This window comes from Sciurus carolinensis, unplaced genomic scaffold (genome assembly GCF_902686445.1).
Source record: "Sciurus carolinensis unplaced genomic scaffold, mSciCar1.2, whole genome shotgun sequence".
Taxonomy (NCBI): domain Eukaryota; kingdom Metazoa; phylum Chordata; class Mammalia; order Rodentia; family Sciuridae; genus Sciurus; species Sciurus carolinensis.
The window spans coordinates 326834-388528 of NW_025920256.1; the positions used below are offsets into that span (position 1 = coordinate 326834).

The window sequence follows — 61695 nt, forward strand, 5'->3', positions numbered from 1 at the left end:
CCAATGGGACAAGACACAGGGGCTGGGACTCCTGCAGGGGTCTGTGTGCCCCAGGGCTGGCTCTCGGTCTTCAGTGTGCAAGGAGCTGGGTCCATTTGCCATCCAAGCTGCAAAGGGCATCATTTATATCACATCCTATGGGGTCTTTGCGTATAGCTGCTCAGGGACTTGTGACCAGGACAGCCTGGCTCACCACCTGCTCCACTGGGGACACTGGGAAGTGAGCACAGCTTGGCCAGCGGTGGGTGGGAGGTCAACTTTTGGGCTGAAGAGCCTCATTTGTCTCCCATAAAATGAGGCCTCAGACTATCCATGATTTAAAATATCACCTACTGAGGGTGTTGGCGGGCCACTTTCTACAGGCCAGCTCATCCCCAGTGACCTCATGAGCTGCCGTGGTTACAATCCCTATTTTTCAGGAGGAAAGGAGCGAGGCTGGTGACGTCATGAAGGCTGTCACTCACGTGTCCACCGTGCACCAGGCACCATGTGAGCTAGGCTCTCCCCAGTGCTCAGATGGAAAAGCTGAGGTGCAGAGAGGCAGAATCACTGGCCCCTGGTCTTGGAGCACAGCCAGTGGCAGTGCTGAGAGGCCAGCCAGAGCCTCCTGGGCTTCTGATCTTGCTCCACCCCGGCAAAGGGTCCCTTCTGCTTGAAGAGCACCGAGGACCCCATGTGGTAAAATGCTGTGTGACCCCAGAGCAATTCAGACCCTGGTGGGAACAGGAGGCTTCGGGAGGGAGGATGGCAGGAGGTCTGAACTCCTGCCATGGAGGGAAGCCGGGAGAGGTCAAGGAGCCAGCGGCTGCGCTTCATCTCATGAAGCAGGTAAGAAACAGGAAATGGCACAGAGGTCCAAGAGATGGGCTCAGCTGACCCCGAGGCCCTTTAAACCCAAGTCACAGAGCACAGGGCTTTGGAAAGGAAAGGTTCGAAAAGCATCATGGACACAATTAGGTAGTCATCTTTTTTTTAAAAAAAAATTACATTCAAGTTATACCCGAAGGGTAAAATCAAAGATGAGAACAAAATCCATGAAAAATTATTTGTGTTTTTCCAAAGTTGATAAACCTAAATGCTTCCCCGACCCCCGGAGTAAAACACTGTACCATAGACATTATCTTTATTTTACTTTTGTGGGAGAAAACCCCATTCAGGACCGCAGTTTCCCCACTGAGATGATTCAATTGTGACCCGTCACTAACCACTCTGCTCATGTTTTGGGGAGTTGTAGAAGTTGGGTTGCACCCAGGGAGATCTTCTGGGGGTGAGAGTTGAGGCAGAGGCTCATTTCAAGCCCCTGCCTTCTGAGGAAGGGGGAATGGCTGACTCTGCCCGTTTGATAGTTGAGCAGGTGGTGGTCAAGCCTGTTCTCCAGAACCTGAAGCCCACACGTGAGCTGCAGCCCAATTCTCTGAAAGTTGACACTTGACAGCATCCCTTGGGTCCAGAAGGCCAGGGACATCTCAGGAAAGGCTGCCGGGCTGAATCCACTTCCTAGTACCAGGATTTCAGTCTGACGGGGGCAGTAGGTCTCCATGTTGCTTCATCAAGTGGGGTGGGTTAACCCCTTCTGGACCCTCAATACCAGAAGACAGGAGGACTGGCAGCGATGGCTATGTCATCCACGGGCTTAGATGTTTACTAAACCACAGGCCAGGCCTTTCTCTAAGTCTGTCCTGGGGGACAGCAGGGACATGGTCTGGGCAGAAGAGGGTCAAGTAAAATTTGGAGAAGTAGGAATTTGTAAACAAATTCTCCCACTAGGAGAAATACTGATGCTGTTTAGAATATCCCCACCTGGGACGGTGGCCCGTGCCACTGCCTGATGCTCCGCAGGGCCTCTGCAGGTGTCCACAAGTTCCTGCCCTCCATCCCTTCCTCCCCCACCCAAGCCCCTCCCACCCACTCGGGAGTCTTCCTTCCTCTGAAAGGAAAGATCATTTTCCAGATCACTGGGTTGGTGGTTGACTATTCTGGCCTGTCCTCTTTGTGCAGGAGCATTTTAAAACCCATCAGTGAATATTTCATGGGATGTGCCAGCTGGGGCAGAGATCGTACCTTGGGGTAGAAGCCGGGTTCTTGTCACAGCTTACAAGTGGCACTTTTGCTGCTTGTGGGATCATAGGCACTTCTTGATGCCCCTCATCTTAGCGGAAAAGACACGGGGCTCCGAGAGGAGCAGTGCTGCCCCTGACCCAGGCCCACCTGGACTCCATGCCCGCCTCCTCCCAGGATGCTGCCTGTGCTTTCATGGAACACAGGCCCAAGGGGAACAGGCACCCCTGAACCAGCTGGAGGAGGGCAGCCATGTGCTTTGAGAGGTTCAAGGGGGTCCTGGTCCTGCCCCCTCCCCAGGCTCTCTGCCCACAGCTCTCCCCTGGCAGCTGGTCCCAGGTTTGAAGTGCTTTTAGCCCTGCACATGCACAGGCTGGACCCTGGTGCTACATCCCATGCATACCCTGTCCCAGAGGCCAAAGCTACACATTCCCGGACTCCCCAGCAGATTCTGCTGCACCTTAAAAAATACAGGCAGGTTCCTCAGCCCCTCTCCCTCCCCTCCCCCTCCGCGTTGCATTTCTTACATGCTAACAGCCTCCTGTCATCCCATGGGGGCCCCAGGGGTCCATGCTGTGCAGCACCATCCTTGGGGCTCATTGTAATCGACACCAAACTCCAGGTTGGGCCAGGTGGCACAGGCCTGTTGTAATCCTGGGAGGCCGAGACAGAAGGATCCCAAGTGCGAGGTCAGCCTGTGCAACTTAGCAAGACCCTGTCTTAAAGGGGCAGGGCAAAACGGCCCTGTGTTCAATCCCCAGTACCAGAAAGAGACACAATGACAGGCTCCAAGCCCTCTGCAGAAGGTGGTATTGCTGTCCACTACAGAGATGGAGGCCCTGTCTTCTCGTAGCTCTCCTAAAGCCACGTGGTCATCATGAAGCTGGGTGAACTCATGCGCTGATGAGTCCACCTTCTGGGCTTGTGCTGGCTCCTGAGAAGGCCTGGCACAGGAGGTGCTCCTCCCTCCTCCCTCCCTCCAAGAAAGAGGGATAGATGGAACTCTTGGGCCCAGAGTTGGCCAGAGGGCTGCAAGCTCCTTCCAAACACCATCTCTCCCTCTCCCTCTCTCTCCTTCTCTCTCCCTCTCTCTCTCTCCCCCTCCCCCATCTTTCTCCCCCTCCCCCTCCCTCCCTCCCTTCTCTCTTTCCTCTCCCTCCCCCTCTCTCTCTTTCCCTCTCTCCCTCTCTCTCTTTATCTCTCCCTCCCTCTCTCTCTTCCTCTCTCTCCTCTCTCTCCTTCTCTCTCCCTCTCTTTCCCTCTCTCCCTCTCTCCCTCCCTCCCTCTATCTCCCTTTCTCCCTCTCTCTTTTCCTCTCTCTCCCTCTCCCTCCTCTCTCTCCCTCTCCCTCCTCTCCCTCCCTCTCCCCACCCCACACACAACACCTGACACTTTTCTCCATTTGACAGTGATGAATTCACATGTGTGAAGACCTTGGAAGGCGCAGTGAGCAACCTGCCTTGCGTGGCTCATCGTCTGTCCTCACCATCCAGGGCACTTGGGAACCACATGGGTGGACCAGGCCAGCATCGGGACTGGAACCCAGATCTCCTGATGCCATCCAGTGCTTCCTTTCTTCACGAGGTTGTTTCTGACTCTCAGGGGTGGGGTGGGCTGCCCCAAGGGTGAGCAGGGAGTGGGGGGCTGGGAAGAGCTTCCCGCAGATCTCTGGGGTTCCCCGGAGACGTGACCAGGTCTCTGCACATGCGTTCTGCATTCTCACCTGCACAGTGATTCCCTGGCAGCTGAGCATTTCTGCTTCCTGATTTCAGGGCCGTTTTCTGCCTGACCAGCCCATAAATCTAGATTTGCACTGAGAGAAGTGGGGGGTGGGGCATGGGAAGCTTCTACTTGTGAGACTAACTTGGGAGTCACAGCGAGGGCGAGAAGAGGTGATGCCAGGCCCCATCCATTCACCACCGGCCCAGAAGATGCCCGTCGCTGGGTGACAACCCTCTCCAGAGCCTGCCCAAGAGTCCTTAGAATCCACCCACCTCAATCTTGGCACTACACCAAGGATGTAAAAGCACATGGCTGAATTTAAGTGGTGGCAAAACTCATAGAACAGAGGTGCAAAATAACACCTTCTAGGACAGACTTCCAGGAGCACCAAACCAGGTTGGTGGCTTTAAATGGCTCCTCCTCTTGCATCTTGATTAATTTGACCAGTAGAATATGGGAGAAGTGACTCATGGAGACAGCTGAGTCTTGATCATAAAAGGCCTCAAACCTTTGCATCCGGGTCCCCTGAAATCTTACTTCAAGTCAGCTACCTTATAAGAACTCCTACCCAGCTGGTGCCACCAGGCTGTGAGGAAGTCAAAGCTTCATGGGAAGCTTGAGGGAAGAAGGTGCCACACAGAGAGTGAGGAAGGCCAGGAGCACCAAGGCCCTAAGTAGGTGTGTGAAGAAGCCATCCTGGAAGAGGATCCTGCTGTCCTAGTAGATCCCTGGTGGATCAAAGAGAAACCACCCAGCTGAGCCCTTCCAGGCAGAGACAGAGGCCATGTGAACTTGAAGATGCCATCCTTAAGCCAAGGAGAGAGGTCTCAGAAAGAGCTGTCCTGTCAACACCTGAGACTTGCACTTCCATCCTCCAGGAGAGTGAGAAAGTGAGTTTCTGTTGTCTCAGCCCCCATCCTGCCGCCCTGAAACAAGTATACCATGAAACTGGAAGCAGCACACTAGACACAGATGAAGGCAGACCAAACTCTTCCTCCTTTCTTGTGTTTTTCTCATGGCCCACAATGCCTGCAGTGGTGAGCACCCACACCTGGAGGAGAACCAGAAATTATCACTGACACAATGAAGGTTTGGGACTCAGAGGCCCAGGAGAAGCAGTGGCATTGTGAAGGTCACAGAATATCCATTGGTAGAGTTGGGCTGAGAGCCAGGGCTTCTTGGCTCCCAGGCCACCCACCCCCAATGGGCTTCCCCTTTGTCATCATGGGAAACTTCTCACATCAAACTGAATGTTCAATCTCTCAAGGCCAAGGGACAAGATTTCACTAAGAAGAAAGAGCCATCCTTCCCATTTTATCAGTCACTAACACTTTAGTGTGAATTTAGTGGCTGGGTTTCCTTAGTGGGATCAGATCTAAGATGATATAAACGTGCTGGTGAGATCAAGGCTGCAAGGATGGCTAGAGCCCATGAAGGGGGAGGGCTCCCTGCCATGGTCGAAGTGTTTGCATCCCCCAGATTCACGACTTGAAACCCTAACCCCCAAGGCGATGCTGTTAGGAGGTGGGGCCTTGCTGAAGGTGATTTGGTCAGGGAGGTGTCCTTGCAGATGGGAATCAGGAGCTCTGGAGAGATCCCTCCCTCCCCCCACCACATGAGATAGAGCCAGAAGGCGCCACCTGTGAACTGGGAAGTAGCCCTCACCAAGCCCAGATCTGTTGGCACCTTGATCTTGGACTTCCAACTCCAGAACTGTAGCAATACACTGATGTTCATTAACTACCCAGGCAGTGATTTTTTTTTATGGCAGCCCTAATGGACTGTTTTAGTTTTTTTTTTTTTTTTTTTTTTTTGCTGTGACAAGAACAATTCAGAGAAGTCTGGGCTCACAGTTTCAGAGATTCAGTCCATGGTCAGCCAACTCCACAGTTCTGGGCCCATGGTGAGGCAGAATATCATGTCAGAAGAAAGTGGCTAGGACATGGGACCCCGGATGGACAGAAAGAGAAAGAAAGAGAGAGAGAGAGAGAGAGAGAGAGAGAGAGAGAGAGAGAGAGAGAGCTCTGCTCACTAGGGACAAAATACAACCCCCAAAGGCACAACCCCAGGGACCCCTCCTCCAGCTACACCCCGTAGGTAATCTGCCTACGGTTACCACCCAGTTCATATCAAAGGATTAATTCACTGAGTAGGTTACAGCTCTCACAGTTCATTCATTTCACCTCCAAATGTTATATCACCATCTCACATGTGAGCTTTTGGGGGACATCTCATATCCAAAACAAAACACCCCTCTTTTTTAAGAAAATATTCCTCACATCACCCTCTCTAGCTCCCACATAGGAGAGAAAACATTAAACCCCTGACTTTCTGGGTCTGGCTTATTTCATTTAGCATCATGTTCTGCAGTTCTGTCCATTTACCTTCAAATGACAGAATTCCATTCTTCTTTATGGTTGAGTAAAACACCATCATGTGTGCGTAGGCTGGGTCCATAACTTGAGCATTGTGACTTGTGCTGTGTTAAACATGGGCATGCACAGATCACTATCATTTCACTTTTTTTTTTTTTTTTTGATAAATACCAAGAAGTGGGATTGCTGGGTCAGATGTGCCCATTTCTCAGGAAAACGCTTCTCAACCTCTTGACCTCTCCGCCATGCCGTCTGGAGGTCCGAGAGCCCCTGTTCCCCCTTCCTTCCTTCCTCCCTGAACATGTTGAATCCTTCCCCATCACCGCCTCTGAGAAGCCTTCCCGGGTTACCCTGTCCCAACCTCTGGGAAATGTTTCTGTCTCCAAGTCCTGCATTTTGTCAAATCCTTTTCTTTTTTTGAACTTGGTGAGAGGTCACACCCCATGTGTGAGGAGACCCTTGGTCACTGACCTGGACAGTGGGGTCTGGGATGCTGGGAGGTGTGTCTTGTACCCTCATTCATTCAGCTGCTGTTCTGCTAACCAGACGGCTGGGGTACTCTTTCCCTCATCCACAGGTGGGCGAGCCCTGATATGTGGGTCCACTTAATTAATCAGCTTCAACTGAAACTTGACCCCAGGTGGTGCTAATGGGAGCCAGCCACTGGGGGTTGTGTCATGGGGAGCCTTCAGTACCCACAACTGACAGCGCCACATCAGCCCTGCGCCAATCACACCTGAACCTAATGAGACCTAAAAATGACTTCGTGCAGAGGGTTGGGCCTGAGGAGCTCACTGTCTCCCTTCCCGGCACTTCCTGGGCTCCCCTCCCACACAAACCACTTTCCCTCCCTCCATTGTCTCCAGATCTGCTTCCAGGGAGTCAGCCCAAGGTGCCCCCCACCCCTGCCCATCAGGGGCTGAGGCTTTTTCCTGAATGTCATGATTGCCTGGGTTTGCCCAGGTTGCTTCCTGAGCTGCCCTGCATTTCAAAGCTTTCCTGTGAAGATAGAATACACCCCAACCCCTGCTCCTGTCCCTTTTCAAATAGGCAAAGAGCCAGTGGTTCTGTAAATCACAGGGCCTAGGTCCGGGTTGCTTGGGTTTGAGCCCTGGACCAGCCTGCAAACTATCCAGCTCACCAAACTAGCAAGCAGCAGTGGATACGATGGACTCCTCCTTCCCAGATCCCTTTGGAATGGGAGTGGCTTTTACAGAATCTTAAGGGAATAGGAGGGGACTTAATGGGATATTCCCAGGATTCAGAGATCACTAAGTGACGCAGTTGAAAAATAACAATAATCTTCCCTAAAAGTTGAGAACAGAAAACCAAGTTGCCACAGAGTCTCTACAAGTATCAGAGAGAGAGAGGTCACTCCTTGTCGCCTGCCCATACCTGGGCAGTACCCAACCAATATGTGTTTCCTTTGGCTCTCAGATTTGTTTTATGGGCTATTTTTTGGAAAATAAGTAGAATAAGGTTTTTGAAATATCATCTCTGAATGTTTCCAAGAAGACTCAGAACCCTGAGCAGGGAGAGAGGTGGGGTTGCTTCCCTGAGCCACAGGGAGCCTGTGACAGTCTGACCAGCTCTGGATGGGGCTGGCCAAGTCCAGGGCAGAGGAGGTCATCTTGCAGAGATGCCAGTGGACCACCCTTGACAGGGCTGCCCCATAGGGCTCACAAGTGACTTGTTCTCTCCCAGACAGCTGGGCACAAGGCTCAGAGGAAAGGTGGAGATACCGTGTGTCTTGGCAGAGATAGTGAGAAGGGTCCTGGAGATAGTCCTTCTATAAGAAGGTGTTTGCATCTCTGCTGCTAATGCAGAAGAGAGTCAGGGTAGGCTTCCAGGGAGCTGGAGCCTCTGTGGGTTGGAAACGTGGAGAGAGATTATGGGGTAGGGAGATGGGAGCGCGGGAAGGCTGGAGGCCAGGGTTTCTGCACTTCTGGATAGTGTCCAACAGCAGAGGCAGACAGGCAGGGGCTTCTGTTAATGTGCTATGTGACTGAAGCACAGAAAGCCAAGCAGAGTCTCCCAATCTTCCAGACTGGGGCTTAAGTCAACTGTCACTGACTGGCATCTTCCAATACCCTTAGGAGGTCCTTAGGAGCATGCTTTGTTCACCTGGCCTGTTTATCACCATGTAAACATCAGGACTCCACCTGGTGAAGCATGCCACCTACCATCTGGAGGCCGTGCTCAGGCATTGGGATCCTCACACATTAAGAATGAGCTGTGTTCCTCTTGGAGTGGACCAACTGTCCCAGCTTACCTGGACTCTGCTGATTTTGGTATCTGATGTCCTGCATGCTGAAAAAGATGTTTGTCCTTGGAAAAAATGATTTGGTTGGTAAATCATCCTAACTACACACACACACACACACACACACACACACACACACACGGCTCACTCCGGTCTTTTCAAGCATATTGGTGATTCAGTTGCCAAAATCAGTCCACACTGTCAGTCCTGCCAGGAACCATGAGCCCTATCAACATGGTCCACACGGTCAAAGATGCTCACCCCTGCCCCGCCTCCCCAATGCACCCACCACTTAGCTGCTGCCAGTGCCTCATTGACCTTCTCTGGAGAACCGACAAGGGTTGAATCAAGTCAGTCAGCTGGAGATGGAGGCTACAGGGCCGCAGGCCTTGGTTTAATGCAATGGTTCTTCGCCAGAGGACACTGAGCATGTCTAGAGACATTTTCAACTGTTGTGACTAAGGGCATGCTCCTCAACTCAGGTGGGCAGAGGTCAGGGATTCTGCTCTGGATCCTACAGTGCACAGGATGGCCCCCAAATGTCACTAGTTCCAAGACGGAGAAGCCCCTGTGCAATATGGCATCATCTTCCCTATCGCCTGATTGATTGGCAGACACCATCCCTCTTGCTTCCCTCCCATAAATCTCAGTTCTCTTTCCTCAGGCCACGCAAGTGACATTGGAACCAGAGAAGATAACCCAGGATATTCGAGAAGGAACTTGGGATGCTCCTAAGGGATCAAACCTCCTGCCTTCTGTCAGGCTGACAGGAGCTGCGACTGACCCCAGGAGCCTCCCAGAGTGATTTATTGAGGAAATGCGCCAGGAGAATCCAAGAGATGAGGAGGGGAGAAGAAGCCAACCCGGTGTGAGATTTCAGCAAAGCCAAGGCTTAGCCTGATCCTGCCGGGGGAGCTTTGCATGTAAATTATAGCTCTGAGTCTGTCCCAACCTTTGAGGCTCCTGGGCCGATTGGCCGTTGGCTGAGCTTCCCTGCAAGAGCGGTGCTGGACCCAGATGCTCCCACACTGTCAGCTCCTGGGCTTGCAAGCAGAGCATCCTGGAGCCTCTGAGCTGACATCCAAACTCAGTCACAGCTGCAGCCACAGATGCAAGAGCTCACAGAGCTAAGATGTCGTCCCAGAAGGAGTAAAAGAAAGGGAATCTGTATGGAGGCTCAACAGTGTGAATCTGCTGGTCAATTCAGTTAAAACGAATAACCCATGTGCCTTCTGATCTGCAAAGTGCCAGATCCCGTGCAGATGTCCCTTCTTCCCCGGACCCAGCAGAGGACCCTCGTGGGTTGAGCATCCACTAGGATTTAGAAGCTTGGTGTGACCTTGGTGGGCATTTATTTATTCACCCCAAATCCTCACCACTGGTTTGGCCATACCTTCCCCTCGCCTCGTAAAAGGTTGCAGACTTCTCTCCCTGCTCGTGATTTATATGTCTCAAAGTTTGTTCATTAAAGAAAGAACATCTGTGCATCCAATTTGCTGGGCTTTATCCGCCGGACTCTTCCTTCAATCCCCAAATAGCGGCTCTGCCTCTCTGAGAAGCTAACCATCCCCAGAATATTCTGTAAGACACACGTGAGCTGGAGGACACTTGAGAGCTGCAGAATTTCTTTCCAAAATTTGCTGTGGACCTTCATCCCTGCAGAGAGGATTGTCCATTCGGTGTGATTATCCAGGAGGACCAGGAACCAAAACAAATGCCAATACCAGAGCACTCCTCCTTGGCATCATGGAATTTGCTACATCCCTAAGTTCCCTACCTGATAAGGGCTGCTTCGACAGAACACCAGGTTGGGCGGCGAATGCGACTTCAGAGTATCATCTCTCCATTCTGGGGGAGGGGAGTGTGGGATCACAGTATGCACAGGGTCGCTCCTCCTGAGGGCTGGGACAGCCTCTTCCCTTGCCTCTGCTGTTGGTTGGCAGACCTGGCTCAGAGACATTTTGCCCCACCTCTGCCTCATCCTGACTTGGGTGTCTCTTGGTATGCATGTGTCTGTGCCCAAATTTCTCCTTTTTGTGAGACCCCCACCATATTGAATTTGGGGCTTGCTCCTCTAATACGGCATTACACCTGCAAGGACCCTGTTCCCAGCCCCGGAATGTAGGGCTTCGGCAGATGAATATTTGGGAAATGCAATTCGGTCTCTAACAGGGTGTCTCGTGGCAGGACGAGCTGCCATCCTGTGGTGTCTAGAATGATGATGGAGTGTTCACAAGGCAGGGGAAGGCAGGCTGGACTTGGGGGGACAGGATGACTGGTAAGCCAGAGCCAGCCTCAGCCCACAGCCTCCACAGGGCCTCCCAGTGATGCCCAGGAACTCCAAACCCTTTTGTGCACCTCTTCCTATCTGCTCACACCAGCCTTTTACAGCCCTGTCACCACCACACATGCACACATGGATGTGGCCCCTGTTCCAGGTCAGCTGCCACCAGCTTGTTCCAGGTAACAGCCCAACTGTGTTGTGGCCACTCTGTGATGACTCTGTCCCAAGGTTCATGGAGACCCTGGACAAGGCAAGACTCATGACATCACTCCTCCTAGGAGTGGGGAGATCAATAGCCACAGGGCTGCCTTGACCAACAGACATGGGAGTCAACTGATGGGTCTCCTCATACCCCTGGCAGATGGTTCTGAGACACATGTCATAGGACTCCTAGGTTCTGAGAAGTTGCCTGTCGGTGTGGCTGGGCCTGCGGTGTGGCTGGTCCTCCGGCACCTACTCTGACCTTTGTCCTGCTCAGTGGATCAGTTCCTAAGTTTACTCTCTGTGCATGAACCCTGGCCTCAGGCTCTGCTTTCAGACTCCAGCTAAGACCTTCTGGGCAATTCCACAGGGGAAAGGGAGTGGGCTTCTGCCTGGTGCCAACAGCACATCCCACCTCCTCCAACCTCCCATGGGGACAAAGAAAACTTCCAGGGGACAGATTGGGAGGGTGTGGAGAGGAGGGGGGCAGGGACCGGAGCAGCTTCACGGTTCCTGAGAGCTGGGGGCCAGCCAGATGGATTAGGGGCTTAAGGGCTCAAGAGGACCTTCCCCTGGGCTACTGAGTAGCTCTATTTCCCCAAAGCCCCGAGGCTTTCTGAGCTAGTATTTGCAAGTTGACTTCCCTAACAGGTGGACCCTCCTCAAAATAACAAAGCTACTCTCCCAGGAGCCCCAACCCAATAAGGGCAGCATCCCTGGGGCTGTGCCAGCCTAAGAGAAGCCCTACCTGAGCAGGTGCTCCCGACCTGCGGCTGGGGCTTGGAGCTTTGAAGCCTCACCTGCCAGTAAGGGGCCTTGGACAACTGACTTATGCTCTTGGTCTCGGTATTCTCAACTATACAATGGGCATCCTAATGGCAAGGAGGGCAGTGACTGGAGGGGAACACCTGGGTGTGGCAGGGGGCTGGGCATGTTTGGTCCTCCACTGAGGCGGCTGGCTCCTGGGTGTGTCTGGTTTGTGACTCAGAGGTGGTTGTGTGGACTCTTCCTGTGTGCCATTCTTTAAAAGAGCTTTTACCTGCAAAATAGAAAATCACCTGCTGCTGCTGTTCAGTGAGGGAATCGATTCCAAGCTGTAGGAGAAGCTGGAGGAGTTCTTGGCTCATGCCAAGACTCCAGCAGCCTTGCCTGGAGCCCCGGATCACTCAACACTCCTGAGCAAGAGCCCAGGTCTCCCCTGGGGTGCCATTCCTAGGGTGGTAAATGCTGAGCTGGTTTCTCACTGCGTGATCACCCCTTGCAAGACCTTGGTTCCTCCATCCATTGAAAGGAAAGACATGATCTCTGCCTGGTTCCAAAGTCTGCTATGGTTCTCCATGTTACTGGTGGGGAAATGGATGCCTGGAAAGAAGAGTTCACCCAAAATTAGTTGGCACTGAAGCATCTGGGAAGACCAACGTCTGCCCTTCTCTCCCCACCAGCTCGAGGAAGATCAGTAACAGCACAGAGGACCCTGTTACAAGCACTTTGCATTTCTTTGTTCACTTGGACACAGTGTTATCCCCATTTTACAGAAAAGGAAACTGAAGCCTGAAGAGTCAAGTTCACAGAAACACGGTCCATGCTCCTAGCTGCTGCCCTTCCTGGTGGGTTTCTGGGCTGGTGTGGGTTGCCCTGGCCCTGCATCCCCTTTCCTCCTTGGCCTCACCCCTGCCCTCTTCTCCCTTCCCCCACCAGTGCTTTTAGCCAGGTTAGGTCCCCGTCAAGTCTGGGCTGTCACAGGGTTCCCATCTTTGATCACCAGGCAGCCCAGATGTTGGGCTGATCAAAGGCAGCTGTTGCCTGGACCCTCCCCAGAGCACACCATTATGGATGCTCTGGAGAGGACAGAAGCCTGGTGGGACAGACACAGGATGTGAAAAGGAGCCTTTCTTGGTGGGGATCCACTGGGTGGTACGAGGGAGCCAGCTGGGCTGAGGTCCCTTGCCTGCTGCTGCAGGGCTCAGGAGGACCCAGTCATGGCAGAGAAACTTGTGCTCAGCTCAGGACATGCTGCAGCTAGATCCAGGGGCCCTGGGCCTGTCTCAGGCCAAGAGGCAGCCCCTTGGAGGTGGGAGAGGAGGCCAGCAGAGCTTCGCTGGTGGTGAGGGTGCCCTCTGGTCACATGCCCCCAGCATTCTCCTGGCCTCCCAGGTGCTCAAGGGCCAGCTTTCCTGCTACAATTACATAAAAAGCAGAGCATCCAGCAGCATAGATGAGATGACCTCATGAGATTTTATCTTTAAAACACCGTCACAACAGAGGGCAGAAAAAAAAGATCCTGCAGGGGCCAATACGGTGACTGGGCCTGTTGTTGGTTAATTTGGCACAGTTTATAGGCAGATTATCAAATGACAGTACCTAAGATGTATTCAAGGTTTACTGGATTCCAGAAAGAGGTTTATCTCAAAATTAATGTATGTGATTTTTATTAATTTTTTTTAATTGGAGAAAAATTTAAAAGCATGTCTACTTGGACACTGACTTTTTAGCAGATGTGATGTAACTATATAAACTGTCCTGGAGGTGATGGATGGCTCGATACCAAACTGGAAGAGAAAACGCCCAGCACCTGCGACCTGACTAGCCGGTGGAAAACCCACCCACAGTCTCTCCTCCTGGTTCCGCTTCCCATAGGCAAAAGGGGGATTTATGATGTGCTGAAGAGTGGTGTCCCCTGCCCCACTAGCCCCAGGGATCATGGCAGCTACCTTTCTGGGGTGTCTCTGCTGAGCCATTCGCACAACAGTTGTTGTGGAAAGTAGAATTTTCCTGGGTTCTCTGGGTGCAGAAACTGAGGCAAGAAGAACCCACCAGCTCCTAAAGGCAGCTCACTGAATGCTCAGAAATTTCCAGTCAGTTGCTGAACATGGCCATGATCACACCTTAATGGATAAGGCCAGAGACACAGCTCCCTGGCTGTCACCTGCCTGGCAGAAGCATGCATGTTGGCAACACGGGAACGGGTGATCGCTATGATGCAGGCAGGGTTGTGGTTTAGATACAAGATATCCCCCAAAACCTTGAGTCAGATCATTCAAGAAAGCTCAGAGGTGAATGGTCGGGCCACCAGAGCCTTAACCAACTGGTGTGTGAATCCAGAGGAGTGGACTAGCCAGGGGTGATCCTGGGTAGGTAGCATGTGGCTGGAGGAGGCAGGACACTGGGGCATGCCTCTGGAGGGATAGCTTGTCCCTGCAGAGTGGAAGTCTCTATGCCTTTTGAGGTGCCTATCCTGAGCGGTGTTCCTTCCTCAGGCACAGAGCAAAGGAGACAGCCATCTAGGGACTGAGACTTCTGAAACCATGAGCCCCAAATAAACTTTCTCCTCTAGGTTGTTCTTGTTCGGTCTTCTGGTCACAGCAGCAAAAAAGGCTGATGCATACAGTAGTAACCCCTGCTCCCGACACATATATGACTCCATCCCCTGGAAAACCATTGATCAGTGTTTACCAGCATGCTCCACAACTCATGGGGCGTCAGAATTCAAAATACCTTCACTCCTTCTTCAGGCCTAGGTGGACTTCCATCACCCCAGCCCAGGAAGAGCCCCACACTGTCCTCCAAGACTGGCGTCCAAGCCACCCAAAACCAAAACCTCCTGGTACACAGAGAAGTGAAATGTAAATTTCACAAGTGCAGCGAAGAGTCATTCTATCTTAAGTGAAATGTGTGACGTGGATCCTGTTCTGATACTAAAAGCTCTGTTTAAAATTGCCAAATAAAAATTGAGTGTATTGAAGATGTGCGGCATGATTTGATTCAACCAGACCATGCATAATGACCAGCACACTGACACAGATAAGCTCCCCCTCTCCAGCACGGGGACGTTGAACCCAGGGGTGCTGTACCACTGAGCTGCACCCCCAGTCCTTTTTATTTTTTTTATATTGAGACTGGTTTTTGCTAAGTTGCTGAGGCTGGCCTCAAACTTATGATCCTTCTGCCTCAGCCTTCCGAGTCCCTGAGATTACAGGTGGGCACCACCACAACCAGCAATACAGGCAAGCTCTAAACAAAGTCCCAACCCTGACTTTATCCCTGAATGAGGGGTGCATACCGGCTTCCCAGGGCCCGCAGGTGAGAGTTGCACCATGTAGCTGAGAATCCGAGAATCATAACTCTACTTACTGAGCAAGCGCTTTAAGCCCATGATCTCGCCTCTTCCCCACTGCAGAGGCTTGGACATGGAAATATGCTAAAGAAAATCCATTTATTTTTCTATCTCCTGTAGTCAAACATTACACAAGCCCCCTGTCTTTGGAAAAGAAGGGCCAAGATGAGAGGAAGCCCAATTCATAGGTGTCCTGATTTCTTTTCCCTCGCTAGCGGCAGCCTCTGTCTCAGAACCATCACGTAAACCACCAATCCTGACGGTCAGAATCTCCGTCAGCTAGCAGGCAGGAGCAATAACTCCCCAAAACCAACTTGGAAGAAATCCTCCAACCAACTCGGACATTCCCACCAAGGGCTGGACCACCCTCGCTGCCACGGCAGAACCTCAGCTCTGCTCGGTCTGGTTCTACCCTTTATCACACAGGATCACAGGGTCCCTCTCCCTACTTGTCACCCCTGGGGCAGTCCCTGCCCACCGCCCTGATTGATGGGCATTTGCTTGAGTGCTGAACAGTCCCAGCTCCTCTGGTCCCCTGCTTTGTGCCTCAGCCTTGTGTGTTAAATGGGTGGCTTTGCTCAAAGGGCGGCGCCCCTCGGGATGGATCCACAGACAGCACCTGTTTGTCCCTCATTGGTGCATGTGTGCGTGTGTGTGTGGGGGTTTATGGCTCGTAGGCTGAAGGGCTGTTCTCCCAGCATGGATGGACGCAGGAGAGGAGGTGGGGCCTCTGGAGGTGTCCCTATGTGGCCCACAGCTCTGCCCCCATGCTCTGCACCTCCTGCCCCTCGGTCGTGGGCCCTGAAAGCATGAGACCAAGGACAGGCTGATCAATCACCAGGACTTTAAAGGACTTGGCTTTTGGACACCGTGTCCTCTCAGTGTTTCTCTTAGCTACATGGTAATACCCATTTGTTTAGGACTCACAGCAAATACATCTTGGAGAGGACTTTGGTCCCTGGCAGCTGTGTATGTGGGAGTGAGGCGAGTCCCCGGGGCAGAGAGGACATAGGAAGGAGGCAGGCTGGGCTGGTCTCTCTCATGCTCTCTGGGCTTGGCACTTCACCCCAGCCCTCACCCCAGCATGCCATGCTTGCAGACCAAAGTGAGAGCAATAGCCCAAGCTCCAGTGTCAGAGGGTCTTGGGTTCAAATCCTGACTCTGCCACTCTCCAGCTGTGCGACCTTGGGCAAGTCACTCAACCTCTCTGGGCATCACTTTCTTCATCTGTGAAATACACCTAACAACAGTTCTTGACGTCAGTAGCTTGCACAGGAGTAAATGGGTTCATGCACTTAAAGAGCTTGGTATAAGGCAGGAACCTAAGAGATTTTTGAATGGACAAACATTTTGCCTGTGTTCCAGGAGAGGCAGAGTAACACTGTAACTGGAATATTCCAGATGGCAGTGCTCCTGCCTAGCCTCATGATGGACTGTGGGTTACTCCCCTGTCTGAGACTCAGTCTCTCCATCCATGAAATGGGAATCATAAGTTTCTCCCTAAAGGAGCTAAGGCAGTACTTTAAAGTGCTTGGAACATACCTCAGCACATGGCGCACTCTATGAATACTGCCTGCGTTGTGAGTGTGGTCAGCAGCAGCAGCTACTGTGTGACCAGAAGTATTGCCCCAACCTCTCTGAGTAGATTCTTATCAGAAAAGGGTAACAATAAAATAAAAAAGAAGCACAGAAAGGATAAGCTTTCCTGCCGGGTAGAGTGGAGGAGGCCATAAAGCAAGATCCCAGGGGGGCAGCCCCACATCGTGGTCATCCAAGGACAGATGATGCCACCTTTTCCTCCACTTCCCACCTGGCGCCTGGGATGATTTCTTGCACCCAGTGATTCTGACGCAGCGTTGGGTGTGGCCCTGAAGGCAGTGGGTAGCCTAAGCCCCCCTTTCCTCCTGGCGGCCTCAACAGTGTCCCTGTTTTGTGGAATAGGGCCCAACCTGGCCACGTGAGGCGGCTGGAGGGGGCCTCTGGTCCTGCCCTGCTCCTCTGCCTTCAGCATCAGAGGCAGCTAGCCTTGGGGACACTCCCTGCCGATCCTGAGACCCTGATGCCTGTGCACTCTATCCCCACTGCCACCATCAGATCTGAGCCACTTCTCCCTGGACACCTCCAGCAGCCCCTTCCACACACCCTCATGCACAAAAGACCTGCACCCACCACCTCCCTCAGGTCCTGGTGTGTTGTGTGGGAGGCGCTCTGTCTGTAAACCCACATTTCCCAGCATGCCATGCAGCTAGAGTGTCATGTGACTGAGTTCTGGCCAATGGTGAGCAGGTATAAATTGCTGGGAGACACGCCCTGGAAAGGGATCCTGAAGATACCTCTGCAGGGATCCCACCTGCAGCCAGGAAATCTGCTCCTCCTCTTTCTCCTCCTCCTTCCTGTCTGGAATGTGGAGACAATGGCTGGAGTGGCCCAGAGCTCCTTCCATGTGAACCAAGGGCCTCTGTCACCCTCCTCGTATGAGGACACCAGTCCTACTGGATTAGGGCCCACTCTATGACCTCACTGTCCCTTGATTACCTTGATAAAGTCCCTGTCTCCTGATGCAGCCACACTGGGGGTCAGGTCTCCCACCTACAAACAGGGTGGAGACACAGTCCACCCCTGCTGTCCCCTCTTATGCAGACGGTTGGATACATACATCCACAGCATTGCTGGCAGGGAAAAGGAGAAAGCACTCCCCACCCCCCAAAACAAGAGAGCAGCCGATGTTGACCTCTACTGCCTGCAAGGCCAGACCTGAGCCCAGGAGCAGGGGAACGTGGGGATGCCAGGGAGGCACAGTGTGACATGCACCAGGACCCCACCAGCCCACGGGCTGCATGCTCCTGCAGCCAGAGAGAAGCCAGGGAGGCTGCAAACAGAGGCTGACCTTCCCTCCCACAAGCAGGGCCAGCAGAGGACCTGGCTTGAGGAGGGGCCAGAGGGAAGTGTCCACGTCCCTTGTCCATCTGAGGGGAGTGGAATGTGCTTCCAGTTCACAGAAACTCAAAATGCATCCCTCCGCTTCACCAAGGAAAAAATGATGCTGGGCCACCACCAAAGAACAAGGTGCTCAGGAGCGTGGAGCGCCTCGCAGGGAGATCTCCCTGAGCCCCTGGGCGTGACCACCAACCCCACTGCACAGGGTCCCGCTCCTGCCCATTGCTCCTGGGGAAACTGCCCTGGGGGAACAGGTCCTGCCAGGAGGGACCTAAGGAGAAGCAGGGAGGTCTCTGAAGCCCAGACACTGGGCAAAGAGGCAAGCTGGACCACCTCTGACCCAAGTGCATCCGTGAGCATATAAATGGATGCTTTACACAGGCATCACCTTGTGGCCCTGGACTGTCTCTGAGGCTCATGCGTTGAGGGCTTGGCCCCCAATGCAGCAGTGTTTAAAGGTGGGCTTTGGGTGACGGGACCACGCAGGCTGTCCTCACAGGTCGATCTAGCTAGGAGTGGGTCCTCGGGGATGTGCCCTGGGGATGCATCTTGTCCCTCGCCCCTTTCTTCCCTCTGCTTCCTCCTCCATGGCCTTCTGCCATGATGCTCAGCTTCTCTACGGTCTAAAAGCAATGATGGAGCTCCAGCCGACAGTGGCCCTGAAAGCTTTGGATCCATGAGACAAAATCCATGTTTCCTACTCTAAGTGGCTTTTCTCTGGGATTTGATCACAGTACCGGGGGGGCTGACTGACACAATGGGTTTGGGGATAATTCATCACACAACCTTCATCACTAGGATGGCAGCATGTCCTCTCTTCGGGGTTGCTAGAAGAAAGAGCCACAAGCTAGGTGGCTTAAAAGGACAGAAATTTATTCCCCACAGCTCTGGGGCCTGAAGTCCAAAACCAAGGTGTCTGTAGGGCCGTGCTCCCTCTGGAGGCTCTGGGGAGAATCTAGTCTGTGTCTTTCTCAGTGTCACAGTTGCTGCTGGTCCTCGACTGTCCTGGCCATAGATGGGAACTCGTGGCTCTGATCCATGCCTCTGTTGCCATGAGGAGCCCCCTGAGTGTTTCTTAAAGGAACACCAGCTGTACAGGCCTAGAGCCCACTTAATCCAACACAAACTCATCAGAATTTGGCCACATCTGCAAAGACCCTGTTTCTAAATAAGGCCAGATCCACAGATATTGTGAATCAGGACTTGCATATCTCTTTGAGTAGTACACAGTTTAACCCCCAGCAAATAGTCAAGGCAGGTGAGCAAACCAAGGCTCAGAGAGGTGCAGTGACTTCCCCAAGGTCACATGTTTGGCTAATGGTTGAGACATGGTTGGAACCCAGGTTTGATTTAAGAGGTTTGTCTTCACAGCACCACTCTGATACCTTGGTGGAGAGAGTACTGGGATAACTTCTCATGCCAGCTCAGAGAGGTTAAGTAACTACTCCAAAGACACACAGCTTCCAAGATTAGCATCTGGACTTTGAACCCCTGAACCTAATGGCCTCCCTTAAGCCTCACCAACTCCACCTGCTCAGGATGCCCCTGAGGTGGAAAAGGCAGACCACCTTGCAGGTTTGAGATGCCAGGACACCCTTCTGCGAGGACAGTGGATTCCGAGAGGTAGAAAAACTCCCCCAGCTTCACTTCACTGGACCTTCTCCCCAAGGAGCCCAGAGACTCAATTCTCAGGCTTGGTGACATAACAACAATTTAATGGCTTCCTCCTCCTTGCCCCAAAGAGGCAGAGACCTAACCCCAAAAAGAGAGCCCAGAGATCCTGAGTCCCTTTGGGCATCCCCCGCCAGAGGGGAGGGGGTGCATCTGTTTATATGCTCACGTCCTCTGCATCTTCCTACTTCAGGAGGCTCCGCATCCCTTGGGCTATGGCCAGCATCCTCCTGTGTGGGCCTAGTCTCCAGGGACCCCTGGACAATCCAGGACACTGCCAACTCAGGACCCTGAACTTCATCACATCCACAAAGACACCATTTTTAGGGCGTGGACATCCTATGGGGGCCACTTCCCGGGCTCGCCATCCCAGGTCCCTGTGCCTTGGCATTTCCTTACCCTGCCTGTGCCTCTGGGGTCCTCCTCCAGCCACATCCATCAGAACCCCATGGCTGCTTCCCTGCCTGGGCTCCTGAGTAGCACTGTCTCCCTGCAGACCCCTGCCTTGAGCTACCTGCTCTTACACTCCCTCGGCTGCTCACAGGTCCAAATCCACTCCTGTAAGCAGAAATATTTACCAACTATGCAGCTAGGCACCATGTCGAGCAGAGTCCTTCTGGCAAGGGAGCAGGGTTTTGTCTCCCTACAGGGGCAAAATCAGGAATAAGCCTCACCCACTGTGACCTGGCCAGGTTGGGCAGGAGGCTCAGCCTCCCAGGGGCGTCCTGGATCTGCAGCTCTGCTGGGCTTATCCGAGGTCTCTGGCGCCTTGTGCTGGCCAATGCTAGGAACTGCAGGATGTTTTCCTAACAAGCGCAAAGATGGTCTGTGTCCAGATGCCTCCTGGCCAATCGGAAGCAGAGAAAATGAGAAGGGTCTTTGCGGGTTGCAGTGAAGGAAAAAACCTAAAGTGAGCAAAGAGGTGCGGAACTGACTGGTCCACTCCATAAGCAGTTTGGACACTGTAGTGTAGCGGCCAGGAGGTAGGTCCAAACCCTTGCCCACCACCCCCAGCTCCTTGAGCTCTGATAAATCACTTCCCCTCTCTGTGCTCCGGCTGCTTCATCTATAATAGCTGTCCCCATATCACTGGGTTGGTATGAGGCTTGTGTGGCCCAACAAAAATGTGATTTTGTGGTTATTGTTATTGACTCTGTGGTGGACAGTACCAATACATTCTAATCCTCACCACTGCCCCAAAAGTGGGTGTTGCTGGTCCTGCTTTACAAATGAGTCAAGAGATTCAGAGAAGGTGACTGATTTACCTAAGGTCACACAGCACGAAATGTCAGCGTTGGAATTTGAACCCAGGTCTGTCCTACAACTACTCATATTCTTTCCAGGGCTCCATGTCCTCAAGGACCTCAGGAGTAGCTCATTCGTGTCATGGTTCTCCAGGGTTCACCTTGGCAGCATGAGAGGAGAGGACAGTTGGGTAGATGGCAGCATAGTTTATTCCAAAAGAAAAGCCAGGGGGCAGCCTTAGATGTGACCTTGGAGACACGGCCACCTTCTCTTCCAGCCTGGTGCCCACCATGATGAAGCACTTGGCCCATGATCAACATACTCAATGAGGATCCTAGGGGCATGTCTGAACTTCAGGCTCGTCCACTAGACTAGCACCGATGAAGGCAGGGACTCGTCTGTCCTGACCACTGCCATCTCCCCAGTGGCCAGAAGTGGCAGGCACAGGGCAGGAACTCCACAGATACCTGAATGGATGGATGGATGGATGGATGGATGGACAGAGGCATCTGCCCCAGCAGCTGGAAACTGTAAACAGGAAGAACAGTGAACCCCCAAACCCTTGGAGATCATCCTGCATCATCCCTGGTGGCCATCCCAGCCAGCCAGGATCAGAGGCACCGGAATTTGCAGCCTCCACATCCTAGGACAGCACCTCTGCTCGTCTTCTTAGAATGAGTCTGGCTTAGCCAGGCATGGTGGTGCACGCCTGTAATCCCTGTGGCTTGGGAGGCTGAGGCAGGTTCAAAGTCAGCCTCCAGGAGGCTATAAGCAACCTAGTGAGGCCCTGTCTCTACATAAAAAAATAAACAAAAAGGCCTGGGGCAGTAGAGCACCCCTGGGTTCAATATCTGGTGTCAAAAGCCGAATGAGTTGGACTTTTCCCCAGTCACACCCTGTGTGATGATTTCTGCAGTTTCCAGATGAATATTTATATTACTGCCAAGAGCAGGAGGGGCCCCCACATCACTGTTGAGCCCCCGCTGGGCCTGCAGAGAGGTCGAGGCTTAGCTGCCCCAGGTGAGCAGCCTGATCTCCACACAGCTGGTCACAAGTTGTCCTGGCCACCAGGTCCCCTCAAGGCAGCCCTGCAGGTGACCAGGAATAGGAGACTGATGTTCAGAAGGCCTCCCAGGGTGGTATGCAGGGAAGTCTGGGGCCACACTGATGGTGTCAGGTGGTGACACCCCAGAACAACCATCTCCAGTGTCTGTCTCCACCCTTCCTACTTCCCGACCTAGAGGGTGGCCTCAGGTAGGAAAGGGCAGGGGGCCCAGCTTGAGCCTGGCCTTGGTCTCCAATGTGTGGTCTTGGCCAAGTGGACTCCTCCTTCTGAGTCTCTTTCCCTGTGTGTCCATGGGCAGGAAGAAGCTTGCCCCAGGAATCTCTTTACACCTAAAAAAATCCAAATGTGGCTGTCTCCGAGACTTCCTGAAGACTGACAAAATTTCCAAAAACCCATGCGTGACACATGAATGGCAAAGGGGAAACCGTGTGACCGAAGAGAGCTCAGCAGATACCCCTCAACCACCCTGTGGAGGTCTTCACCATCCCTGGAGATGAGCTGACATCACAGTCAAAGACCCGTTGGCCAACTGGTGAGGAAATAAAATAAGGCCAGGTGCAGAGTCTGCCCTGGTGGCGGTTCAAAACGTTCCTTGGTGACTCACCCACATCTAGACACACACACCGACTGCGACCCTCCTTCCCTGCACTTAAAATGTCTTCTGAGAACATTTAACACACTCCGTGTTTCAGTAAGTTTCAGATTTATAGCAAAGTGGTGAGAATGGGATGGAAAATTCCAGTACGCCCCAAGTGCAGTGTCGTTGGCATTACTCTGGTTCTTCCTCACAATTAACCAGTGCAACTGCATTGTTGGCCACGAAGGTCCAGGGTCTATTCGGATTCCCTTAGCTGTCCCCTGGTGTCCTTGAGGGGTGGGGTTGGATGGGCTGGGACTGCCCATTCATGTAGGATATACAGGGAGGGCCTCGCTGTAAGAACCTGGAGCAGAGACTAAGCAGAGTGAGGAGGGGCCCCGTAAAGCACAGTAGAGGCAGAGGAGACAGCAAGTGCAAAGACCCTGGGGCAGGAGGCTGCTTGGTGGCACTGAGGACCAACTGGGAGGCAGAAGTGGCTGAAACCAAGAGACAGAGTAAGTGAGATCTTCTGCTTTGGGTCCAACACAGGATGCACTGGAAGGTTTAGGCAGAAAAGCCACAGTTTCCGCTTTGGTTTTAACAAGACTGGAAACAGAAGGAAGAAACAGGGAGACCAAAGAGGATGATATGGGGACAATATTGGCTGAATAACACCCCCAAAGATGTCTCCTTCCTGATCCCAGTGGGATCACCAGGGTGCTTGTAAGAGCACCAGAGTGAAAAGCAGGGGCAGAAAGGACAGAGGCAGAGCGTCAAAGCTCCCTCACTGCTGGCTCTGTGGAGGGAGGTTGGCGCCAGGAGCTAGGAGGGCAGGCACCCCAGGAGGCTGGGAAAGGCGGGCACCTGGCTATCCTGGAGCCCCAGGGGGAAGCAGCCTGCCTTGGCCTGGGGTTCTGCCCTGGAGTACTGAAGGTCCTAGGTGTCCATGACTTTCAGCCACTAAATCTGTGGGCAAGACTCCCATAATGCTACTGGGTTGCAGTGACCATGGAGAAGATGGGGAGGGGAGGAGCTTGTGGCCGGTGCACTCGATGGGCTGAGGGTTCAGGAGGTTCTTGGGACAGTGCCCAGGTTTCTGGGGGACGGTGGTCCTGTTCATCTGCCAACCCATTGCAGAAGTCAACAGTGGCCATCTCTACCTCCACCTCCTCCCAGACCTGGGATCATCTCTCCCCACCACTGTCTTTCCCTGGCTGGGACATTAGCTCCCTGGGGGCCCTGACTTCTCCCAACCTTGGGGACACTCCATGGTGACCCAGACCTCCGTGGTTGACCTGGTCCCCAGGCACAGTCCCAGAGGCTGGCCGGCGGGGGTCCAGGGACCCCCGGATGTCAGGGGAACTGGTGAGTTAATAAGAATGCTGTACAACGTGAGGGGTTAATGAGGGCCCGGGAGCAGAAGCGGACTGTCCGCCCCCCAAATGTGGCTGCCACATTTCCCCAGGCTGGCTTGGGATGTGGAGACTCATAAAGAGCTTTCCATTTTCTTTTAATACCTTTAAAACACCTTCTGATTCGCCAATGTCTTCAGGGAGGCTATATTTAGTTGCAGGTTTCAATAAAGGCAGTTCACGAGAATCGTAAACAGAGCTTATGAAGCCATCCAGGTCCTGGGGCAGCCCCACTGCCCTAGTCCAAGGCCAATGCCCAGAGCGGCCCCCAAGGGCACCCTGATGGGGCCAGGGGGTGCAGATGCCCCCATGGGCGAATCAGTAAATAGAAATAGCTGTTGAATAATTGAATGATTTTGAAATGATGGACACCCCCCTTGCATTGCCAGGGTCGAGGGTATATTTTAAATTTAATTTATTTTTTAATTGACCCAGGAGAGTTGTACTTTTTGATGAGGTCATCCTCAGATAAGTGACTTATCCACCATCTGGAACATGGATCACTTCTTTGTGTTGGGAACAGGCAAAATCCTCTCTCCTGGCTGTTTCAGAATAGATGCTTGCTGTCCACCAGGTCGTGAGGGGTGCACAGTTAGACGTGCCTGTGTGTTAAAGGAACAGACATCCACGACACAGAGAGGGTGAGGTCTGGTCTTCAGAGTGACCCGCTACAAAGCAGGCGGGTCCCCACTCTAACCCCCAGCTCAGAACGTCACCAGATGGAATTGAGGATCTTGAGATGAGATGGACCTGGATTAAAAGTGTCCTCAAGCTGGTGGCAGGTATCTAATTGGAGGCAGGGAGGAATGGAGGGTGGACTCAGACACCAGAAAGGAGAGGCCGCAAGACAGACAGGGGGACTGGGGCAAGGCAGCCACAAGCCCAGGAGCCCTGGAGTCCCCAGAGGCTGGAAGAGGCCAGGGAGCCCTCCTCCACAGCCCTCAGAAAGCACAGCCCTGTACACAGCTTGAATTTTGAATTTCTAGCCTCCAGAACTGTCAGAGAACTAATTTCTGGGTTTTTTTTTGTTTGTTTTTTTGGTGTTGCTGGGGATTGAACCCAGGGCCTTGTGCTTGCGAGGCAAGTACTCTACCAACTGAACTATCTCTCCAGCCCAAATTTCTGTTATTTTAAGAGACCCAATTTCTGGTTATTTATTACAGCAGCTCCCGGGAACCCACCTCCCTGCAGCCCTTTCACTTAAAGCTACTGCAACAATGTGTCTGACCCGGGGCCATACGAGCTGTCTCTGGAGTTCTGGGGTGAAAACACTGAATTACCCAAGGTTACTCAACACAAAGGGTGCGTCCCTCCAGCCAGACACCCACTTCCTGGGTTCCCTCCCCCTTCCCTGGGGGCCTTGGAGATGATTCTGGCTTATGTCACCGCTGTGAGCTGAATGACCCCAAACTCAGAGGAGAGAGTCCTAACTGCCAGTTCCCTCATGGAACCACAATTTGGAGATAGGATGGTGAGGTTGACATGCGCTTGCTAGGACAGCTCGGGCCATCATGACCGCTGTCCTGATGGAGCTTCTGTGGGCACGAAGATGTGATGCATCTATGACCCGGGCAACACCAAAGAGCACCCACAGACCTCAGGAGGCCAGGGACAGGAGGGGCAGACTCACTCTGGCCATTCCCAGGAGGAACGGCCCTCCAAACCTTGACAGTGGACTGTTCCCAAAGGTAGAGCCATCCCAGCACACAAGAACAGGGACCCCACATCCCACTCCCCATCCACCCAGTGACAGAACTCATCACACGCAGGTTGGCTCTTCGCTTGAAGGTTGTCCTGGGTGCTGGTCACTCTCTAGTGAGCAGTCTCCCGACCGTCCCTGCTCCTTCACCCTGCCCTCTGCCCTGGAGCTACCTGTGTGCTCCTTGGCACTCCTTATCTCTGGTCTCTGACTGGCTCAGCATAGGGGTGGCCACAACAGGAAACAGGAAGTAGGGTGACAGCCACAGGTGCCGGGGTCATTATGGGGACTCCATTCTCCCACTGTTAACTCTTCTAAAGCATGGCTTCTTGAGACTGTGCACAGGGGCGTCCCCTTGTGGAAGACAGCTGCTTCATGCTGACTGGTGCGTGTCCTTTGAGGACCCATACCCAGCACTTCTCACCAGCTGCATGGACCCCGGGAATCTACAGACCTTCATTGACAATCGCTTGCCTTCTCCTGGTGCCTGCTATGACATTTTGCAAAGACAGATATGCTTAGGCCTCTTGGGCACCATGACGTGGCAAGACCAAGGGGCCCCATCTGTAGCCCTGAATCAGCCGAGTGCATTTTGGTAGTAACTTCTGTGTGCTCATGGTAGGGCAGATGAGCGAGTTCCAGGCATCTGGGATTCGGCGAGAAAGAGGTGGGTTCAAGGAGACTGTGTCTGAGATGGTCTTGGAGAACGAGAGGGGATTGCTTCAGAAGGATACAAAAATGGCCCAAAGCTCAGGAACAGATTCTCAACAACAGGAGCCAACAGGGAACTGCAAACCCAAACCACAGTGAGACATGGCTTTACTCCCACTAGGATGGCTAGAATTGAAGAGGAGACAGGGACTCAGAACCTTCATGTGTTACTGACAGGAATGGACAAGGTGCAGCCACTGTGGACAACAGCTAGCTTCTGGAAAGGTCGGATGTGGCTCCCCAATGCCTCTCCCAGGAATCTACCCCCGGGAAATGGAAACACCTTTCCACACAAACACTGGAAAATTCATAGCAACGTCATCTACAGCAGCCACCGGGTAGGAACCACCCAGATTTCCATCCACAGAGGAATGGATGAGGAAATGCTCTTTATCCACAGGAGATATTCCTCAGCAAGAAACACAAGAAACATGCTGCCCACAGGTGAACCTCAAAAGCATGGTGCTAAATGAAAGAAGTCGGTCACAAAAGATCACAAGTCGCGTGATCCCATTGCGTGGAATGTCCAGAGTGGGCAAATCCATGGAGACAGAACGTCGATCCCTGTGGTTGCCAGGGTGTGGAGGGAGCAGGAATTGGCCCATGACAGCTGAAGGGTGCAGGGTTTCTTTGGGGGATGTACAAACATTTCGATATTGAGGGCAATGCTGGCGCCTGCAAAACTTGGCAAATCTACAAAGACCAGGGTTTGTGACTTTCAATGGGTGACTTGCATGAGGTGTGGAGTATACCACAGCAAAGCTGCTAAAGCCAATCACAACCAAAAGGATGGGAGGGCCTTTCAAGTGAAGAAAATCACAAAAGCTGGGGAAATCAGGCCAGGGACGCCAAGGCACTGTGGGAAGTGACCAGGAAGTGCCGGTCATTCTGGAGAGGAAATGGCAGCTTTTCACAGGCCCCCCTCCTCCCTCCAACAGTGGCACAGGATGCTCAGAGAAGCAGTAGAATGACACCGCTGACCGTTCTCTTCTTTCCTCCTTGAACCCTAGCACAGTACAGAACTACCCCGGTTTTACAGAAGTAGGTTCAAAGACTCACGGTTAGTCTGGTCAAGAACTCCTGGCTAGAAGCTTGGCAGGTGGGGGTTTTAGAAGCTCAGCCAGAATTGGCATCTGCTTGTGGCACTGGAGTTGAAGACACCAGTGCTCACTGTGGGGTTCTAGGCGGCCTCTGCCTCCATCTCCACTCTTCTATGCAATAGCTTCACTCTTTGGGTCCCGGGTTGACCGCCTGCAAAATGGGATTTTGTTTCCAATGTGCACATTCCACCATTGACCCTGCAGGGCTTAGAAAGCCTGTTTCTCCATCTTCCAAAGGGAGGCAAGGATCCCTAATCTAGCCCCCGTTCTCAGGGCTGTCTTAGGAGTCAACAGTAAAATAAAATACAAAAGGGACACGAAACCACATGCCCTGCTTAGCGCTCCGTATACAGCAGGTCCCGTGCAAACCCCCGCGGATGTTGGGAACCTGCGCCCCCTGCCGACTGGACCACCGCATTTCGGCCTCCAGGAGCCGCTGCAGATCCTGAGCCTGCACAGAATGCAAGTGCACAGGTCCGCCTCTTAGGGGTGTGACCTCCTCGGGCAGGTCCGGTTTTGACCATGCTACTTAGGGGTGGGCAGGTCGAGAATGAGGCCACGTGACTTTGTTCCACACCGTGCTGAAGATGGCTGTGCCCACGGCCGCTGCGTGAGAGTTGTGGGAAGACACCATCCGGTGGTGCTGGAATCAAGACAGCGGGACTTGGGCCTTGTTGCGACTGATTGTGAAGAACCTCCCGAATGGGATGAGGAAAGAGCCAGGTTTGGGGACTCTGAAAATGGGGCCCACTGGGAGCTGCAGGGAAGAGTTGGCTGGAGAAAATTGAGGGGCTTCCGCTTTCTGGTGGGACTTTGGGCGGATCCGAAACCATAAAGGGGCAGAATCCTGGGTTTATCCCCACTTGACTGCTGGGAAAGAGAAATAGCGGCTGCCCAAGGTTTCCCAGCCGGTCCGTGGGTACCTGACTCCAAACCCGACAACCCTCTTTTTAGGGAAATGCCAGCCTCTGCCTCATGCGGCTCCCCAGTCTCTCTCGATCGATCACGATTTCTTGGTGATCAGTGTCTGAACCATCACGGTACTTGTATTGCCCTCCCACTTAGGAGTCTGTTGGGGAGGCTTGTGGGGTGTATGGCTCCGAGGACCTGTGTTCCAATCCCCACCCTCATCCATCCCCCTTGGGACAGGTAGGAATATCGCCACGGACTTTAAACCATTTATCCCAGCTGCACTTTACTGTCTCCCTAGAGCCTAACACAGAACCCAGCACTTGGTAGGCTTCTGATGAAACTGCCTGATCAGTGAGTGAAGAAATGGATGAATGGATGTGGCAATGTCTTTCTGGATGCAATGGACTGAAGTGGTCATCTTTCCTCTTTCACTGTAGTTCTTGAATAGAGAGCACCCACACCACTTGTGTGGCCAGGAATTGCATGACTCCAGTACAAAGAGAGCCATTTGGATGGTGTGGGAATGTCTTTTGTACTCTTGCCTCTGTTCTGGGGACTCTCTTTCCCTGGAAAGAGAATTCAAGGAGCCATTTTGCTTTTATTATGGATTTTTAGGTTTTTGTTTTCCTCTTTGTCATGTGGGAGGGACTTATGCCACGTGATTTAAAAAATTAAAACAGGACAGTTGTATATAGAATGAGAAGTAAAGTCTTGCTCCAACTCTCTGGGAGAACCCATCTTCAAATGGTTTGTTTTTAAAAGGGCTCTCCATAGGCTTCTCTGTGGACCCAGGTACTTTGCTCATCCCTGTAGTTTGTCCCAGGGACTAACTGCTGACTCCCTCTACTATGAAAGAGGAGGACCTTAGATAATCTATTTTTTCCCTCCAACTTCTAAGTGTTTTTGTTTTTAACTATTCTGCTATTTACCCTAAGTAGAATACTTTTAAGATATTTATTATTGATCCATCCATCAACTTTAAACAGCATCTCCTGATGCGTCACTTAGTTGGATGAGAATTTCAGCATGGCTTCCTTTCTTTTCTCTCTTAGTTTCATTTTGCCCCTCAGTGTGGCTGCTTCTTTCTGTTGTTCATCTTGCCTGATGAATGAAAGAATTAGTAACAAAAACAGTAGCAGTAGTAGTTAGTCCTTGGAGAGTTTACCATGTGCTGGGCACTGTTTCAAATGCGTTAGGTACAGTAACTCATTTAATCCTCACATAAGCCTGCAAGTCAGGATCTACTCTTATATCCATTTTAAAAGTGAAGAAACCAAGGCATATCAAGGCAAAGTTATTGGCCTGAAGTCACACACAGGTGATAATTCATACAACAGGGACTGACTTGAGGAGTGTGGTTCTAGAACTGCAATTGTGACCAGTACCCCTTTGTCTCTCTTGGCATAATTGCATGCACTTAATTATTTTCCAACAGATGAACATTTAGTAATGAGTGCTTCTGGTGTTGCTGACAGTGTAGACAGAAGTGGACAAGACTTGGTCCCTGCTTTTATGGAGTTTGCAGGGTAGCAGAGGAAACAGACACCAGATCAAAATGCAGGGATTGCCACACCTCGGAGGTTCGACAGTGTGTATTTATTCCTACAGTCTTTGAGGTCAGACATCTTAAATCAAGGTGTTGGTGGGGTTGCCGTGCTTCTGGAGGCTGTAGGACAGAATCTGTTCCTTCGCTTTTTCGACTTCAAGAGCCTGCCTACCTCCCTGGACTCCAAGCCACACCCTTGAACTTCTGTCTTCAAGTGTAGCACAGCATCTTCCAGTTTCTTTCCCTCTGTTTCCATCTTTACATCTCCTTCTCTGATTCTGACCCTTTTGTCACCTTCTTATAAGGACCCTCATGATTACTTTGGACCTAGATAACGCAGGATCATCTTCCCATCTCAAGACTCCTAATGGAATCACATCTGCAAAATCTCATGTGCCATGTATGGTATGTGACCAGCATTCTAGGGCTTAGGGTGTGGCCACGGCATCCTCCACCACAGTCAGCACGCAGAGCTTGCATGCTCACTCTCGTTTCTTCTGACCAGGCTCTTTAAGTGTCTCCTAAGCAGTGCCATAATGGTTATTTTGTACTTGGTCTTGACCTCGTAGCAGCCCCATAGTGTATGATGACATCACGTGGCCCCTGGGATTCTCATTTCTTCACCATTGATGTGAGTAGAGGGCACATAGTCAGTGAGTGTTAGAGTCAGAGCTGGCCTGACTAGCAAAGCACATGCCACCACCTCCTTGTCTCTGGCCACCCCTGGAGAATCCTGGAGCCCCGGGTTTCTAGCCATTTGTCCCTTCACTGTAAGGACTCACCAGCTCCTCCCCACCTTCTATCCTAGATTAAGGAAGAACAATTCAGACAGCTGCTTGCACGCTGACCAACTGCAGCCTCAAGTTCACCAAAGACGGCGAGTTCCGCATGTTTGGCTTCATCAGGTGCAAGTCTGAGGAAGAGGCTCAGACCGCACTGAGCCATTTCAACAAGAGCTTTATCGACTCATCCTGGATCACAATGAGTGGCCGGAAGGCTCACCTTGCCTGCCTCTCCAGAGCGACACCCACCATCCACCTTTCACCCAGCAGGAGGGTCCCAGGGCTGTCCTCCAGACTGTGAGGCCTCTGGCCAGCTTGCCAGGTCCCGCTCTTCTGTGTTCATAAGAATCTCCTGAGAATGAGTCAAACTGTGACTGGCCTGTCCTGAGTTTCAACTCAGTGCAGGTTGTCAGGTGTGAGAACAGGCACATCTGAAGCCTGGGGTGGCACCTGTGCTGCCCGCCCAGAGGGCACTTGAGGGCCACAGGTGGGCATCAACCTGCCCATCAGCGCACTCTTGGGAGCTCTCGGTCACTGCTGGGAATCTGGGGAGAGCTATTCCCTGGTCCCTGTCCTCACGAGCCTGCTGCCTCTGCACAGGCAGAGCGCTGACAGACACAGGCTGCTGTGGTTAGGGTGGTCAGTGCATCAGAGACCCTGGCAAGACAGAGTAGGACCCACCCTGGCCAGGGAGGGGGGGGGAAGTTTCCCGGAGAAGGAGGTCCCACTCAGGTCACCCACATGATAAAATGTTCACTGACATGATAAAATGTCCCCAGTACTTTGCTGAAAAAGAGAAAACTGATGGGCACGAGATCCCATCGAGGCAGCTGCATCCCGTGGTCTGGCATGGGGTGGGCACAGGTTTTACCCAGAGGCTGACAGTGCCTCTCTGATGACAGCAGTCGGAGTCATTTCTCTCTGACCTCCACAGAGACTTTCTGGTATTTGGATTTTGCACCACAGATTTGCCGTTATTACAGGAGCAACTGCTTTGAACGTCCTCACAGCAGGATGGACCCAGGTGGCAGGCTTTTTCTTCAGGGGAGGGCTTGGTGACCAGGGCAACCTTAACTGTTTGGGCGTTGTCACCCTGGGCTCCCAGCAGGACCAGCTCTCTCCACAGTCACCTTGAGTGTAGGTGGCCTTTGGTCTGGAGAGGTCCATGGACTCAGCTCCCTTCCATGCCCTGTGCCCACCCCGGGCTCCCTGTTACCCATGCTCGTTCCCCAAGGCTAGTGGCACTTGCCTTGCACTCACTAATGACCCCACAGCCGTCGCTCATCCCTGCCCCTGCCTGGCTGTACATGTGGCCTGCATCTTATGTCATCCTCAAAACTGTCCTTTGACATGGATGGTTAAAAACTCAGGCTTCTAGGTCCCCAGGCACCTGAGATCTCTGTCATCTAAGACCTGGTCTCTCAGTCATGCTCCCTCACATCTCTGTGCTCCCCATTCCTGGTCTGGGAACTGGTGAGAGTCGCAGCTCTACTGCCCACTGTTGGGGCTCAGCTGGTCAGTCCTTGCAGGGCACCCGAGGGCACCTGTGTGTGGGACGCCTCAGTAAATAGTAGCCAGTGTAGTGACGTCACGGGACCAGCCAAGGCTGGGGCAGTAATCATTCACTCAGCTCAGTAAGTCGGTAGCAGCTGCCTCTGTGAAGCCCAGGTCCCCAGGTGCTGAAGGGCACCAGTAGGGCTGCTGGCTGTCCGTCAGGTGTGAAAATGGCCCTGTTGTCCTGCAGGTGGAGTTCTGCAAGTCTTTTGGTTACCCGATGAAGCCCTGAGCCTGGAGCAGACATGCCCAGAGACTGAGGCAGCCTGAGCAGCCCACACGAGGCCCTGTCCCTCCAGAAATTAAGAAATGCAGGCAGCCCTGAAGGAGCTGAGCATCACTCTTAGGTGGCTTCTGGGGGTCTGTGGGCACTGCGGGGTCACCTCCCTGCTTTCCTTGTGACCCTCATCATCTGTGCCTTCTGCTTTTAGGATGACAAGAAAAGAAAGGTCCCAAGTGAGCTGGAGAAGGTGAGTGTCCCATTGACGGAGAGGGATGGTGGCAGCAGTTCTGAGGGTGAGGGCTGTTCCAGGAAGCAGAGTGCCACACTCTCCACTGTCCCTGTCCCCATCCCCATGGACTCCTGGTCGCCTCATCCTGCAGAGTCCACTCTGCCTCCTTGCTGACCTGCAAGCCCTCGGTGCCCACTAGAGGCGGGAGGGTGCCTGTCCTGCCGAGAGCTAGGACGGCCGGGCCACACCTGAGCCGCCTCCACCTCTTCTCCCTCCATGTCCCTGCCACCCTGGTTCCAGTGCCACCAGCTGAAGGAAGGTAGCAAGTTCAGGAAGTTTCTGTCAGTTCACCAGAAGTGGACTCAGGTGGCCATGTGGGCAAATGATGCCCTGGACACAGAGCCCCGATAGGGAAGAGCAAGCCGACCAGTGACTACCTGAATTTCGACTCCGATTCTGGGTAGGAGAGTGAAGAGGAGGCGGCCGAGGAGCCAGCAGGTGAGGCCTGGGCTTCTCACCTGTGTGCCTGTGTCCTTCCCAGCCTGCCTTCCCTGTGTGTATGCTCACCACGCTTGCTTGCATGCACAGGCAGCTTGCCGTGCCCGACTCCAGGCATGGGCCAGCCCAACGCAGTTTTTGAGCTCTCTTAGTTAGCAAGCCTGCTGCGACTCTTCTGGTTCCTTGCTCAGTCAGTGATCAACAGGATTGGCTGAGCACATGCTGTGTGCTAGGCACTGAGAACATGGCAGCAAGCAGGAGGCAGAGGAGCCCCTCCTCCTTGGAGCCATCAGCTGTCCTCCTGGTGAGAGGGGAGAAGCAATAGCAGATAGGCACCCCTGGATCACATCATTAGTGACAGAGAGGACAGGAGGGCTTGGAAGGGGAGCTGTTGGGAAGGCCTTCCTGGGGGTGAGCCTTTGTCCCCACGGGTCAGTGTGGGGCAGCTAATGATAGCAAGTGACCAGTTGCAGTATAGGTTGGTAGATCTGGTTGGACGTCCGAGTCAGGGCTGGTTTAAAGATGAAGACAGGGATGCAGTGTGAGCTGTAGGCCTGGCAGAGTTTCTGTGCTGAGCTGGAATCTGAAGGACTCGTAGGACTTGGGGGGACATAGTAGCAGGGGGCAGAGAAGGGGTCACAGTCAAGGGTGCAGCATCTCAGGGCTCAGGAGAGGGAAGCAGGGGCTGCAGGGGCAGACGTGGACCTGGGTGGGCCGAGAAGAGCAGGGAGGGAGGAGCCAAAGGCGCTGGGCTCACAGGCCTGGGAGGAGTGGTGGGTTCCCTCCTCATCCTCCTGGGCTCCCGCCTGGGTGTGAGAGGCTAGAACACAGTTCCAGCAGCCTGCGAGCATGGGGGGGCACCATGCACACTCCTTGGCCTCTCCGGCTCTCCATCCATAGCTCCTCAGTGACTGACGTCTTACCAAGTATTCCTCATACATTATACAGCATGTCCAGTGTCAGGTAGCAGGATGGGGACGTCCAGAGGGCAGCACACAGCACGTTGACAGTGACATCCTGGAGGTGCTTTGGCACCATCCTGCTGTTCAGATGGATGAGAGCTGCCCCTGCCCAGGATGGAACAGGCAGCCCTCTGTGGTGACAGACGCCATAGTGCGTTCCTCTGTAGTAAGGCCTTGGTTGTACTAAGCCTTCTCTAACACGTTATGTGCCTGGATGTAACCCAGCTAGGAGGGTCAGCAGTGACTGCAGAGGGCCGTCCAGGAGAGAACCAGGTTGTGGCGGGAGTCGTGGAGCCCTGGGTGTGTGGTACCATCATACAGAGCTGCAGAGCTCCGCCCTCTTGTTGCCCATCACAGGGTTTCCTGGGGCCACTGGACACAGGGGCCCTGATCGTGGTGGGTGTGGCACCTGCCGTCCTCCAGGTTTTCAGCCCTGTGTTGCCCAGGCCTCTGGTTGCTGAGGAAGGTGACCCTCCTCCACCCCGGCTCTCTCAGCAGAGCAAGACCTTGAGCCAAAGAGAGCTGCACAGAAGGGACTCTCGGACATGGAGTACCTGAAGTCCAAGATGGTGGCCACCGATTCTTCCTCAGAGGAGGAGAGTGAGACAAAGCAGTGAACTGTGACGAAGGGAGTGAGGCAGAGGAGTCCCCCGCCACTGAGACCCAGCAGGTGCAAGGGAGCACAGGGGCCCTGCCTGGGAATAGGAGGCCACAGGAGCCCGGAGCCTAGGTGTGTGCCTCTGGGGGACAGGGAGGGGTTCTGTGCATTTCCATGTGGTCCTGCGGCCCCATTGCTGGGGTGCCACATGGAGGAAAGACTGCCTCACTGAGCTCACTGCCTGCCACACCTGGAGGGGCTGCCTGCCACATGGAGGGGCTCTGGGAGGAGTGAAGGGGGTGGCCGTGTTGCACGTGGTGTTCAGTAACAAGGCAGATGGACTTGAACAGGCCGTCGATGATAGGTGAGATTAGTCAAGCCCTGACTATGTGCCTGGTGACGCACCTGCCATCAAGGAATGTCATCACCATCTCTGGGGCGGTTGTTCTTCCATTTCATAGGTGAGGAAACTGAGGCCCGGAGAAGGGAAGTGACAGGCTCCCGTGATGGGGTCAGGCCCCAGCCTGGGTCTTCCAGGCTTTGAAGTTGAGAGTATAGAGGTGGACATGACCCTTGAGGATGGCCACCTTGTCCCCCAACAGGGAGTCCTCTGCTCCAGACACAGGTTACTTGGACATGCATGTGTCCCTATTTTTGAGTTGGAAGCAACCAGTCTTTCGCTTCCCAATGAGAGTGAGGGCCTCCCTCTGCCTCCTCTTCTCTTTCCTCTTCCTCCTCCCTCCTTCCTAGTTACCGTGCCCTGCAGGGAGTCTGGGACTTTGAGGCTCAGTCTCAGCTCTGACCCTTGGGGGCTACTGGACCTGGGGGGATGCTTCAGCCCACAGGCCTCTCTGATCCTCATCTGCAGAGGACATCCTGGTAGTGCCTGTCCTTCCAGCCATCTCCTGAACCCCTGTGCTCAAGGTGGCCCTGGGGGTCACTGTGTCCAGCAGGGTTGGGGCAGCAACCCTCCCAGTACATCGACATTTCTGTGGTGGGACTAGAAATGACCTTGTGCTGCACCTGTTGGCTCATGGCAGTCTCTGCTGGGGAGTGAGTGCTAGCTGGGCAGGTTTTAGCACCAAAGGATCTACCAAAAACTTAGATTGTGCAGAGCTATCTGGAGTCCAGAATTACAGGAAAAGGTGCCAAATTCAGAATCCATGTGGAATTAGAGGCTCAGTAGGAGGCTGGCCTCTGTGTGCAGCCTGGAGCCAGCTGGGATCAGTGGCTGCAAGGTAGGTGCCTCGGCTCCTCCCTCTGCCCTGGCCCTCCCTCCACTGGCAGGGGCCTGCTCGCCTGCCCATGGTGTGCTGACCTGGCTGCAGCTCTCACTTCAGAGGCAAATGGGGGCCCTGCATCCACTGCCTCCGCACTGGCCAAACCCTGAGTCTGTGGCAAGCACAGGTGCCAGCACTTCCCGCCACCCTGGCTGCAGCTGCTCCTGGAGCTGTGACGTCCCAGTCACCTCAGGGAACCCACTGTGCCTTTTCTCTTTGTTCTCAGACAGAGAAACCAGCAAACGAGAAGGAGCCCACCACCTCCCACACCATGAAGCTGCAGGGAGCCCCGTTCAGTGTCACAGGGGTATGTGGTCTGAGGACAGGGCTATTAGAAATACTGAAGCAGTTCCTTGTGATCAAGGTCAGTTAGGTTTTGTTGGTTTTTGTTTTGTTTTGTTTTGTTTTTTAAATTTGGTACCCAGGATTGAACCTCAGGGTGTGTAACCACTAATCCACATCTCCAGCCCTTTTTACGTTTTATTTTGAGACAGGGTCTCATTCAATTGCTCAGGGTCTCACTAAGTTGCTGAGGCTGGCTTTGAACCCATGATCCTCCTGCCTCAGACTCCCAAGCTGCTGGGAAGAGTGGCAGACACCATGCCCATCCTAGTTAATTTTTTTTAGGGAAAAAAGATGAACCCCTGCCTTACTCCTCATAATGAGAAAAATTTCAGACACATCAAGGATTTGAGCTGAACAAATTTCTTTCTAAGCAATTTGCAAACTTTGATGGAAAAACAAAAATGGACATGTTGACTGCCTACCAGCCAGAAACCCTGTAAGGCTGTGGCTGCCACGGGGTCAGAAGGTGGACCGCAGAATCTGTAGCCTGAACAGCAGGCAAGAGGCGCCAATTTCTCTAATTTACAGAGATTCTTATGAAGGATATATGACCCACCCAATAGAAAAATGGAGAAAGGACAAGAGGTCTTTGAAAAAAAAGAATTCAGGTGGCTGGTACAGATGTTTGAATTTATTCATAATTATTAAAAATAAAATCGAAACTGCAAGTTCATGTTTTTCACTTGCCAAAGTGTCATTCATTTTTCGCATTTGGCAATAAACATTTTCTTGCCTTTTGAAGGACAATGTAGAAGTGTCAGGCAGAATTAGGAACATCCAGGCCTTTGCCGAGCTGGTGCTGAGTTTCGCCCCACAGGTGGATCCCCCGAGCACATCAGAGTCTGAACTCAAGAAAGTTCTTTGCAACCTTCCTGTTATTATTTAAACTTAATGTGTTGAGTTATAGTCATAAATAAGAACAGAAAAGCAAAGCTCCATTTCTAGGGAAGGCATGTATCCATGATTCTTAGAAGGGAATGATCTGCCCCAGTGGAACAGACGGTGATGTCGAGAGGAACTCTTGGTTGTCACCTCCGAAGGAGCTGCTGCTGGCATCTAGTGGGCAGAGACCTGGCATGCTGCCAGATTCCCTGCTGCACACAGGACAGCCCCCACAACAAAGAGTCACCAAGCCCAAAATGTCACCAGTGTCTGGGTTAACTCACAGGGCACATTAAAATGGGGGAAGATGAGATGTCACATGAAGAGCACAGTGACAGGGAAGAACCCAGGGTGCTGTGGCAAGTGGAAAAAGCCAGGTGTGGAACAGCAGGTGGATTCATCCCCAGAGACACCTGATGGCATGTGGTGCACGTGCTGACTGGCCCATCAGTCACTGGGAACGAGGCCAGGCTTCTGGAGAGAATCTGATAATCAGGAAATTGGCAGCAGTAGTGTGAAAACCCTACTTTGCCAGACTTCTTCCATTTGTTTGGAATGCCTTTTAGTTTAGTCAGGTGGCTGGCATCACAGGCTACTCAGGACAGGTGCCTCTGAGCACCCAGTGCCCAGATTAAAACTGGTTTCACTGCTTTTATTTTGCAGAAGAAGCCAGGAAGGTAGAGCTGGCCCTTGGATTAGGCGTCAGTTTTGTTTTCTAATTTGCACTTTTCAGCATTTGCTGTGATTTCACACCCTGCCTGTTCACATATTTTTTGAAATACGTGTTTACATCATACACACATCCAGAAAAGGGAATGGTTCAAAACACGGGGGTCTCCTTACAACGAGAAGTATCATGGACAGGTACCTATGCTGTAAAGTGAAGTGAGAAAATCTAGATTTGTCCCCAAGTATAAAAGAAAAAAAAAACCCTCAAAAAAGGTCAGATATGATGCCTTAAAATAGCAGTGATGAGGTTAATAGTCTATAGTTGTTACGTATTTCTTCCCTGATCTCTATTTTCCAATTCTTCTATTTTACGATGGAGGAAGGATGAGTATAACTGAAAGAACCATAATCACCCTGCTATCTTTTCTGATTCAGTCCTTTGTCCCTCCCCTCTTTATTGGGCGGCACTTTTCTTGCTGCACTGATCAGGGGCCAAAGTTCTCCTTGCAGAAGAATGTCATGGAATTCCTGGCACCCCTGAAGCCACTGGCCATTCAGATAGTGAGGAACTCGCATGGGAATAAGATGAATGAGGTCTGGGAGCTGGGCTGAGTCAGAGGAGGCCAGCACGGGGCAGGGCATGTCTCCTCTACTGGTGGTGGTTCTCACTCTACCCTGGTCAGGACACGGCTCTGACAGCCTCCTTCCTGTCTCTGGCAGCCTGGTGGACAGTGTCAGAATCTTCACCTGTCTCTCCTTGCCCAGCCTCCACTCTTCTTGCAGGTTCCCCCATCTGTTTAGAGGCCAGCAGTTCTCAGTTTGCTGGGCTGAGTTCATGCTGGTGGAAGATGGTGGGGTAGACAGGGTGCAGCTCCGAGGCTCCACAGTTAGAGGCCCCATGAGGCTGAGGCTGTGGAGGCCTCCCATGATCAGGAAAGACCTCCCACCTGCTGGCACTTTGTGAGTCGCGGCCTCTGTTACTCCCCAGGAGTGGTGCTGGCGGGCAGCACTTTACTCTGAGCATGTGTGGTGCTGCCCCCGGTGTCTGCTCTGGGCAGTGAGCCTCCACCCCTGGCCTTGGAGCCCTGGATCTGCCTGCCCAGAGGCAGGAAGCATGGCTGGAGGGAAGTTGACTCTGGGAGGGAGGTCGCAGAGTCCAGCCCCCCAGTGCTAGGTCGGGTCAAGGGGCTGTCATGAGCATTTGTCCTTTGCAGAACCTGGTCAGGGAAGGGCTGAGGCCAAGAGGGAGGCAGAAAGTCCCTTGTTTCTGAATTCTGGCATCTGGCGCCTTCACCCACCAAGCCAGGCTGGTGCGGAGGGCTCCTCAAAAGGGAGTTTGACCTAGAGGGGATGGAGGCGTGTGTGCTTTGGAGGCTTCCTGCCTCTGCCCTGAGCCAGGTGCAGTGTCCCCAGTGACTCCCTGTGTCTGCAGGGCCTGCAGTTACCTTTGTCCTGGTCCCCCTCAGGGTACGTCTTTGTGGATTTCAGCAGCGAAGAGGAAGTGAAGAAAACCCTGAAGTGTGACAGGGTCTACATGGGTAAGGGGACTCTGGCAAGGCCCTTTGGGCTCCTCGTTCCCTCGTGGGCTCCTTCATGGACGTCTGTGCCAAGCCTTTCCTCCCACCTGACGCTGCGGGCTCTGAGGGTACAGCAGCAAACAGAGAGGCTGCAGAGAGGCAGGCAGCGCTGGAGCCCATGAGCGGGCACATGGCCCTGGGCAGTACAGGTGGTCAGGGCAGTGGCAAGGACTGGGGTGGAGGAGGCAGGTCTCCAGTGGGGCAAGTGTTGGGCCTCTTGGAGTGAGGAGCAGGCTCTGGCCTCTGGGCAGGATTGGTTGGGATGCAGCAAGGGCACCTTCCCCAAGCTGGGACATGGTCCTCCACCCTCTCTGGCATGGATGGTGATTGGACTCAGCCACAGACTCCTGGGGATGCATTGTGTCAGGGTAGACGGGGTCCCCAGGCATTCTGCTGGTGGGTTGGTGGAAGGTATCCATCAAGCTCTGGTGGTGCGGGTGGAGGCAGGCCATCCCTGCGGCCTCCTTAGGCACACAGGGTCATTTTTGCAAACTGCTCACCAGCAGGTGATTGTTCAGGGTCGGGCTGTCACATGAGACCTTTCCCAAGGCAGAGCCACCAGCAGTGCCAGAGTGGGCTCAGAGTTCAGAAGATCTGTCACTTGGCCTGGGATAGCAGGCTCCAAGGGCTGAGGCCATACTGGTAGGCTGGGTGTGGTCCCAGGGGCTCAGGCTGCTGCCCCACTACAGAGCCTGCTGCCAGGCCCATCACCTTTCCCAGCTGGAGCATCTGGCAGCCTGCAGCCAGGGCCTGGGTCCCCAGCCAGGTGTGTCAAGTCCCAGGCTCCCCAGAGCCCTGACCCTCTCCTTCTGCAGGTGGATGCTACATCGAGGTGTTCAGGGAGAAGCACGTGCTCACAGCCAAGGGGACCCTACAGAACAGTGTGCAGCCCTGGCAAGACTGGACGCTAGGGAAGAACGAGGAGGAGGAGGACCTGGCTGACTCCGGGAGGCTCTTTCTGTGCAACCTGCCCTACACCAGCACTGAGGAGCACCTGGAGGTGCTCTTCTCCCCCTACAGTAGGGCTCTGCTCCTGGCCGTGCATGTAGGCCCCTGCTGTGCCTGGTTCCCACTTGGCTGGGTCGGCCTAGTCTGCCTCCCACTCGCTCTTGACCTCAGGCAGTGGCTCCAGCTGGTTTCCTCATCTGAAAACAGTGCTCTCTGTCCCCACTGCAGATCTAGTGGCATCTTCTGCTTTCGGAACTTGAACTTGGATTCCTTATTTTTTTTTTTTAATGGTGCTGGGGATTTAACCCAGGGTTGCTCTGCCACCAACCTACATCCCCAGTTTCTTTTTATTTTTTAATTTGATACTGTCTTGGTAAGTCCACAAGGCTGACCTTGATCCTCCTGCCTCAGCCTCCCAAGTTGCTGGGACCCCAGGCATAGCCAGCACGCCCCGCAGAACTTGATTCCTTAGCTCTCACCATCCAAATGCAGAGCGGGAGTGATGGAGGTGTTTTCCTGAGATTGTTTGGCTTCTGGTATTGGAATTCATCAGCCGCCCAACCCTCCCCACTCACCATGCTCCTGCCTGGGAATGCTTTTCTTTCTCAAGTCTTCCCAAGCAAACCGAGCTTCCAAGAAGAGGCAACAGCCAGGGCTGTCTTTGTTTTTGCTGCTGTTACTTCTTGGACTGGGAACTTGCAGGCCTGTAGTTGAGCTTGGTCACAGGGGCCATTTGTCAAGGGGAGGAAGGTGAGCTCGCAGTGCAGGTGAATCTGTGCTCTGGAGATGCTGCCGGCACCCTTGTCTCCCGGGAGGCTGGCCTAGGTGTGGAGGATCAGTGAGGCTGTGTGAGTGTGGCTCAGGTCAAGGACAGCTCAGAGGTCCCAAGTGGAACCTGCTTGCAGGCCAGGTGATGGGACCTGAAGGTCTGTCCACGCTGTCCTGCTCCCCAGGTCCTCACATGGGCTGGTGCCCTGGCCACACGGCAGTGCTGGGTGGATGGGAAGGGGCTTGACCATAGACTGCAGGTATCCATTTGGGATGTGGCTGCACCTGGTGTTCAGAGTGGAACCACTGCAGACAGTGTCCTCTGAGAGGGACGGTGTCATGAACACTTATGTGGTACTAACTGCAGCAGGCCCTGGGTAGTGACCGCACATAACTCTTGGGCCCTCAAGGCCAATGTGTGTGTGGCGACTGTTGTGCCATTCACAGGCGAGAGGAGGAAGCCTGTGTGGGCGAGGCCACTGCCCAGAACAGGCAGTGCTCAGCAGGTCGTGGAGCCAGGTGCAGCCTGACACCTTCCTCCTTGCTTCTCTTAGGGTGGGGGCGAGGGGACTGGGAAATGACACCCTTGACCTGGAGGTGGGCCTCATGGCTGGCAGTTGCTGTCCTTTCCTCAGGCTGAGTGGACATGGACAGTGCACAGCAGTTGTGCTGTATTCGTGTGGCTGACCTTTAGTGCCTGGCACTTTCCCTCGAGCTTGGGCCCAGCTCCAACCCAGGTGACTGACACTCTCCTGTCCTCAGGTCCCCTGTCAGAGCTCCACTACCCCATCAACAGCCTGACCAAGAAACCCCAAGGGCTTTGCCTTCGTCACCTTCATGTTCCCTGAGCACGCAGTGAAGGCCTGCGCAGCAGTGGATGGGCAGGTGTTCCAGGTGAGGTTGCTCATGGGACCACCGGGGTCACTGAGCCTGGAGATGAAGGAGGGATGGCCTTGTGGAATGCAGGGAGCTCTGCTCCTCAGGGTCACCTTGCAATGTGCCCAGGCCACCTCCCCTCCAGTGCACCTTCATTCACAGTCTATGGACCTTGTGGGCTCCAGGCTAGACCTGGCCCACCCATGGCCACTCACGTTCTCCCTGTGCAGGGCCTGGGGGTGCAGTGTGAGGGGCCGTGGGGTGTCACAGAGGGGCACCTTTCCCTTGGCATGGCTTGTCGGGGACCCCAGCACCAGCTGGACAGAGAGTAGCCGTGTGTCTACTCCATCTGCTGTCCCTGTCCTCCTGCAAGTCTTGCCCTGGGTCCAACTTGTTTAGGACAGGAGTCCCCACTGGAGTGCAGGGCTGGAGGGTGGGAGGGCAGCTCACCCACTTCCTCCCCTGTCCCCACAGGGCAGGATGCTGCACGGGCTGCTGTCCACCATCAGGAAGGAAGCCAGTGAGGATGCCGACACCCCCAGCTCATCCTACAAGAAGAAGAAGGTGTCTAAGGACAAAGCCAGCAGCTCCAGGTCCTCGCCAGCCCTGCCCAGACTCTGCTGCCCTGTCCACCTTTCCAGGCTGCCTGGTCCCTTTTTCTCTATAGCTTGAGGTTCATCCTCACCTCTGAGCTGGCTTCCCCACTATGGATGAGGAGAGTGGTGCTGAGCTCACTTATGCTCTGAGGTATCTCGTCCTCTACGAGTGGGTGGTTGCCACCTGCTGGGCCCTGCACAGGCCAGCTGCTGCACTGCCAGAGGTTGGATCTGTCAGTCCCACTGCCGGCTGATGGTGAGCCCACCCAGGACAGGTGAGCTGGCGGGAGAGCTAGGAAGGCGGGGAGGCTTAAGACAGGCTATGTGTCTGCGAGAGAGCACCCGTGGGTCCCAGCGTGGCCTGTCCTGCTCTGCCCCTGCCTACAGCTCCCACGACTGGAACACGCTGTTCATGGGGCCCAATGCCATGGCCGATGCCATCGCACAGAAGTATAGTGCCTCCAAAAGCCTAGAGTTGGACCATATGAGTGGCCTGTGACTTGCGAGCTTTGTGTCCACAGACCCTCTTGGCAAATCTGTCCAGGGATGGACCCCTGTGGAGTTTTTTCTGGGCAAAACCAGGAGCACATTTCAGCCATGTGGCAAGGGACATCCCTTGATTCTTCCCGTTGGCTGCTTTCTCCATGGTCCTCTGCCCTTCCTCAAGACACTTGAGGCCAGCCTGTCTGTAGAGGTGGACGGCAAGCCTGTGTGTAACTGAATGGCCTGGTGGCCATGTTTTTAAAAGAAGCAGGAAAATTCATACTAACAGACGCCCTTTTCAGCTAAGGCGTCTTAGGGATTGTCGCTTCGCTGTGCCCAGGGTAGTCACAGGGTGTTTCTTCTCCCTCGTTCCCACCCAGGCCACTGAGTTCCATGTGTAGCAGGACGTGGGTTTGAACGAACCACACCTCAGGTGCCCAGTGGCTCATGACTGCCTTGCTGGGCAGTGCAGCTTGGCCTGAGTTGGAGGGAGGGACAAGGGACGGTCACAGTGGCTCTGGTGCTGTGAGTGCCCCGAGCACCAGGGCTTCACAGTGCTGGGACAGGGTCCTGCCTTCTAGAGCCTTCTGGTGCCTTCTTGAACCTCCTTGTGGAGACAGGTGGAGAGAGGAGAGCCTGGGCTAGTCAGGGAGGTGACAGAGGAAGGACTGCTTGGAGTGAGGGGTCGGGGTCAGGGTCAACCCTGCAGAAGGCCCCAGGGGCTGCAAGAGGAGCCACAGACCTGACCACTACAGAGAAGGGAAGAGCCGGAGTGGGTGCAGGGACTCGTGGCTAGAGAGGGTGGCAAAGGAGGTCAGGCAGGTGTGGCTGGGTGAGGGGCACCGCTGAACCCACTTCCCCTGGGTCTGCTCAGCTTCTGGCTGGAGAGAGCAGATCGGGTCCACCTGATGGCTGCTGGTCTCCTTTCCCCCTCCCTCAGGAGACCAAGGACAGTGTGGCTGTCTGTGTGGCCCTTGGGGAGACCCAGCTGGGCAAGAGGTGCAGCGCTTCCTCCTCCACAATGGGGTCAGCCTGGACTCCTTCAGCCAGGTGGGTTCCCACTGCCCTCCCCGCGGGCTCTGATGGCCCCAACTGATGGCTGCTGCAGAGCTGGGGACGGGGCTCCAGGGAGGCTGGGGGTGTGTCCACAGGCCTTGTGGTGACTAGAACCAAAACCTGACGGCTCTCTCCTCCACTGCCCCTTGCAGGGACAGGCTGCACCTGGCGCTTCTTCCTCCATGCCTGTGGTGGCAGGTGGCCTGCAGTTCCACACTGAGATGCCAGTCTGATCAGTGGAACAGCAGCTGGGGCACCAGAAGGCTGGTCATTCACTGTCAGGGTCTGCACGACTCAGTTGGGGGCTGGGGGCTGACCGCTCAGCAGAGCTGCCCAGCTGTGGAGCCAGCAGGTGTCCTGCTGGAGAGAGTGGTGCCCCCTGGGTCTGCTTCCCAGGTGCCTGGCCCCTGGGCCCCAGACAGTGCTGGTATCAGACTGGAACCCTGCTGCTGTTCTCACAAGTCCCGTCTGTTCCATAGGCCACAGCAGAGTGAAGCAAGACCATGATTCTGGCCAAGAACCTCCCTGCAGACACCCTGGCTGCTGAGTTGCGGGAGACCTTCGGCCGCTTCGGGAGCCTGGGCCGAGTGCTGCTGCCCAAGGTTGGCGTCACTGCCATCTTGGAGTTCCTGGAGCCCCTGGATGAACAGGGCCTTCTATCACCTGGCCTACTCCCAGGTAGGGCTGCCCCAGGGGAGAGGGAGCTGGCATGTGAGAGGGCCCTCAGCCTGAGCTCCGCCCTTCCACAGCACACCTGCAGAAAGCACCCTGCTCTGCCCCCGCTTTCCCTGGCTTCCTTTCCTGCCTTCACTTGAGCCTTCCCTGTCTGCTTCTCTGCTGTCCTGTACCTGTGATGAACTAAAAGTCAGTTCTCTACGCAGGGCCGTTTAAGAATATCTATAGCCATGGCATGTTGCCTTAGACCAACAGAAAGTCACCTGTGGCAGAGCTGGTAGGCAGGTGTCCAAGTCCAGTTTGTGACCAGCACATCTGAGGGCTCTGGGGAGGACCTGTCCTTGTCTCTGCCACCATTGGGCTCCTGGTGTCCCTAGGCTCCTTGAACCACTACCATCCCACTCTTGTCTGTGCCCCATCTTTGGGCCTTCTTGGTCCCAAATCTCCTCCTGGGTTTACAGCCTGCAAACTGGGAGCAGACACTGAGGTGCCACTGGCAGGGTAGCCATTCTGTTGTCCAATGGCAGGTGATAGTAACCAGGCCTGTGGATGAGTAGTGGATGCTTGTTTTTCTTAACAGCTCAACACAGTGCAGGAGAGTGTGTCTGTGACTATGTGTGTCCATGTGGTTTTACTCCAGGTTGCAGGAGGGATGTGGAGGCAGGGCAGCTCCGTCACTGGCCCAGGCTGTGTGAGTGGTACACAGCAGAGCCCGGTGGTACAGGCCCACATTGTGTTCCTGCGTGTGTGTCCCATGGCTCTGCCCCTCCTGACCGCTGTCTCCAGGCCCCTGTGGTCAGCAGGTCTCTAAAGACTGCCATGACCTCTTATCGTAGCATTTCAGAACCTGGGCACTCCAGGGACAGGGATGTCATTTTGGGTGTGAAGGGTTAGGGCGTGGATGTCTTTGGAACTAGATGGCCTGTGCTGTTGGGAAAAGGCTGGGCACACGGGAACATGGCTTTCATCTCCAGCCAGCTGCTTTTCCCAGTGCACCTTCCTGGGCAGGGCTAAGAGCGGCTGACCTGCCCAGGGAGGGACCATTCCTGAGCACATTTCCTGAGGTGTCCACTTACCCAGCCTGCTCAGCTCAGCTCGGCTCTCACTAAACCCAAACGCCACACCCCAGGCTGTGCCTGCGACCACCTGACCAGGCTCCTGGGATGGAGTTGGGTGGAGTCGACTCCACATTGCCAAGGGCCCTGGGCTCCCCAGGGTGTCCCTGGGAGGCTCCCACTCCTGGAACCCTGGCAAGCCCCTGGGACAGAGCGGGGAAGGTGATCAGTCTTTGCCAGAGGTCTCTGAGCAAGAAGGAGGTGTGCGCTTGCTGGCCAGTTAACCAGTTCCTGCCTGGCACAAAAGCCTCATGCCGTTGAGTTAGGTTGCCAAGATTGAAAAAGTGGGTTTTCACATGTAAAGTTGGGTTTTCCACTTCTTTTCAAAACTCTGAACTTCTGGCCATACTCAGTTGGCCTCCCCAGGGGGCAGAAGCTGGCTATTGCTGATGAGAGGCTACCCCTTGCACTGGTCATGAACCTTCTGGGGCACCATCATCTCCACTCCTCTCTCCTCTATTAGTTTTTGTCAGTCTTCCGGGAACCTGTCTTGCCTTCCTTAAACCACTTGGCATCTAGTGTTGGTATGCCAGAATGTTCCCGAGGCCACCCATTTGTGTTTGTGATGTGATCTCTGTGGTGGTGCTTGGGGCCAGATAGCCAAGGCACCCAGCTGAGGTCCTGGCACGTGGCAGGAGATCTACTGCCCATTCTTTCCTTGGACTTCAACCTCTGAGATGCAGGATGACCAGGAGACCCAGAGGGTCTTCAAGCTGACAGTATTGACTTTCACTTTGATTGAAATTCTCCTCCAGGACCTGGAGTCTGAGCTGCTGTGTCCTTAGTAGGCTGTTTCCTCCTCTCTCCTATGAAAGTGGGCTTCTGAATACCGATGGCCACACCTGGAGTCCCTTGCTGGGTCTGTTGGTTGTTTCTTGGGTGGGGAGGAGCCTGCAAGGAGGTTTCCTCCTTGTGTCCTGGGGCCCAGGAAGCTGGAGGACTCGAGATGTCCTTTGGGCCCTGGGAGGGATCCAGCTCGGTCACTAGCTATTTCTGTGAGACTTGAAAGTCTTGTTCAGCGGCTAAGCGGTTGACAACTAATCAGGACTGGAAAGCTTCAGGCCACAAGCGAGTGGCAGTGAACAGGGCCCCAGAACTTGGCATGACAGTGCAGGATAGGTCTGAGCACCCGGAAGCCCCCTTAGACCCCACACAGGTGGAGCTGTTGGAGGAAAGCATGCTGGGGAGAAGCCCATGGGCTCCTCTTCGGCTGCTGGACCTCGGGAGCTTCTGCCAGCTTGGGGGGCAGGGCTGGAGTCTGGGGCAGGGCGGCCACCTGCTGAGCACCAAGGTGGGTTGGGGTGAGGAATCCCCGTCCTGGAGCTGTACCCCTGGGACTGCGGGATAGCTGTTGAGCCTTTCCTGGGGAAGGGCTTGTCCGTACGCCCGGCTCTCAGGACTTGGTGAAACTGGGGAGATTGAGCCAAACTGAGTGTGTTTCCCTAAAGTAGGGTTTCTACAACAGTTTTAAGACTGAGGTGTCCACCACCCTCACCGGAGCAGACACCCACACTAGGCCCTGGCCAACAGCCGGTGGCCCTGCCCCTTCTGACCCGTGTGCCCATGGGCACCACCACTAATTGGCAAGGCCACGTTCACCCTCCCTCTCCCTGGAACCTGTTCTTCCAGTGGGGGCGAGGTGCAGGGGCGGTGGTGACAGGTACTGGTGCAGCCATCTGGGTCTGCTGCTGCGGAAGCAGCCAAGGCCCCTGCCCACTGTTCTCATGGCTGTGTGTGCAGGTGCACTTTCCCAGCTCAAACAGACTGACGGAACCACACACCACCCTCCTCGTCTTCACCTTCAGCTCCCCAGGTCCATCAGTGCCCTTCAGCATTCCTTAGCACATCATTTCAATGGTGACCTACCATCCCAGCCTCTGGTGGCCTTGCTGGTCTGTCTGTGACTCAGTGTGGTGGTTTTTCCCCGTTTCCAATATTACAAAATACTATGACTTCCTCATGTATAGATAAAACCACTTTGACACAGGTGCATGTTCAAGGGATATTTGAAATCCATATTCAAGGGGTTTTAGAATGCTCTAAGTTTTCCAATTCTGTAATTTTTGCAAAACTCTTAGGATGCATTTCAGTTTGAAAGTTCACTAAGTGATGTTTTTTAAGGAAAAATAACATTTTTCTTAGGTTCATGGTGCAAGAACACAGTTTCCATAATTTATTTTGAAGTTAAAATGAGTGTGGCTTAGTTCTATCTGGGGCTTGTAGGTTTGGATCTCTGTCATATTCTCTTTAAAACAGAGGAGGATCTGGGTGTGGTGGCACATGTCTGGAATCCCAGCAGCTCGGGAGGCTGAGGCAAGAGGATCTTGAGTTCAAAGCCAGCCTCAGCAAAAGGGAGATGCCAAGCAACTCAGCAAGACCTGGTCTCTAAATGTAATACAAAATAGGGCTGGGGATGTGGCTTAGTGTGTAAGTGCCCCTGGGTTCAATCCCCAGTACAAAAAAAAAATACAACAGGGGCAGATGGTGGGACTTTGTCTCTCTCCCTGGCTCTCTCGCTGCTGACACCTGCAGTCTCTCCTGACCGTGCCACGGAGTCAGAGTCCCTTGGTACAGTGTTCTGTGCTTTAGGCTCTGGCTTTGGTGGGTAGATGTTACTTAATGGGGTTGTTTGTTTTTGATAGGGTCAGCGGCTGATGGTGAGATTCCAGAAGGTGGGAAGCCAGCAGGGAAGGAGCAGAGGCATCCACAGCCAAGGGCAGAAGAGGAAGAGGAGGAGGAGGAGGAGGAAGACGAGAGCCTTCCAGGATGCACTCTGTTTATTAAAAATCTCAACTTCAGCACCACAGAGGAGACGACGCTGAGGGAAGTGAGTATCCACCAGGAATGGGGGACACTCCAGGCTGTGATGCGGGCAGTGCGTCTGCTCTGGGTCTGGCACGGCTCAGGGGTGGGCAGCCCACCCTGCTGCACACCACCCCTGCTGTTGGGGGGTTCCGTGTTCCAAGCACACTTGAAAACAGTTTCCCAACTGCTTCTGTGGTGAGTGACCCAGAAGTCAATGCCACCACTGTGCGTGGCCTGATGGAGCCTGCAGGAGACTCAGTGTGGGCGTCCCCACCTGGCATGTCTGGATGGGGGTGAGTCTGCACCTGCGGGAGGACAGCAGGAGGATCAGGGTAGGGAGCTCCAGGCAGGGGATTGGTAGATTCCCAGTGAGCACGGCAGCTCATGGGGTGCAGGGCGAGGATGGGTGAGGGGCCCCTCCTGTTCAGAGGATGGGGTCTGTGAGCTCCCTGTCTCCCCAAATGGGACTTCCTAGCAGAGGTGCTGCTTTTGGTGAATCGAGCATGGCACAGAACAGATGCTCACCAGATTTCCTGCTTAATGGATGAGTGACACAGCTCACAGCCCGTGAACTTGTCCTGGAAGGGAGATGGTCAGAGGATGGAATCTCTGATTCCCCTTCCTTTCAAAAGGTCCCCTGAGCTCTAAAATTCTATGGAGGGTTCAAGAGAGGAGGCAGTGTCCACTGAACCCACATCTGTGCTGTGATTATCCCTAGGTAGGAGGACAGCCACAGAAGTGTAGAGGCCCAGACCCAAGCAGGCAGCATGGCCAGGGGCCCTGGAGCACCTCGTGAAGCACTGATACCATGTGACTTGGTTTTAGAGGCGCACCCTAGCAGTGTCTCAAAGGCAGGTGGCTCTGAGCCTGTCAGGCCAGCTCTGGTCCTGTGTTGTCCTTGTCACTTCTGGCATTGTGTGGGACATCAGTATTGGATCAGCATTTCCTGGAGTTGCACAAACGGCAGCTCAAGGATGTCCTCAGGATTGAAGACCCTGGAGCTGGAAGGTTCAGCCAGGATCATCTAGTTCATCTGAGAGATGGAGCTTCAGAGAGGTTACCTCACTGTCCTGAGCTCACATAGCCCATTAGAGCACCGTGGGGAAGCACACCCAGATCACAGGACCCCTGTCCCAGCACCTGAGTGTGGAGCCATGATCAGGGGTCAGTCCTCCCGGGCCTGGATCCTGGCCTCACTCCTTGCTAATGGGCAAACCCTGCATCCTTTCTGTGCCTCGGTTTCTCCGGCTGTCATAGAGGCATGAGTGGAACTTTCTCATTGGGTTGTTTTGAAGGTTTGACTAGGACGACTGAGATCCTCCAGGTAGAGGGTCCTCCGCCTGAAGCATGAGTCTGCCGCCAGTGTGTGTGAGGGTTTCCGCTCCTCCTGCTGCCCATCACTCAGTTGGTGAACAGTACTGAGTACCTGCCTGTCTTTGGTACTGAAGACAGGGCCAGAGCCAGGGCCACATGGAGTGTGCCTGAGCTGAGCTCTAAAGGGAGACAGAAGAAGGGAGGGGAAACCTAGAGTGTGACTTACAGATTTTTAGAATTATTTTGGCTTTAAGCACAGAGGGCAGTGAGGTGGTCAGGTCTGGGCTCAGTAGACTCCATGCCCCTGAACTGACACCGCCTTCTGGGGTCTGCGGCAGACCTCTCAGCTGTTCCAAGGCCTAGTTCTTCCCTCTGTAAGTGGAGGAAGAAAGCATCCCAGCTGCTGTTTCGAGAGGCCCGGGGGACTGACTAGATTACTTGGAATAGGCCATCGCTCACCACCTCCGAATGACCCAGAATCTCCTTAGGCAGACATGGGAGGACAGCTTCGCAGGCTACACCGTGGCTCAGAGCCTGGCTCAGCAGCCCAGGCCCAGGTCTAGCTTGTCCAGCTTTGTGACCCCAACTGCCAGCTCCCCTGGCCCTTGGCTGCCCATCTGAGGGCATCTCTGGGTCACTAGGTAGGTGGATGATGTGGGACCTGGCACAGACCCATGCACTGTGAGCAGTCTCCTGGGTCAGCTCTATGTGCCTTCTGCTTCCTGTGCCCACAGGTGGACCCATGGTGACTGGAGAGGCTCCCACGCAGGTGGCGGATGCTCCCAGAATTCGGGGACTGCATGATCCTCTCTTCTCCAGGTGTTTTCCAAAGTGGGTGCTGTGAGGAGCTGCTCTACCTCCAAGAAGAGCAAAGCAGGTAACCCATGGAAATCTTGGCTGGAAGGAAGTGGTTCCAGAAGAAATCATACCTGCAGACAGGGAGGGCGGCCAGGCTTGTCTGAAACAGCCCCTCCTCTCTCCTGGAGACTCCTGCTGTGCAGTCAAAGAGGCCCATGTGTCCTGGGCTGTGCAGAGCCTCGCAGGCTGTCATGTGGTCCTGGAGCTGTGTACCTAGTGGTCGGGCAGGGTATCATCAGCACCCGGGGGATCCCTCACTCCCACTCCTTCCAGACACAGCAATAAAGACTGATTGTGGGCTTTCCTGCTTCAGTTCCAAGGGAAATGACCCTTATATAGAACTTCTAGATCATTCCATCATGTCATTAATCTGCACCTCCCTGGCCATTAGGTAGTGTTCAGGTAGTGACCACCTGGCCTCTCCCTTCAGCCCTGGGTCTTGTTCTGACACTCCTCTCCTCCCCTTATACATGCCCTGGTTCCCTGCAGAACATGAACAAGGACATGTCCTTTGTCCTTTATCACAGCCACGTACCCCGTGCAGCAACCCTTTGATTCACGGACATGGTGGGGTGCAGCACGAGTCAAGAGTGACCACTGCCCATTCACTCCCTAACTGGCCTGGACCACTAAGCAGTGAGCACCAGAGATGTTGTCCCTGTCCCCAGGCACCTGCGGTAGCTGGGGGACACGTTAGCCAGTGACGTCAGCACAGGACCAGGAGGGCTGTGGCAGGTTCTTCAAGTCAGAGTGGGCCTAGAGGCAGGGAGGCTGAGCAGCCTGGTGGCAGAGGCCAAGGCAGGAGGTGCCCTGGAAAGGGAGGCAGTTTCCAGCTTAGGAAGTGGCTTTTATGCCCTGCAGGGGTTTGGATTACAGTCTGGTAAGGAACCACCGAGGGTTTTAAGCAGACGCTTCTGTGCATTAAGTTAGAAGTTCCTTGCCTCTGTCTGCTCAGGCTGCCATGGGAGCAGATAAACCAGCCCACAGGGACACTGCCCCTGTGAGAACCTGTCCTCGCACCTGTAAGCACTCAGCAGTGCCTTGCCACCTGTCGTCGGTGTTGAAAGCATCTCTTGGGGTGTCCACTGTCCTTTCGGGAGCCTGTCATCCAGCCAGGTGTTGGGGAGAGCTAGGTGGTATCTGGTCAGTTAGGAACAGCAGGATGAGGCCACCGTCAGCCTGGGGCTGGCGTGAAGGACAGCTGGGTGTAGGTGGCTGTGCAGCAGCAGGTCATACTGCTAACCCTTGAGGGGCCCAAGGAGAGATGGTGGGCAGAGCTTGTGCAGAACTGGCACATGGGGGGCCAGCAGAGCTGGGTCCTTGGCACCAGCATGTGCCCCTCTCCCTCAGTCCCAGGTCAGCATTTCCTGTGGGCTGATCACACGGGCACAGAGGCTGGGAGCAGGTGCTGCTCCTGGCAGAGACCAGCCTCCTAGGCAGTATGGCCCTGCTGTGTCTGAGGTCCTCTTTCTCGGGAGTATGTTTGACACTCAGGTGCAGATGCCACCAGCTCACCACCCACAGCCTTCTGCCCCCAAATGAAAGCTCTCTGCTCAGAGAGCAAATTGACAGGACTGCCTGCCCCATGCAGTTCTGAGCCACATTTGGGTGGTTCATAAGGTTCCCTATTGCGCCTGGCCCTGGGTCCGTCAGCCTCTGGATAGAAACACAGGTGCAGGGCTCTGCAGGGGAGGCAGAGGTGCAGTTAGAGACCTTGTGCTTTGGGGTGCCCTGTGGGACTCCCCAGCGTTACCCCTTTACAGCTGACACACATACACGGTCGAGAAGCAGCACCCCTGGAGAGACTGCTGTTGCTCTTGCCCTCTGACCTCTTGTTGCCTTGGAGTGGGGAACCAGGCAGAGCCAGGGCACCTTCACCTCCGTGTCAGAACTTTAGACCCCAAATCCAGGAGCCAGATCCGAGGGTCAAAAATGCCCCCAGGAGGTGGCCCTGGGTGCTCAAGACGCCACATGGAGGCAGGGCCGTCTAGGTAGAGGCTCCTGCTGAAGAACAGTGGTCAGCCCTGAGTCAGTTCCCCCTCCCTTCACGAAGGCGGGATACTATTAGGAAGTTAATTATCACATCAGTTATCTGTTAATTAATAGTCAGTGAACCTCGGCAGTGGATTCGCTGGGGCAACTAGTCAAAAAAGGCAAGCCCGGAGCTGAGGCCATGTGGGGGCTGGAAAGGGAACTGGAAAGGATCCAAAGCTGAGCCCTGGCTCACTCTGTGCTCCCTCTTGCTCCTGTTTCAGGAGCGCTGCTTTCCATGGGGTTTGCATTCGTGGAGTACCGAAAGCCAGAGCAAGCCCAGAAAGCCCTCAAGCAGCTGCAGGTAAGTGGGCTGTGAGCCAAGGTCCATGCTGGGGGTCTATCACCTCTGAAACTGAGGGCAACCCCTGATCTCCCATCCTGCTGGGCCCGTCCTTGAACCAGTTTTCAAGGGGACAATCCCCAAGCATTGAAGACCCCTCTCAGTCCTCCATGGATACTTTCATTCAATTATTCTACCCACACGCTTGTATCATGGGCCTAGTTTGTGACAGCATTGTGGTAGGCCTGGGGAGACTCTTCCTCTTTCTGGTGGGGAGACGGGCAGTGGAGCCATGAATTAACACAAGACAAGATCATGCCGAATGCTCAGTCACATGATTTCAGAAGTGGGGACTGCCTTAGGCCGGGTGGGCAAAGGGGAGCCCCTTAGGTGCAGATGGTTGATCCTACACCTGCCCACATGAAGTCACCTGCACAGAGACCTGGAGGGAAAGCCGTCCAGGAGCAGGGGAGGGCATGTGCAAAGGGCCTGTGTCAGGGACTCAAGGGAGTTGGAGGAATAAGCCCCTGAGGGCAGCTGGCACAGCAGTGTGTGGTGGGCATAAGGGGAGATGGAGGTGTTTAGGACCAGATTTGCAGGTAACTTAAGAGACTGGATGTCAGCCTGAAGGCTGGACGAGACTGTCGGAGAGCTAGGAGCCCATGGGGAAGGGTCTCATTTGTGCTTCAGGACAGTTTCCAGCCCCTGTGTGGACATGAGATGGGAGAAGGGTGGGCAAGAAACCCTAATGTGGCCAGAGAACAGTAGCATGGGCCAGGGATAGGCAGCAAATGTGGTGGGGGGGTGCTGGAGAGTATTTGAATATAGATTGAACGTCCTGTGCAGATAGATGAGACAGCCTTCCTGCTGAGTCCTAAGTCTGAGGATAAATGGGACCCTTAGCAAAAGGAGGGAGCCATCACTGCAGGGAACACATGACTAGGGGACTGTACCACCCCCAAGGAGCCAACCTCACCGGAAGTGATCACAGCTCCCTAACTGAGGCCCATGTGCTAGGCCCTGCCAGTGCAGAGAATAGGGAAGAACACTTCCTGGTCTTTGGTTAGACAGCAGAACTCCCACTGTGTCACCAGCACTGTGCGCTGTCAGCTCAGACGTGGCTCCTCAAACCCTGTGGTCATCTTCCTCTTGCACTTAGGTCAAGGTTGAGTTCAACTCCTTTGCAAAGACAGCACACTGCTCAGCCCCAGCTGTGTGCATGTGCGTGCCCATGACCACCAAGGATTGCTTATGCAGTGTCACCTGGCTGTATTTTCTGGGAGGTTGGAGCGACTTCTGGGGTATTTCACTCAGATGCCAGCTACACCCCAGGGACAACTACCTTAGGTGCAGGGCAATGGGCCAGGGATTTTGGGAGCTGCAGACTAGATAACAAGCTCTCTGCAAGCCACAGCAGAAGAGCCCCTGAACCTTCATATGTTTTTAAACAGTGGCCAAGCCTGTGCCCTTGAATGCTGTAAAGGTCAAGGCTGCTGCAGGGTTCAGGCAGAATTTGGAGACTGGGTCTCTGTGACCACTGGTCACTGCCTAGTTCTCACCCTGCCATCTTGGGAATGCTCTTCCGTGCCTGCCCTCCCAACCCTTCAGCATGGCCTCTGTGAGCTCAAAATCTGTGAGCACGGCCTGTGTGACAACAGCCTGTGTGAGTTTGTCCTCTGTGAGCACTGCCTCTGTGAGCTCGGCCTCTGTGAGCTCGTCCTCTGAGCACAGCCTCGGTGAGATTGGCCTCTGTGTGATTGACCTCTGTGAGCAAGGCCTCTCTGAGAATGGCCTCTGTGAGCAAGGCCTCTGTGAGCACAGCATCTGTGAGCATGTGCTCTAAGAGCTCGGCTTCTGTGAGCTTGAACTCTGTGAGCTTGGAATCTGTGATAATGGCCTCTTCGAGCAAGGCCTCTGTCAGTAAGGCATCTGTGAGCTCTGCCTCTGTGAGCTACGCCTCGTGAGCTCAGCCACTGGAGGTTGGCCTCTGTGAGCTCAGCCTCTGAGAACAGCCTCTATGAGCATGGCCTCTGTGAGCAAGGCCTCTGTGAGCTTGAATTCTGTGAGCTCAGACTCTGTGAGAATGGCCTCTGTGAGCAGGGCCACTGTGAGCAAGGCATCTGTGAGCTCTGCCTCTGTGAGCAAGGTCTCTGTGAGAAAGGACTGTGCGAGTACAGCTTCTATGAGCAAGGCTTCTACGAGCAAGGCCTCTGTGAGCATGGCCTCTGATGATCACGGCCTCTGTGAGAATGGGCTCTGTGAGTGTGACCTCTACAATCAAGGCCTCTGTGAGCAAGTCCACTGTGATTATGGCCTCTGTGATCATGGCCTCTGTGAACAAGCCCTCTGTGAGGAGGACCTCTGTGAGCACACCCTCTATGAGCTCTGCCTCTATGAGCAAGTCCTCTGTGAGCACGGCCTGTGTGAGAAAGCCCACTGTGAGCTCAACCTCTGTGCATGGCCTCGGTGATCACAGCCTCTGTGAGCAAGGCCTCTGTGAGTTCATCCTCTGTGAGCATGGTTCCTGTCAGCTCAGCCTCTGTGAGCCTGGCCTCTATGAGAAAGGCCTCTGTGAGCTCATCCTCTGTGAAGACAGCCTCTTTGAGCTTGGTCTCTGTGAGCACCAACTATGTGAGCAAGCCCTCTGTGACCTAGGCCTCTGTGAGCTAGGCCTCTGTGAGCTCGGCCTATATGACAATGGCCTCTATGAGTACGGACTCTGTGAGCAAGGTCTCTGTCACCACAGCATCTGTTGCATGGCTTCTGTGATCACAGCCTCTGTGAGGACGGCCTTTGTGATCTAGGCCTCTGTGAGCTCAGCCTCTGAGAACGGCCTCTATGAGCATGGCCTCTGTGAGCAAGGCCTCTGTGAGAATGTCCTTTGTGAGCAAGGCCTCTGAGAGTATGGCCTCTGTGAGCTCGGCCTCTGTGAGCTCTGCCTCTGTGAGCAAGGTCTCTGTGAGCTCTGCCTCTGTGAGCAAGTTCTCTGTGAGAAAGGGCTCTGAGAGCAGAGAGCATGGCCTCTGAGATCACAGCCTCTGTGAGAATGGCCTCTGAGAGTATGACCTCTATGAGGAAGTGCTCTGTGATCATGGCCTCCGTGAACAAGCCCTCTGTGAGGAAGTCCTCTGTGAGCACACCCTCTATGAGCTCTGCCTTTATGAGTAAGGCCTCTGTAAGCACGGCCTGTGTGGAGAACAGCCTCTATGAAACGGCCTCTGTGATCTCGGACACTGAACAAGCCCTCTGTCAGCAAGACTTCTGTGAGTCCAGCTTCTGTGATAATAGCCTTTGTGAGCAAGGCCTCTGTGATCACGGCCTGTGTGAGAAAGTCCTCTGTGACCTCGGCCTCAGTGAGCACGGCCTCTGTGATCTCAGTCTCTGTGACCCCCAGATTCTGGTAGCACGGCCTCTGGGAGCTCGGCCTCTATGTGCATGGCTTCTGTAAGAAAGCCCTCTAAAAGCAAGCTCTCTGTGAGCTAGGCCTCTGTGAGCAAGCCCTCTGTGAGTCCAGCTTCTGTGAGCTGGGTCTCTGAGCATGGCCTATGTGAGCTCGGCCTCTCAGCACTATGTGAGCAAGCCCTCTGTGCACAAGCTCTCTGTGAGAACGGTCTCTGTGCGCTAGGCCTCTGTGTGCACAGCCTCTCTGAGCTCGGCCTCTGTGAGCACCGCCTATTTGAGCAAGCACTCTGTGAGCTAGGCCTCTGTGAGCATGACCTCTGTGAAATCGGCCTCTATGAGCTCAGCCACTCTGAGCTCGGACTCTGTGAGCAAGGACTGTGAGCTCAACCTCTGTGAGCACGACCTCTGTGACCACAGCCTCTGTGAGCACGACCTCTGTGACCACGGCCTCTGTGAGCACGACCTCTGTGACCATGGCCTCTGTGAGCACGACCTCTGTGAGCCTTCTGTAAGCTAGGCCTCTGAGCATGGCCTATGTGAGCCCAGCCTCTGTGAGCTCGTACTCCGTGAGTACCATCTCTATGATCTCGGCCTGTGTGAGCACCACCTATGTGAGCAAGGTCTTTGGGAGCACAGTCTCTGTGAACAAGGACTCTATGAACCTGGCCCCTGTGAGCTCAGCCTCTGTGAGCCTGGACACTGTGACCTCGGCCTATGTAAGCAAGGCCTCTGTGAGCACAGCCTCTGTGAACAAGATGTCTGTGAGCTCAGTGTCTGCGAGCAAGGCCTCTGTGAGCTCCACCTCTGTGAACTCGCCCTGTGTGAGCAAGGCCTCCATGGGCTCTTTTTTTCCTTCAGAATGAAGAGAAGCATAGAGGTCACAGCAAATGTGTGTCATGAGTTGGGAAACCAGTCACAGGTTGAACAGGGAGGCCAACCTGTTTCCAGGACCTTTTACCTTGGAACTCCTGAGCTGAGTGGCCCTCACACTGCCCCTGCTCACTTGCTTTCATCTTGTGCTGCAGGATGGGGAGGGAAACTCTTTAGCCACCAGAAGGGGAGGGAGCCTGGCCAGTACCCACCTTCCTTCTGAGGAAGAGGAGGGTAGAGAAGCATCACAGTGAGCGCCTGTCAGCACCAAGGCCGAGCCAGCACCTCTCTGTGCCCTAGGAGGAATGTGCCTTGCTGACTGAATGTCATAGAAACCAAAGTGCAGTTCAAGGTACTGGGTATTGAGCCACACCCTGCCACTCCTGCGACTTGGAGAACACAGACTGTGTAGAGCCAGTGAGGAAAGGGTGTCTATACCAGACAGACCTCAGAGTGTTTCCTGGACCTGGATCTGTGTTTGTGTAACTGTTGCTAGAACTGTATAGCCAGAGTGGAGTGAGGTGTTTGTGGAGGCCTCGAACTTATGCAATGTAGATTCCCCTGCAAGGAAAAAGAAAAAAGTATTCACATAAAATAGTCCTTGAAAGACCTTTGCAAGAGAGGCCTGCGGTTTCAGCTCCAAGACCCTGGATGTGCCACCCTGCAGAGCCTCTGCTCTGTGTTGAGCAACAGCAGACTTCCTGGGCTTCTTTCTCACCCAGGCTAAGGGAGCCCTGCAGGACTCTGGCTGCCTATGGCTGCTCTTGGCCCATGTGTGTCCCCAGCCAGGACTTGGCTTTCAGCCCTCAGCTGCCACACCCCACTCATTTTGTGAGAAGCAGCTGTCTCCTTCCAGGGAGAAGATTTGAGGTTGCAAGCCACTTTCTGGACATGGTGCCCACTGATGGACCATGGGAGGCAGACAGTGGGAAGAGGGAGAGGACACACCTGTGCAGGGGCACAGGCACCTGGCTCCCAGAGTCACGTATGTTTAATCCACTCACAGGAAGTTTTTTCCCATGTGGTGATGCAAGATCCTTATAGAGCTATAGAGAAGGCAGGAAGCAAACCAAAGAAAGCAGATGGTGGGTGTCAGGTGGGAGTGGGAGGGAGAGTGACCAGTGGACATGGGATGGTCAGCTGAAAATGTCTAATGTGCCCTAGTCCCACCCTAATCTGTCCCTCACTGGGCATGCTGTCCAGCTGCTCCCCTGGAGCACACAGCCAGGGACCCAAGCCCACAGAAGTACACTAGGGGTGCTGGGGCCCTGGAGCCATGTCTAGAGGGCCTCAGTTGATGGAGGCCTGAAGCAGTCCAAGGCCAATCCCTGGTGCTGTCCCTGAACAATCCTTAGTGTCTGCTGGCTGCCCTTGGCAGGGGTGCTCCCCTCTCTGCTGGAACCTAGCCCCTGACAGGACCTGGACATGAGGCAGGCCTGATCTGTGGAAGGATGGCACTCAAATGGGGTCAGGTGGGAAATGGGAGCTCAGAGGGGCAGGTGAAGAAGAGAGGAGGAGGGTCGGCCAGCCCTCCTGCCTAGAGAAGATGAGCCCTGCCAAGAACACAGAGCCCCAGAACTGATGGTCAGGGAGGCACGGAGCATGCCCGACACTGGTGCAGGGAGCCGGTGTTGCCAGGGACCTCAGGGAGTGCCTGCCCTGGGCCCAGTCACGGCTGGCATCTCTGTCCCTCAGAGTTGTGAGCTATGCCCTCTCTGTGGGCAGAAGAAGTGGCTGGGCCTCTGGGAGATGCTGAGTTTGTGGTGAGATCAGAAATGACGGATGCACAGTGATGGCCCAGGGAGGTGTCCTGCCAGATCCCTGTGGTGCCAGGGAAATCAGCACTGCTGGGGAGCAATAGCCACACGGTCACTCCCACCTGTGAGCACGTGAGCTCTCTACCAGGGAAGGTGGAGAGACCTGTGTTTACCCACACTGGGATATGCCAAGGGGCTCAGCACAGGACCTCAGCCTCAGCTCAGCAGAAGCCATCTGGGCACTGCGTTGGGCTCCGGCTGGCTCAGTAGAGGGACCCAGCAATCTCTGGCAGGTGCTCCACCCCTCCGTGAAGCTCCTGCCAGCCCACAGACACTAGGACTCCTGGTGGCCCCACTGCCCAGACACCTCCCCTCTGCATGGGCTCCCCCTCTGTGCTTACGCATCTTAAAACTATTCAGCTGTCATCAAAGCACAACCTGCCTGATACTTGCTGACCACCCTCTGTGGGCTGCTTTGCTAGGCAGGATCTCATGCCTCATTCTGAGGAGTGAGTTTTATTTAGCAGATACAGGTGAACCGACAGTAGGATGCCCAGGTGCCCAGCACCACACCTGCAAGGTCAGCTGGGAGGGGAAAGCTTCGTCTGCACTTGGCTCTCAAGCTGAGCCACCTCTCAGACTGTCCCTGGTCTGGAAGCTTCTGTGCAGCCTCTGTTATATTCTTTGTTCAGACCAGGTTAGACATGACTTATTAACTTGGAAGAGGAAGTGCAGGGTGGCTCTAAGACAGAGTTCATTTTTACAAGATGACATGGAGATCACAATGTCTGTGAATTCGAGTCCTGCCTTTTTCACTTAGCATTATGCCATGAGCATGTCCCCACATCATTAGATGCTTTACTACAGGGACTTTGGATTTATGCAGAGACCCTTTATGTAAATGTAGTCACTACTTTTAAATTGACTCACTTAAAACCACTGTCTCGATGAAGGATTCCATTGTTTTCCCCAGGTTTGATATTAAAACTTACAATTCACATTCTTGGAGGTCCAAATCTTAAGAGTGTGTCTGTTTGATTGTTTCCTCAGGAGAAAAGTCAGGAGTTAGAATTACTGATCCAATGGAGGCAAAGGTCTAGGACATGCCTGAGACATGGAAGATCAGCTCTTCTGAGATTTCACACAAAAGGACACACTCATCAGAGAGGTATGGAAATAATGCTTAATTCCTAACAACAGGTGACAACCTGAGTGTTTAGTTTTGGAAAATCTGCTTTTTTGACCATTTAAAGAATGGCACCTGGTTTAGGTTGTGTTCTCTTGGCAGCTGGTGAGGTTGAATGGTTCTCATATGGTGACGGGCTGCTTATTAATCTTTTCTGAAATGCCTATTTGTATCCATAATCCTTTCGTCCATGGAGATACTTTTTTTCTATTGATTTGCAAGTACTCTTTACATATTGAGAAAATTAACAGCCTTTGAATACTGCATGTTTTAAGTATTTTCCCCAACTTATCATTTTCTCCTATTTTATTAACATAAAAATGGTTTGAAAATTTTAGGTTGTCAAATCCATCAAATTTTTCCTTAGTGTTTCTACGTTGATATCATGTTTACAGAAATCCATCTCCACACCAGATATGTATGTATAAAATATTCGTTCCTTAGTTTCTTCTGCCTTTGCTGTTGTAGTAATTCATCTGGAGTCTGTATAGACATGTGGTGTTCTACATGTCCAATGTATTTATCTCTTTACAGTTGAGCAGTTATTCTGGTTCAGTCAGTCTGTCTCCACTGATTTAAGGTGCGAGTGGCCTTACACTAAAGGGCAGCACAGTCTGGCTCTATCTATGCCTGCTCTGTTGAACTCTGCCTTGTCTCTGGCACTGAATCAGCCTTCCTGTTTCCTTACCCCTGTGAACTTCCACATCCCTGCTTCATATACATTAGTGAAGTTCACAAAACTATGCAGGAAGATTTTTTGTGGGGGGAGGGAATTTCATTTGGTTTGCTAGTCAATTTGGGGTGAACTGACATCCTTACAGTATATGTCAGATTGTTCATCTAGGAATAGAAAGTGCTTTTATTTGGTTTGTTTCCTCAGTAATCATATTGCTGGATAAAGGGTATTTTCATCATGTTTATTGACTTTTATTTTTATGTTATGTGGTTATTCTGAACGGCTTTTTAATTATTGCTGATGTATAGAAATTCATTATATTCATAATAGTATTATTTTGCTGCTGAATGTCTACCTTGTCACCACAGTTCACATTTCTTGGCTCTTTGTGATTTGCTGTTTGTGAGAGAAGAAAATCTTCCTGTTGAAAATAACAACAGTTGTGCCTCTTCTTCCAACTCCTTGGGTTCCACATGAGGATGGGTGAGAGGAATGAGGGTCACA

At 53.7% G+C, this 61695-nt stretch overlaps 1 pseudogene; it reads left to right on the forward strand.

Annotated features, from left to right (window-relative positions):
* Positions 1-26251: 26251 nt before the first annotated feature.
* LOC124975349 (probable RNA-binding protein 19) lies at positions 26252-55529 on the forward strand (annotated as a pseudogene).
* The last annotated feature ends 6166 nt before the right edge of the window (positions 55530-61695 follow it).